A 72,089-nucleotide genomic window follows, 5' to 3' on the forward strand; every position below is an offset into this window, starting at 1 on the left:
TGGGCTCCATGATTTCATGATTAATGCAAAAGTTTTGCATAAACAACGAGCAACACCATGGTCTCCTTGGATCCGCATTGTCACAACGAACAATGTGTTCCATGAGATCCCAAACTGTCACAATGGATATTTGGCTCCATGTGGCACCTCTGTGTCACAAACGGCCCTTGGTTCCATCAAGCCCCACACTGTCACAGCGGTTTCTTTGATTCCATCTGCCCCAAAATTTCACAGGATTTTCCCTTTTCCTGCAGCAACCAGCAGCCCATCCCAGTGCCAGGGTCAAATGTCTGGCAAGAAGGAGCAAGGAGGGACATTTGGAGTAATGGATTTTGCCTTCCCACATCTCAGTGATGTGGGATGTGTCCCTGCGGTCCTGGAGATGGATGAACACCAGCCTGACCATGGCAGGGGGTAAAAGAAAACAGCCTCTGTCCATGGAACTGCCACAGCCGAGAGGTCCGGAGAAGGCTGGGTTTAAAAGACTCTCACCAGCACAGGAAACATCAATCTAGGACATTTTCTTGAAAGCTGACATTTTAGAGCATTCTTTTATACAGACATGGACCACCAAATACCAAGTTAAACAGTTTTGGCTTTCTCTGGGCCCTGAGACCAGCTGGGATATTTTCAGCAGTTTGTGCTGTTCCATCCTGTTATAAATGGTCAAATCGATAGCCAAACTTATAAGAAAATATAGCAAAGATTTATTAATTTGTCTGTGAGACCAAAGTTTGGTCGTCAAAACCACCTCAGACAAGGGTCAGCGTCGAGCCTGGGTGAACAGCCACCTCAGCCAAAGGTCAGCGTTGAGCCTGGACCTGACCTCCGAATGTCAGAGTCTCCCCCTGTTCATGAATGCTGCCTTCGTGCAGCAAATTTTTATACAGTTTATTCTGCCGGGGGCATTGATGACTGAATGTTCTTTGTGTCTCTTCACATGCAGAATCGTGGCTTTACATGTTCAGAGGTAGACAAAGACTCAGTCTAGGTGTCTGGATGTTGTCAGAAGATTTCAGGGAAGTCAGCATTCACGTGCATCAGGGTGGTGCCTTCAATCATCTGGTAGATGTAATCATGAAGGTGATAATCACTCTTGAGTGGTCCCAGTTACCAGGGGAAGCCGGAAATTATTGCCTTGGAAGCCTCTATTCTTACATTAACAAAACCCAATGTCATCTCAATGAAGTCTGGGAACTAGATGTATATGAATAGGACAATGCACCAAGCCAGGATGCTCAAAATACATACTTTAGATCTTACACGATTTTATACATTAACAGCATGAATTATCCCCACCATATACTACAAGCCAGATGTCTTCTTCTCCTCTTCTAACCATCCTTTCTGGGAAAGCAGCCCCTGCATGCCTTGTTCCTGTGCTAAAAGTTCACAGGCAGGGGAAAAATGGAATGAACCCTTTTGGTATCAGCCCAAGGCTTTGTGTGGGCAGGCAGAGGCAGGCAGGAGGCAGAGCTGTCAGCAAAGGAAGGGCCCAGCCAGGTGGGGCAGCCGGGGGATGCCGACAGCCTGCAGGGACAGAGGTGCAGGACAGGGACACCGTGGGACGCCCTGGGCTGCACAGGGCACAGGGATGGGCAGCAGCTGCAAGACAGCCCTGCCAGAGCCAACCTCGCCAGCACTTTGGCCATGGCTGCTGGGCCTGGGCCTGAGGCAGGAGCAGGAGACAAGTGACCCTTGCAGGCCTGGAACCTCATTGCCTCCTTGTCCCTGCTCAGCAGCCTGGCAGGGGCCGCCCCATGCTCCTGCCCTTGCCATTGCCCATCACCACATGCCAGTGCCCATCCTGGGAAGAGCGCTGAGCAAAGAGGGAGGGACAGGATCTGCCTGGCCAGGGGCTGGGGCTCAGGCGTTGGCCCTTGGCATTCCTCAAACACATCCAGCTTTGCTCAGCACCAGAGACACCTTTGCCTTGTTTGTCCCCAGCTGTCCTCACTGCCTCCAGTGTTCTGCTCTAACTGGAACCTGGAGACGCTTTCTCAGTCGTGTCCCTCAGTGGGACCCATTAAAACTTCAAGAAACTTCACAGTTTCAATTTAGTTTTGACTTCTTGAGTAGTTTTTGAACACTCTCTCAGGGACTGAGTTTGATGTAAACAACACCAAATCCCCAAGAGGCTCATTAAAATCCTTTTGCTGTGTCTGTGCTGCTGAGCTTTAAAGGAACAACTCTTCGCAGGACCAGCTCCTCTCCCAGCCCAGCAGGGCTGAGGGCTCTGCCTGCAGGCGCTGAGGGGACAGGAGCCAGGCAGAGACAGGCTGAAGCCAATCAGGACGGGGAAGACATTGAGCTGAGACTTCACTTGGGTAAATATCTTCACAGCCCTGTGCATGGTGAGTCTGTGGGTGCAGGGAAATGTCCCCTTTGCTCCTGGAGGGATCTCCTGAAGCCAGAACACCCCACAGCCTGAGGGATGTGTCAGGAGGACTCTCCCAATTTCTCTGTGGCACAGGAGGAAGAGGAAATGCTGCAGAGCAGGGCTGCCCTGGGCACCGTCAGAGGGACAGGGCAGGATGGCTCCTGCTGTCAGGGACAGCTGCAGGGGCTGAAGCTGGGGCTGCAGCCAGGGCTGCCCAGGGCTGTCCTGCAGAGCAGCTCCTGCAGCCCTCAGGGCTCTTGGCCAGCCCAGGGCATGTGCCACCTGCCAGGGGCAGCTCTCAGCCTGCCTGGCAGCTCCCCATGGACGCTGCAGGGGAGAAGTCTGAGGTGGAAGGAGCCACCTCCATCAGGGCAGATTCCTCCTGCTGTGGAGATAGTGCTGCATTGCCAGGGCTGCTCTCAGCTTTCTCCTAAAGGGAAGGGAAAGGGGCTGCCAGCTTTGGCTGTGTCACTGAGACTCCTGCACTGTCACCCTGGGCATCAGCAGATGTGCCTCAGCTCTCCCTCAGAAAGTGCCTCCTCAGCCTCCTGTCCCTACAGACAGCAGCAGCAGCACCTTGGCTTGCAGCATCTCTGTTTGTCTGGCCTGCCCTTAAGGCCCTGCTTCCAGGGAGATGCCCTGGGCAGTGCCCAGTGCTGGGAGGGATCTGCAGGGCAGAGCTGAGCCCCCAGGGCTGGGCTGGGCTCTGGCAGCACTAGCAGGGACAAGGCTTGGATAGAGAGAAATAGCTCCCAGTAGGCACAACTCGAGGCAGCAGAGAGCCAGGCCAACCCTTGGTATCCATTCCTGTCCAGTTTCACAGGGATAGACAGTAGGATTTGGAGAAAATTAGTTTTAAACTGGAGTGTTCAAAAAGTCCACTTTATTTTTCAAGACATTTTTAAGTGCAGGAACCCTCAAACAGACGAGGTGTAATGAACAAAGGACTCATGTGTGGCACTAGCACTGACTGCACTGGGGCACAGGGAACCCTGTTTTCCCTCTGTCTTCACCGTGTTTGGCCTGAGACTAGTGATAAAGATGAGACAGGTACTCAGCACCACAAACTCAAAATCAAAAAAAGTTAAGCCAAATTGCCTCACAGGAAGAGAACTGATTTTGCAGAGATTCCAAAAAAAAAAAAAAAAAATCATAAAATTGACTCAAAAAACTTGATTGAACTTTGTCAATGTCTTCTTCCAACAGTCCATCATGCCAAGACTGAAGCAATGTCCAACAGCAGCTCCATCAGCCACTTCCTCCTGCTGGCATTGGCAGACACGTGGCAGCTGCAGATCCTGCACTTCTGCCTCTTGCTGGGCATCTCCCTGGCTGCCCTCCTGGGCAACGGCCTCATCATCAGCGCCATAGCCTGCGGCCACCACCTGCACACGCCCACGTTCTTCTTCCTGCTCAACCTGGCCCTCAGCGACCTGGGCTCCATCTGCACCACTGTCCCCAAAGCCATGCACAATTCCCTCTGGAACACCAGGACCATCTCCTACTCAGGATGTGCTGCACAGGTTTTTTTCTTTTCTTTTCTTATGTCAGCAGAGTTTTCTCTCCTGACCGTCATGTGCTATGACCGCTACGTGTCCATCTGCAAACCCCTGCACTACGGGACTCTCCTGGGCAGCAGAGCTTGTGCCCACACAGCAGCAGCTGCCTGGGCCAGTGGCTTTCTCAATGCTCTGTTGAACACACGCAATACATTTTCCCTGCCTCTGTGCAAGGGCAATGCCCTGGGCCAGTTCTTCTGTGAAATCCCACAGATCCTCAAGCTCTCCTGCTCACACTCCACCTTCAGAAAAATTTGGATTTCATTGCTTGGTGTCTGTTTAGCTTTTGGTTGTTTTGTGTTCATTGTTTTCTCCTATGTGCAGATCTTCAGGGCCGTGCTGAGGATCCCATCTGAGCAGGGACGGCACAAAGCCTTTTCCACCTGCCTCCCTCACCTGGCCGTGGTCTCCCTGTTTGTCAGCACTGGCATATTTGCCTACCTGAAGCCCTCCTCCATGTCCTCCCCATCTCTGGATCTGGCCCTGTCAGTTCTGTACTCAGTGGTGACTCCAGCCCTGAACCCCCTCATCTACAGCCTGAGGAACCAGGAGCTCAAGGATGCCTTGGGAAAACTGGTGACTTCAACTTCAGAAGCAATAAATTCTCTTTTCTGCTACAGAGCCTTTAGAATATAACTCTTTACAATCTCAGTCTTTTTTTCCGCTGCCTTTTTTTACTGTGGTAACTTTTTCTATTGTTGTAATATTTCTCACAAAATACAAATGTGAGAAATAATATTTCTCACAAAACGTAGTATTACTCTTTGCTTTCCTACAATAATATCTCTTTTTTTTTTTTTTTTTTTTTTTTTAAACACAAAGACTTGCAAGAGGCTTGTTCCCTTGGCATGTAAATAAAATCAATTGCCTGCCCGAACCTGTCTATCCAGGATTCTTCCTCAGCCCTTCTCTGTCCTTGCAGGGGCAGTGCCTGTGAGCAGAGGTGGAGGGAAGAGACTCCTAGGACAGCAGCACAGCCAGGGAGAATGGCCCTGGCTCTTTCCACATCTGCTCTCCCCAACTCCAGCCTGTCCTTGCCAGCCCTGCTGTGGCTGTAAGGCCACAGTGCTCTGGCAGCTTGGTCACTGTCCTTCTGCGTGTCCCTGCTGTGGCCACAGGCAGGGCCACGCCATGGGCACTGCTGGGACACAGCTGGGCTCCAGCACAGCAGCTCCATCGGTAAAGGGCTACTCCTGAGGGCAGGGCAGGGAGGCTTTGCTCTCCTCCAGAGCTGCTGTCAGCGATGTGCTCCAGGAATGCCCTGGCATAGCAAAGCCCAGTGCCTGGGGCAGGGGTGGAGTGTGCAGGGGGGCTCACAGCAGTGTCCTGGCACAGCCAGAGCTCCTAGCATGGACCTGAGGCAGCAGCAGAGCAGGGCCTGGGCTGTGTCTTTGTTCTGGGGCAGCCTAGGAAGGTGCCCCAGGGCAATTGTCCCACACCAGCCCATGCAACCACCACTGCCAGCACTGACCTCTCCCCACCTGCAGGAGATTGTTTGTCCCTGCACAGAGGGACACCAAGTGACCAGGCCAGCAGGCCATGTTTGCTCTGTACTGAGGAGATCTCAGCAGTGCATCGTGTGTGTGTGGGGAGATGAATCCCAGTGAGCACAAACACCATCAGCAGCACCCGGGGGTGGCACAATTCCAGTGGCACAAACAGAGCCTTGAGGCCACTTCACTCTGAGAGTAATGTCCTCTGGGAAAACACCTGAATTCTTTGCTGGGTTGTGGTTAGGACAGCATAGAGAGAAATATCCCAGGCAGGGAAGCTCCAGGATAAAATGCTCAGGGCTCTTATGGACTGCACAGAGAGACATTGGATAGAGTAAGGGTCTGTGGGGAGAAATCAGAGCTGCCTCCCTTCTGAACCAGCCCGAGGACCTGGACAGGGCTGTGCTGTGTTATGGGCACTGACCTGGAACTGAGGGATGTGGAAAAGGCCTTTGGTGTCAGGGCTGTTGAGAAGGCTGGGCAGTGTCACTGTGGGACCTCTCTCAAACGTCTTGGAAAGGCCAGAGCCATCCCAGAGCATTCTGGGCACTTGGGAAGGGCAGACATGGAACCAGTCTGCAAACAGGGCAGGGAGGGGGACTGGGAGAGTCACAGCCTGGTCAGGCTTAGCAGGGAAGGGGATGTGGCAAATCCTCCTGCAGCCATTCCAGGCACTAGCAGGACAGGGCAGGGACTACAGAACCCACGTGGGAGGGAAAAGAAGGGGATGTTTTGTGCCCAGACTTCAGCCAGGGCTGGGACAGGGTCTGCTGTGGTTTCCTCAGAGCCAGAATGGAGAGAGCTGGGCTGAAAGCGTGGAACATGGGCTGGGTGGGAATTTTGTTGAACAATGAGGGTCAGATGTCATCCATGGTACAGAGTCCTCTTGGCAGCCACACCCTGGTGACATCCCTCAGTGACCAGCCCTTGCCCACCACTGTGGAACATTTCTATTGTCTCCAAAAGGGCATGAAATGTACCTTCAATTCCTTTATGGATGCTGCCAAATTTCAGGGAGTCTGTGACTGAACTCATCTAGTTAATGGTGACTGCAAAATGTAATTGGGCAAGTGACTGAGTTGGATAAATTTGTCTTGCTGTCAGATGCCAAACAAGCCCCAAGAAAGGGCAGAAAGAACTTGTGCATCAGAAAAAAGTCAATTCAATAGGGTAAAACCCAAACCCAACCAAGAAAACAAATCCCCAAACCCAGTCAAAAAAACCATAGCAAGATCCACCCACAGCAACACAAAACCCCCACAAACAAACCAATAACTAAAAGGTCACAAACAGAAGAAAAGCAAATCCACAGGGAATGTCCTATCAGCAGAAAATGTTTGACCACCATGTGGCAGGAGAGGATTCTGTATGTGTAGATGCTGTTTTGAAAGAAAAATATTTGAAAACAGAAATTAATCTCCTACCCTCCTTGTCCTTCACTTGTCTCAGTTAATTGCAGATCATGGTGTGACATGGAATGGAACATTCCTTGGGTCAGTCCAGCCCAGCTGTCCCATCCCTGTTCCCTAGGAACACTTGTCCACCCCAGGCCCATAGGTTGGGGGGGGTTGCAGATGCCTCATGCGGGGTGAGCACTGAGACAAGGACAGGAGAACAGAACAACATTTACTCTTGTCAAGAACAGTAGAACAGAACAGCACAGCCTTGGAGAAACTGATTGAAGATGCACCTCTAGCAAACAGAAGTCACACAAAATGCAAGCAGGATGCCAGCTCAGCTCTGCAAGGCTGACAAAGCAGAAGCTATGCAGGACAATAATATTGCCCTTACTCAAAACAGGGAGGTCAAGGAACAGCCTCCTAAAAAGGATACTGGATGTTGAAGACAAAACCCAAAGAACCACATAAGGACTCTAAATGAGGGGTGCAACAATGTCAAATAAACTCAAAAGTAGTGGGGATAGTTAATGGATGCATAATCAGTTTGTGTGATAAAAAATAAATTTCATTTGATGCTCAGTGCACTCAAATGGAGGAAGGATGGCCCAAGTGACCCCCATGCTGCAATACTAAATACCTGCTTTCAAATACACCAAACTCTGTTCAGAAGTTTCTATCCAGTGGATTTCAGTATCAGTGGTGTCCGTGACTCCATTATGCCCCAAGTTTCACAATGGCCCCTTGGTTCCTTGAGGCCCTGCTGTAGAAGAATAGACCCTTGGTTCCCTTGGGTTCCGTACTGTCAAAATGGCCTCCTTGGTTCTGCACTGCCACAATGCTCTCCTTGGTTCCACAAGGCCTTGGTGTGTCACAACAGACCCTTGGTTCCATCAACTGCCAGAGTGTTACCCTGGTCTCTTGGATCTGCAGTGTCACAATGGACAATTGTTCACAAGCAGCCCGGCTGTGTCATCATGAATATTTGGATCCATGGGGTCCCACAGTGTCACAACAGTCCCTTGGTTCCACAAGGCCTCGCTGTAAGACAATGGCCCTTCAGTTCCACGAGGTTCTGTACTGTCACCATGGTTTCTTGGTTCTGGACTGTAGCAATGGACCTTGGTTCCACGAGATTCCATGATGTCACAATGATCTCCTTGGTTCCACGAGTTTCCATAATGTCACAATGGTCTCCCTGGTTCCACAAGGCCTTGCTGTGTCACAATGGACCCATGGTTCCATAAGCCTCCATGGTGTCACCATGGTCTCCTCAGATCCTCATTGTCACAATGGACAATTGGCTTCATGGGTCCCTGCTGTGTCACAATAAACCCTCAGTGCCATGAGGTTCTATGGTGTCACAATGGTCTGCCTGGTTCAACGAGGCCCTGGAGTGTCACGAGGGCTGCTTAGTTCCAAGACCTTCCACAGCAACAACAGTGGTCTCCTTGTTTCTGCAGTGTCACAATGGACCCTGGTTCCATGAGGTCCCTAAATGTCACTGGTCCCCTGAGTTCCATGTGGCCCTGCTGTGTCACCACAGCCCCTTGGTTCCACGAGTTTCTGTACTGTCAGCAATGGTTCCTTTGTTCCAATGAGGCCCTCCTGGGCCAAGATGGACATTTGTTTCCATGATGCACCACAGTGTCACAGTGGTCTGTGGAGAGTTTTGTTAACAGTTGGTTAGCTGAGAAAGGCCATGTTGACATAATGCCGCTGGTTAAGCTTGAAAGGGAAGTCAGCAGTCAGTGACCAGTGACAGGCAAGGACATGATGCCCTTGCTGCAACATGAGGATAGGGAAGAGAGATTCTTGCTGAGAATATGCAGAAAGTATCAAAAGAATAACCACAGAAATGCAGAAGTAGGTGTAGTTGCTGCTATGTAACTAACCAATCCTGAGCTCAGCTTTTGCAATATGTATGAAGCTTATTATGAACTGTATTTAACCCGCTGTATTGATCAATAAATTGGACCTGCGATGAACCAATTGGTGTCTGGGGCTCCTTCCATCGACAAATGGTGACCCCGAATGTCTGCCCTCTTGTCTCGGATTAAAAGAAAAAGGGGGGAACACGCCATGGTCGAGGAAGTTGGGTTTGGGTCCTTGCAGTTGGGACGGTGCCGGAATTTGAAGCACCCTCGAGGTTCACAACGGTGAATCGAGCCAATACGTGCTGCTGGAAGCCTGGAGAGCTGCAACAGCGCACACTGACGAATAGGTATGGATAGGCAAGCAGCATATGATCTTTTCGCCGCGTATTTAGAACGGCGAGGAGTAAAGGGGATAGATTTAAAAAAGGAATTACCAGGGTTACTGGCTTACAGCCATGCTAAAGGCATTTTCGCTAACCCGCATACAGTTCATGAGCTAGCAGAGTGGAAGAAGTTTGGAGAAATACTGTGGGATACAGTGTTAGACGATGATAAGTCAGCAAAGAAATTCGGGAAGTTATGGCAGGTGGTGTATAACACATTGCTTCAGCATGTCTCTGAGGGAAAGGCAGCAGAAAGGGCAACAGAAGCTCATTAGAGGAATATAGGGTACGGTCATGAGGATGATCCCCTGGCGCCTTCTGTAACTAATATACTTATGCCTAAGAGTCCCCAGCAAAGTTGTGTGGAGGATTTCCCTATAGACACAGTGGAACCGTCTGCACCCTTCCTGTTAGGGAGGGAGGGCGAGTTTGATGGTGGAGGTAAGAGCAAGCCAGCTTTGCCTCCGCTGCTAGGCGGGTCGGATGGTGGGGGTGGGAGCAAGCCAGCTTCGCCTCCGCTGCCAGCTTTGCCTCCGCCGCTTCCCCCAAGCGAGCCGGCTCCGGCGGGGGGGGTCGCTTCCCCCGCGCGAGCCAGCTCCGGTTTCACTGTCAGCTCCAGCGGGGGGGCCGCTTCCCTCGCGCGAGTCAGCTTCTGCTCCACCGCCTCCCCCGTGCGAAAACTCGGTGTCTGCACCGAAGCCCCAGCAGCATAGCACCCTTAAAGTGTCAGATCCCATCCCAGGGGCACACCTTGATCTATGGGGGAGATGGCTAAACAGAGGAGGGAAGCTTGGGCTGCTTTGGTGAAAGAAGTAATGCAAATGGGGGATGGCGAGGCGGTGGAAGTAGCTTCTAGTCTTGCATGTCCGGTCACATACACACCACAGTATGATGCACAGGGGAACCTTACGCATAATATAGCGGCATATACTCCCCTAGATTGGAAGTTGTTAGCCCCGCGACGTTCTACAGTTAGTCGGTTTAGAGTAAAAAGTGAATATGTTAGGTAAATGCTAGATTACCTTTTTAATACTCAGGTTTTATGCCCAAATTATTTAAGAGGAATAGTTAGGTTGATATTCATTCAGCATCAGCAGTTATTGTTTAATGCACATTGGCAGGTGTTGGTGAATGAGTCGGTTGCTGTACAACGAGCCCAGGGAGACCCTTACATGGAGTAACAGTAGAGGAGCTTATGGGCTTAGGGGCATATTTGCGTAAAGAGGCACAGATGATATCGGGAGCAGATAAACTTAGAGAGTCTATGCAGTTAGTGCGTGCTGCAATAGATATGGTTAAAGAGCCAGGAGGGTTACTGGCTTATAAGGGTATTAAACAGCGTAGAGAAGAATCATTTGGAAATTTTATCGATAGAGCAGCTACTGCCATAGATTGGGCTGGTGTTGCAGAATATATGAAGGGAGCGCTATTGAAGCAGTGTGCTTTGCAAAATAGCAATCCAGAAACACAAAGAGTGTTAGCTACTTCAGGAGCAAATTGGACCATTGAGGAGGTATAGAGCGAATGGCATTAATGCCAACAGCTTCACAGGCATTTATAGCAGAGGCTTTAAAGGAATTAGGATTAGGGTTACAAAAGCAAGCAGAGTCTACTCAAAATCAGGTGTTACCTGCTCTTGCTCCTCTCCGAAGCGGCTCACTGCCAGTCACGCAAGGAAGTTCAAAACCATTCATCAAGTGTTACCGATGCGGCAATGAAGGACACACACGCCAAACATGCCGAGCGACTGGCATATGGTGTCAACACTGCCGATCTAGTTCCCACAATTCTACGGATTGTAGGCGCCGGTCGGGAAACGATCGGTGGAGCGCAAATCATGGGGGCCGCGCCCAGACGCAAGTTGCCGCCGTGACATCAGAGACACCAGCTGCTGCCGTTACATTGCTGCCACATCCTGTCTGCAACCCACAACAGCAGGGAGCCTCGGTTAGGACTTAGCAGCAGCAGTAGACGTCATGCTAATGACGAATCGGCCTGAGAGGATACCAACTGGAGTAAAGGGTCCTCTTATATTAAATGGACAAAGATGTGGAGCATTGTTACTAGGACGTTCCTCAACAACCATGTTGGGATTATTTGTTTTGACTGGTGTTATTGATGCAGACTTTACAGGGAAAATACAAATCATGGTTTACACCCTTTATCCTCTGATTAAAATTACAAAAGGACAACGCATCGCACAATTGGTGTGGCTATCACAAATGACATCAAGAATACAATCATTTACTGGGCAAACATGGAATGAGAAGGGTTTTGGCTCTACTGGTGTTACACTTTTGACTGTGGATTTACAAAATAGACACAAACAAAAAGTTGAAATTACCCATGGGCATCAAAGCATAACCCTTTATGGATGATTGGATACAGTAGCAGATACCAGCATCATTTCTCCAGAAGTGTGGCCACAACATTGGCCTCTATTTCCATCATCAAACATGCTCACAGGAGTAGGAAGATTTACATTGGCAAGCAGATCGCCGCCTTTGTCTGTGTGCATTGATAATCAACAAGTATCTGCTGTGTTTTCAATTGTTCAGCTGACTCCTACAGTTTCTTGCTTAATTGGAAGGGACATTTTAACACAATTGGGAGTGCTGTTAACTAATAATCACTCTTTGGGGTAATTGCCATTGCTTGGACTTTCCCCATCCCACTCACCTGGAAGACAGACACAACGGTGATGGTTAAGCAATGGCCATTAAAAGGGGAAAGCCTTATGCATGCTCATGAATTGGTAAAGGAACAATATACAAAGGGACATCTACGACTTTCCACGAGCCCTTGGAATACACCTATTTTTGTAATTAAAAAGAAATCAGGGAAATATCGTTTGATACATGATTTACGAGCTGTAAATGACAAGATGGAACCAATGGGGGCATTACAGCCTGGTCTTCCAAATCCAGCTATGATCCCAGAACACTGGCCACTTTTAATTATTGACCTAAAGGATTGTTTTTTCACTATTGGGCTGCATCCTGATATATGAAGAGATTTGCTTTTACTTTACCGGCAATATATCGTGGAGAACCAGATAAAAGATTTGAATGGACGTCTCTTCCGCAAGGCATGCACAATTCTCCGACTTTATGTCAGCTTTATGTTGATGCTGCATTACAGCCACTACGTCGCAAGTGGCCAGCAACTATAATATATCATTACATGGACGATATTTTGTTTGCACAGCAACAACCATTTTCCTCTTTGCAGATTGAGAGCATTAAAAATACTCTTGCAGAATATTCGCTTGTTATTGCTACAGAGAAAATTCAGATCACAAAGCCCTGGAAATATTTGGGATGGACTTTGATGGATCAAATAGTAATACCTCAAAAATTGGAATTACAATTAGACATTAAGACTCTACATGATGCACAGAAGTTGCTGGGAGACTTACAGTGGCTGAAGCCCATTGTGGGAATAACAAATCATTTATTAGAAACCCTAAGGCCTTTGTTAAAGGGCGTCCACCCTACTACTCCTGTATACCTGACAAAGGAGCATCATCTTGCCTTGCAGCAAATTAGTAACTGTGTACAGCAAGGGTATGTGTCTCGTCAACAACTTGACCACCCCATTGACCTTACTATCTGGAATAGCCCTTGCCACTTGCTTGGTGCTCTCTCTCAGTTGCAAAAGAAAACGGGGGAGATATGGGTGTTGGAATGGTTATCACTACCACTGCAGCATAAGAAAACAATATCTTCAAAAATTGAACAATTGGCTGCATTAATCAAAAAGGGGCATCTCAGAATTCTTGAAGTGGATGGTAGAGAACCTGCTACCATTAGATTGCCTATGGAAAAAGAAACCTTGAACTGGTACTTGATTAATTTGAAGGATTTACAGGAAGCATTATTGACATCGTCTGCTAAAGTAGAGACCAGCAAATTAGTGCCTAGAGTTTTGCAATGGATGACAGAATGGAACTGGATCACTCGACTTTTGAGAGAAGAACACCCTATAGAAGGAGCTATTACAGCTTTTACAGATGCAGGAAAGAAATCAAGGCGTGCTGCTGTTACCTGGCAAGAAAAAGGACAATGGAAGCATCAACTCCTCAAAGCAGACCCTGCAGATAGCTTACAAACTTTGGAATTGTTAGCAGTAGTATGGGCGGTGTCCAACTTACAGGAACCTTTAAATGTGGTCACAGACTCTATGTACGTTGCAGGAGTAGTTTGACGAATAGAGGAAGCAGCAATTAAGGAGGTGAATAATAAATGATTGTATGAGTTACTGGTACAATTAAGGAAAGCTTTACGGGAGAGAAATGCAGCGTATTCTGTGATTCATATTAGGAGCCATAAATGATCAGGAGGTTTAGGAGAAGGGAATGAATGTGCAGACAAATTGGTTACCCTGCCCATTGATAACTCTTGTCCCATTGATAAGCATACATTGGCCAGAGAAGCACATAGTAGATATCATCAAAATGCAAAAGGATTAGCAAGGCACTTTGAGCTGAGTTTGTCAGAGGCTAAGGCCATTGTCAGAGCATGTCCAACATGTAGTTATCATAATGGTGGAATAGGTTTAGGCATCGGGGTTAATCCTCGAGGTTTAGAAATAAATGAGAAATGGCAAATGGATGTTACACACATAGCTAGATTTGGCAGAGTCAAGTATGTGCACGTCACTATAGATACATATAGTCATTACGTATGGGCAACGGCTCAGGCAGGAGAAAAAGCTATACATGTTATCAGACACCTGTTAAGTTGCTTCGCTGTTATGGGAGTCCCAACGAGTATCAAAACGGATAATGGTCCGGCTTATGTAAGTGCTAGGGTCCAGAAATTTTTGAATCAGTGGTCTGTTAAGCTTGTGACAGGTATTCCACACACCCCTACTGGACAGGCAATAGTGGAAAGAGCAAACGGTACCCTTAAGCAGTATATTGAAAAACATCAAGATTTGGCAGATCCACAAGCATGTTTGGCTAAGGTTTTGTATGTGATTAACCATTTATGCATTTTTGGGGAAGATGATACCCCTCCTGCAATGAAACATCATCCGAGGTCAGGTCAGGAAAATACTAAGGAAACAGAGGTCTGGGTTAAGTATAAGAACCCGAGTACAGGATTATGGGAAAAACCTGCAAAAGTATTATATTGGGGTCGGGGGTATCTTTGTGTTTCCTCACCTACAGGACCTTTGTGGGTGTCTGCTAAGTGGACTAAACCTGTTTTTGATGCAGCCTCTGGTGGATCGCCTCACCGACGAGGACAGGGAGCGACTGGGGAAGAAACTGCTTCTAGTCCTACAACCACTACTGTTACAATTGAAGGGGTACTCAAAAGCGGTGGACAGAGCACTGACACGTCAGTGTTGGAGAGCCCAGGAGCTGATTAGTTTCATTGACTCATTATCAACTTTTCGCTTAACAAATCCAGCAAAAGAACTTTTCCTTGACTGTCATGATCCACATTGTGCTGCCTGGATAGCCCTATGTTGTAGGGGTTGTAAAAGAACTTTTTGGATAGAACAATCATTATTATGGGATTTGTGGTGTCACACTTATGAGCACGAGCACAGGTGGAGTAAAAGCTGGCAAGATGAATTAAGGAGACAAACAGGGCAAAACGCATATATAGCTTTAAATCTTTATGAGTCTCCTGAACAGAAAATTCTTGCTTATTATTGATGGGAGGTACAATGTGTTGTGAATAGAATTAAGGTTCAGAGTAAATCACGTATAGTCTCTGTAAGGTGTAGAAAATTAACACAGCGCTCGATTGTAGGGCCCTTCAGGGGAAATCCTGAAAGAGCACTAGACTGCTGCATTGAAAAGTTTCAAAAATTGAGTTTGCAAGTGACAGGACCAGTAAAATTGGGAGCAGCAAGTTTGAAAATAGATACGAAAAAGCAGGCAAAAAAGGGAATCAACCTCATCTGAGTAAGGATATCAGTGATTGCTAATTAATTTTCTATGATTAGGACAATTTTACAGTAGTGGGACCCTTGGGAGGATATAGTTGTTGAAGAAGATAACGAACAAGAACTATGATTACGAAATAAGATACGCTTTGTGTTAAAGAAAGAGCTTGAACTATTAGCCTCATATAGTAAAAAAGCTGAAGAGGCTTTGCAATCATCACCATTGAATTGGTTGTATTGCATTGAAGAACCAGACTTTTATACTGGTTCTTACTTACATTCACTTCCTTGTATGTTTGTAAAAGGGATGTTGATAAGTGCTATGCATGGATAGCTTTGCATTGTGCAGATTGTAATCAGGTTTATTGGTACTCGCAGAGGTCAATAGGATATTTATGGTGTGGACCTTGTTTTGGAAAGTGGATTCGAAATTTTCTCTGGGTTACAGCTCTTGAGCAAAGTACAGGCCTGCCAGGACGGACAGGATTACAGCTCTTTGAGAGTGCAGAACAAGTGGTTATAGCATATCTTAGGTGGAAGTTCCAGGAAATACTTAGAATAGTTGAAATTACTAGAGCCTCACGCATCATAGCAGCTCGCTGTAAAGCTGATTTGCCTTCAAACTTACCTGACGCTATACCTGTAAGCAGGGATGCTGATTTGGAATTAGATCAGTGTATTCAAAAATTGACTCAGCCTTACAATAGACATTCTAGCAAACCAGGGAAAAGACAACGACGAAAGGAAAAACAGAGAAAGCAGAAAGAAAAATGAGGTTTGTTTTTATTATACTGCTCAATGCTGTAGCAAGTGAAGCAGTAGAAATAACACATTTTAGTCAGCCAAGAGAAAATTTATGGGTGACACTTGCTATTCAAATTAACTAATCATCGCTTTGTCTTAGTCTTGGAGGAGTCACTAACCCATTTTGAACATGCCTGGTGGGTCTTCCGGTGTGGTCTCCTGGAGAATTTTGCAGTTTGATAAATAATTGAACCTTATGTATGTCTAACATGTCAAACATCACATTGCCAGTACAACAAGGGTATAGTGCAAGACAGAGTGATGGCTATCGCCAATGTTTACTAATCCAATCACTTAACACCTCTTTGCATTCTCCTCCTGAGGAATTGGATCTTTTTGGCAGTACAAACGCCAGTATGTCTAACACTACAGCTGGCGGATGGTTTAGCTTCGAATTTTCGGGTGCTCAGAATTTAAACCGACCTAAAGAAACATGGGCCACCCTAGATTCATTCCTGAATGTGAGTGGAATCTCTCTGCAGCATTACAGTAAATGTAATAGCACAAATATCACAGCACCAATGAAATTACCCACAGGAATATTTTTGATTTGTGGAGACAGGGCGTGGAATGGTATACCAGCTAAACCACAGGGTGGACCCTGTTATTTGGGAAAATTGTCATTGTTTCACCCTAACGTGTCCTTGCTAATGCAGCTGAGTCAAAATCCAAACAGGAAAAGATGTAGTATACATGATTTAGACTGCAGCCAGATAGGAGATCCACATTTTTGGGGTACATTCAAAGAAGTGGTAGTTTCCACTATCCTGCTAGGAGGATCTGCCAACAAAGCTATGAATTTAGCAAAACAATTAGGATGTTGTGTCGCAGATCGACACGAAGGGACACAGGCACACACTGCTCTCAGGTGAAAGGAAAAAAGGAAAGTTTTATTCTCTGACTCCACTATTTATAGTTTTACAAGGGTGACAGTGGATTGGAAGGTGACAGTACCACCTCTGCAATGCCACAGGTCAAACCAACAGTCCATCAAATCTCTCTTGCTCCAAAAGGAATGAAAAACAATGAGTTGTTTACAGAAAAAGTGTGTGGGAAAGTTCACTACAAGAATGTCAACATCAGAAGGCTTAGAAAATCCTAGAAAACCAGGGTGACATCTCACCCTTTTCCATTTAAAAAAGAAAAAAGGAAAAAAATGAACAATGTAGAAAGGAAAAATATGAACAACGTTCAGTGTCCACTTGCGGAGGAATCATCAGAGCGATCACTCTCAGCGTCTACATCCGAATTATCACTCAATGAGTCCCCCGCTTGATGCCTTTCAGGTTGGTCACGGTTTCCATCTTGCTCATCAGCTGGATTCTGTCTCTGCGGTCGCAGATCAGGGCGAACACATTTGGAAGGAACCCAGCGTACCCCTGTATCTGTGGACACGCAAGCATACCCGCGCCCTGAAGCAATAAGGTCATAGGGGCCTTCCCACTGTTTGGTGACTAAATTCCGCACCTGAACCTTCGCTCGAGGCTGATGTGCCTCATCTGCCGCCTGCAATGAGAGATGGTGATTCAAAATGACAGGGTTACTTGAGTTCTGTGGCACAGTGAGATGATTGATTGTACACAAAGCTTTTGCCAACCGACTGTGTGGGGTTTCACCCTGCATTCCCTGTTTTTGTTTTTGGAGAACCTGCTTCAGAGTACCATGAGCACATTCTACAATAGCTTGACCAGTTGGAGAATGAGGGATACCAAACTTGTGCAAGACACCCCACAACTGCAGGAACTGCCGCACCTTTTGCGATGCATAAGCAGGACCATTGTCGGTTTTCACAGCAGAAGGTATGCCCAGAATGGCAAAAGCCTGCCTCCAGTGAGCAAGGACATCACGGGCCTTCTCCCCCGTGTGAGCAGAAGCCCACATCGCAGAGAACGTGTCCACAGTGACATGCACATATTTGAGCCGGCCAAACTCGGCAACCTGGGTGACATCAGTCTGCCAAAGCTCCAAGGCCCTAAGGCCTCTGGGATTTACCCCTGCTGGTAGAGGCAGAGCAAGTGCATGGCAGTCATCACATGACTCGACAATGTCATGAGCCTCAGCTGGCATCAGCTGAAACTGCTTCTGCAAGGTGTGTGCGTTTTGGTGGAAAAACCCATGTGATGCCTTGGCCTGCATGAGTGTATCAGGCTGAGGCGCTACCCACGCTGGGTTAGCCAACTTGTCAGCCCTCGCGTTACCTTCCACTATAAAACCTGGCAAATCGGTGTGACTCCTCACATGCAGAACATAGAATGGATGCACTCGGGCCTGAATGGCACACCACAAAGTCTTCAATAAATGAAACAAAGCAGGATTATTGACCTCCTTCAAAACCGAATGACCCAACCGCTGTGCGATATCAGCCACATAGGCGGAATCCGTGACCAAGTTGAAAGGTTCCTGGGAAAATTTTTCAAATGCCATGACAGCAGCCCGCAGTTCAACCAATTGGGCTGACCCATTCTCATGGCCTTCCAGAACCTGCCATTCAGATCCATCCCTCCAGGTAACAATGGCCTTTCCTGTTCTCCCTGAACCGTCAGTGAAGACGGTGGGTCCTTGCACGGGTTCCTGACTATTCTTGGGCCGCAAAGAAATTTGTGTGGATTTTGCCATATGCAACAGCCTATGGCTGGGCAGATGATAAGTGATCTGCCCTGAAAAATTTTCCAGAGCACTCTGCAGGGACACACTGTTTGCAAAGGTCCAGTCAAAATCCTCCCGTTGCACCGGGAGTATGATCTTTGCAGGATCCGCACCCATCAATTCCAAACACCGTTGTCGGCATTTGATTATCAAGCGAGCAATTAGCTCAAACAATGTAGTTGCCGTCTTCTGCGGCTGATGGGGCAGGAAGACCCATTCCAGAACGTGCAAGGAATCAGACCATTTGTCACTCCATTGACCAATAATACCTGTGGGATGCGAATCTGGAGTGGTGATGAACACAGTGACATCAACGGAGGGATCAATGCGATAGACCTGACAAGCCGAAACGGCTTGCTGAACCACCTCCAACGCCTTACGCGCCTCAGGGGTCAGTGCGCGAGGCAACTTTAGATCAGAGTCTCCTTTCAACAAATCATACAGAGGAGACAGCTGTGCGTTGGTTAATCCCAGATACGGACGTAACCAGGTGATGACACCTATCAATTTCTGAGCATCGTTCAGTGTCTTCACAGAATGCACAAATTGCACCTCCTGGTGACGGATTGTCCGTTCCAGAATTTTTACCCCTAAGTACTTCCAAGGTGGTTTTTGTTGAACCTTTTCTGGAGCCACCTGCAGTCCATGAGCATGCAAAGCATCGAGCAACCGAGGCTGAATCCTCAGCAGCTCATCCTGGGTGGACGCGGCCACCAAAATGTCGTCCATATAATGATACAGACACGCATCAGGGAACTGCTTGCGAACTCCAGACAAGGCACGGGCCACATACCACTGGCATATGGCAGGAGAATTACGCATGCCTTGAGGCAATGTCCTCCATTGATATCTCTGTGCGGGCTCAGCCTTGTTAATCGCTGGCACCAAGAAGGCAAATTTCGGTCTGTCATTGGGATGCAAAGGAATCGAAAAAAAACAATCCTTCAGATCCACAATGAGGACCGGCCAGCCTGCAGGAAGCATGGTAGGCGATGGCATGCCCGCCTGCAATGGTCCCATGCTTTCCATCACAGCATTGACCTTTCGAAGGTCTTGCAACAACCTCCATTTCCCAGATTTCTTTTTTATACAGAAGACAGGAGTATTCCAAGGACTGTTGGAAGGCTCCAGATGACCCTGGTCCAACTGCTCCCGCACCAAATTCCGAAGGGTGACTAATTTATCATCAGGGAGGGGCCACTGCTTCTCCCAAACGGGTTTGTCCACCAGCTACCGTATAGGAGGCGTAGGACACTCTGCGCCCTTCACTGCAGTTGCCCCCATCAAAAATCCGTCCCAATACGCACCCCCCAGGCAGACAGAACATCCCTCCCCCAGAGGTTGGCAGGAGTAGAAGTAACATGAGGCCTAACCCAGGCCATCTGTCCCTCTGGGTTCGTGATCAGCACAAGCTGCTGGGCCACGTAACATTGTGCCGTCCCTCCCAGGCCTGCGACAGATGTCCCCACTGGATCCAGGGGCCACTCCGAGGGCCAGGCGGCAAGGGAGAGAACAGTGATGTCAGCACCGCTGTCAAGAAGCCCACGGAGGTGGATTTCCGATGGTGTTGCACCAGGAACGGACAGGGTACACAGCATCTCGGGACGGTCCTTGGTGAGGACAGCAGTCCAGTGAACCTGAGGCGGCCCAGTGGATCCAAAACCACCAGCTCCACGTGACCAGTCAGCTGTCCTGCGAACAGAGGACTTAAAAGGCACAAGTTGAGCAAGCCGTGTCCGTTTTGGAATTGTGACAGGGGGAGTGGGTGTGGAAACCATGGCACAAATCTGTCCTGTAAAATCTGCATCAATGAGCCCCAAGTGCACAATGATGCCCTGAAGGGTGACACTGGATCTCCCCATAAGGAGAGCACTCATGCCCCCACCCAAGGGACCAAAGGCATCCAGGGGAACCTTACGTATCTCAGACGAGTCTAAGACAATTGTTGCTGCGGTGCAGACATCCACGCCTGCTGATCCGTGGGTGCTGGCTGCAAGCCGGCAAAGGAGACCTCCATCGGCACCTGGGTCTGGAGAGAAGCTTGTGTCTGAGCGCACCCCTCCTTTGCGCTCTGCCTCACGTTTCCCGAACCCGGTAACGCCTGGCCATTAGCATGAACGGTTGCCTTACAAACGTTGGACATGTGATTCGGCCTACCACACTGACCGCACAAGAACATGGGGAATTTAACCTTCTGCACCTTCTTCCCCCGCTTCCTGCTAGTCTGCGCATTCCCCTGCTGCAGCCGCCCGCCCTGCGGTGCTACCCAGACAGGCTGCACAGCTGCAGCCACAGCGGCCAACTTCCGACGTGAGGGGATGATGTTCGCACAGGCTTCTGCCATCTCCCAGATACTAGGATCACCAGGCATAGCGGCTATAACCTTATTACAAGCTTCATTACAATTGCACTTGACAAGGTTTGTAATTGTGACGTCCCTTGCCACAGGATCAGGCACCTGCCTCTCCACGGACGCAATCAACCTTGCCGCAAATACCATAAAAGGCTCATCATCCCCCTGGACAACGGTTGAAAACGGCTGTTCCGGAGCAGCCATTTCCAGGGTCTGCACAATCGCTCCCATGCCCAGCGTTTTACATTGCTGAAGCACAAGGGGATCGTATCCTACCTGCCCGTGAACACTCTCATAACGCTCTGTCCCCATTAGCATGTCAACAACAACTCCACGCCTGGGGTCCTCCGGTGCCAGCGCAGCATTCCGCCTCACCGCTTGGGCCGCCAGACGAGCCCACTTGGTCTCAAAAACACCAAATTGCACAGGTTCAAAAAGAGAGTGTGCCACACAACGGACATCGTGAGGTGTCAGCGTGTCCTTAGCAAGTCTCCGAAGAATGTGCATAACCTCAGCAGACCCCAAACCATGCTGAGCAACCGCTTCACAGAGTTCCTTCTCCAGCTTACATGCAAGGGGTTCATAAGTGTTATGAGTGACGCCCCTGAGCACAGGGAAAGCCTGGGGAACCCCTGGCAAAGCCACCGCACCTGCTGCGTCCCGATCCTTGGGCCCCCCAGAGACAAGAGAGAGTGATTGACCGGAAGCCGGGGCAACACCACTCATCCCTGAGCCCTCTGCAGCACCGGCAGAGCCAAAGGAATCCGCCCGCCGACCCTGCAGATGCCGGGAGGAGACAAGTTAATTCGTCTCGTCAGTCTTGGTTTTTGCCTCTGGCCAGAAACGTTCAGGGTACCTCAGACGCACGGTCACCCGGCACGCAGGAAGCGTCCAAATACCTGACGAGAGAGCACCATGGCCCCAGGCACCCACCTGTCTCCCTCCGGCCATGTCAGCAGCTGCACTAAAGGTAAACACCCCAGTCCTCTGCTGTGCTGCAGCTCCGGCAGGGGCCGCCTCGGCGGCCGCAGCTGCCAGCATGGCCCGCAAATCTGTCCCGGCGCCAGACGAGACCGGCGCGGCCGCGGACGAGACCGGCGCGGGGGCCCCATCCCCCGATACGGGGGCTGGGTGGAATGCCGAGGGAGGCACGGCCCGCGGAGCCGCGTCACTGCGGGGCGGCACAAAGGAGCCGGGCAAGCCCCCTATGAGAGCCCGCCCCAAGCCGCAAGGTCCCGCAGCGGGCACCGCCCCCACCGAGCGGAGAGGGACGGGCTGCCTGCCCACCGGAGCGGGGCCGGGCGGAGCACCGACCGACACCCCACCCCCGGCTGCCTTCACCGGCTGCGCATGCCCAGCAGGCTGCGCAGACCCAGAGGCGGGCAACGTCCCGCTCCCGACTGTCTCCACCAACTGTGCATGCCCAGCAGGCTGCTCAGACCCGGAGGAAGGCGAAATCGCCCCCCCCCCCGCTGAGGAACCCGACTCGGGGGCGGGGGAACCCACCCCCACCTCGCTCAGGGGGAATGTGGTGGACACACCGCAGTTCGGACAAGAGGTCGTCACCGCAGCAGCCTCAAGTCGGGGCGGAGGCTGACCCTTAAAGGCCAGGAAGGCACACAGAGAGGGCAACCCGTCCCCCGCCCCGCCACCCGCACAGGGCGAGGCGGGGCTAGGACGGCCCGCTGAATCCAAAGAGCCCCCTGGACCCGGGACCAGCTGGCTGTGAGCCCAATCCACCCCGGGCGGATAATGGCCACTCCCCAGCACACCGTTGTGGGGCAGGGAAGGGAACTCCACATCACCCAGGAGCTCAATCTCCTCCCCATCCACATCTGAGGTAGAAGGGCTTCCCTGGGAACTCCGAGGGGTACAAGAACCAGACCCCCGCCAAAGCTCTTCACATTTCTTCCACTGCACCAGCAGCAGTCCCACATCTACCATGCAATCATCAAAGAGGGCCTCCATGAGATGGATTCCCAGGAGAGACCACTCCTTCTTATTAAACGCCTTCACAGGATCCGAAGAAAAACCTCGCTCTCGGGCCCACAGAATCAATCTCTCAAAACCATCCCAGGAAACAGACACCTGTTTCAACTGCAGGACCTCCCTCCAGAGATCCAAAATGAGGGAATCATCCTGAAAAACCACAGAGGTTTCCATTGCCCCAAGAACAGCAGGCAAAACACCAAAAGGGGGGGGGGGGGGGGCAATTTCTCACCGCAACGCGCTGTTCCTATCTCAGCCTAGGCTGCAATACACTTCGGCGGTCACCAGATGTCGCCAACTGACATGAAAGAACACACACACACACACACACCACTGCTTTCAGGTGAAGGGAAAAAAGGGAAGTTTTTATTCTCTGACTCCACTATTTATAGTTTTACAAGAGTGACAGTGGATTGGAAGGTGACAGTGACACCTCTGCAATGACACTGGTCAAACCAACCGTCCATCAACTCTCTCCTCCTCCATAAAGGAATGAAAAAACAATGAGTTGTTTACAGAAAGTGTGTGGGAAAGTTCACTACAAGAATGTCATCATCAGAAGGCTTAGAAAATCCTAGAAAACCAGGGCGACAAAACATCCCTTGGTAACTGCCTTTGCTATATTACGTACTCCCATGCACATATGATCCCTTGGAAAGGGGTCACATAAGCCTTGTATTCCCCAATGGCTCAACTCATGTAACTCTGTCATCACCTTTCGGGCTGGAGCTTTATTTAAAATTTGCTGTCCATCAGAGGTCCACCATTCTCCATTTTCTTTTTGCTGTCCTCTCATCTTTTCTAACTCTCTTAATTCTTTCTCGTCAAAGATGGGTCTTTTCTTTCTCTACTAGGTGTTCCCTCTATCTTAAGAATTTTAACTGGACTTTCCTGTTCCAAAGCTACTTCATTCACTACTTGATCAGTTAATTGGTTTCCCTTTATTTCCAGGGTGTCCCCTTTTTTGATGTCCTTTTATGTGAAATTTGGCTATCTCTATTGGTTTCCTCAGGGACTCTAGTACTAATTTTCTTAGCTCTTCATCTATTAAATTTTTGCCCTGAGAATTAAGGTACCCCTGTTCTTCCCATATTTTTCAAATGTATGGGCAATCCCAAATGCATACCAGGAGTCGATACAGATTGTTCCTCTACCTTTTTCTAGTATATCGAGTCCTCTCTTCAGGGCATAGATTTCACAGCACTGGACAGACCAATTTGAGGGTAGCTTTCCCATTTCCTCAACTTGCATGTTCTGCCCATCTATGGTTGCATACCTTGAGACCTGTTTACTGGCTACCATTCATGATGATCCATCTGTAAATAAAATTCTCCCATACGGGAGGGGCTCATCTTCTACATCTTCTCTCACTTTAGTCTGCATTTCAATAATTTCTAAACAATCATGCTCCAGGTCTTTTAACAGCTCTCCCATGAGGAACTGGGCTGGATTTAAACATTTTGAAGTGACTAATTCGAGGCCCTTGGTACTTATTATGATGACTTCATACTTTAGTATTTGGGAGTCGGTTAGCCACTGAGGGGCCTTGTGACTTAAAACATCTTTCACATTGTGTGGGGTATGAACCCGGATCTTCCCCTTTCACGTTAGTTTCTGTGTGTCTTCTACTGGGGTGGCTGTTGCTGCTATCACTTGCACACAGGCTGGCCACCTTCTGGCTACTGGATCTAGTAACTTGGAGAGAGATGCGACCAGCTTCCTGCATCCTCCCCAATCCTGTGTAAGGACTCCGCAAGCTATCCCCTCTTCCACGTTTACAAATAGGTCAAAGATCTTTTTAAGGTCTGATAGGCTCAGTACAGGGGCAGAGGACAATTTAATTTTCCGAAGCTGTTCCTCGTCATTTGAGGTCCAGGTTACAAGCTCTGAGTCTATCAATTTCTCATTTAATTTAATACGTAAATTTAATACGTTTATTATTCTGAGGAAGACATAATCTGCAATATCCAAATAAACCTAATAATTTTCTAACATCTCTTTTGGTGTTTGGGGCAGGTATGGACAGAATTCCCAAAATTCTCTTGGGGCTTTACCTTTTATACCCTTGGCCGATTATATGTCCTAGATAAGTTGCTTCTTGTTCCACAAATTGCAGTTTCTTTTGTGATACTTTTAGACATTTTCCCCCTAAAAATTTAGGAACCATATGCTAGAACTTCTAACTTTATCTTGTTCTCCCCCTGATACAAGTAAATCATCAACATATTGTAAAATATGTACCCAATTCTCTGGTTTAAACTGTTCTAGGAGTTCTTTTAAAGCTTGCCAAAGAGATTGGGGATTCTGTAAACCCCTGAGGAAGATGTGTCCACCTTAGTTGCTGTTTTCTTTTCTTTTCAATGTCCTCCCATTCAAAGGCAAACCAGTTCCAGCGCTCTTCAGCCAGGGGACATGCCCAGAAGGCATCCTTTAAATCCATGACAGAGAACCATGCATGCTCCTTAGGTACTTGGATTAAAAGGATGCACGGGTTTTGTACTAGGGTTCCTCACAACCTTTCTTTTATTAACTTCTCTTGAATCTTGTACTAATTGATATCTTCCATCAGCTTTTCTCACCGCTAGCATGGGAGTATTATGTGGAGACATGCATGGTGCTAAAATCCTTCCTTTAACAGCTGGTCAATTACTGGGGCTGCTCCTTTCTTTCCCTCTGGGGAAATTGAATACTGCCTTGCCAGAATGGGGGAGATGTCTTTCTGCATCTCTACTTCTATTGGTGGCATATTCAAACAACCAATTTTTCCCTCCCCCACCCACAGGTTTGCATTGATTTCATCTCTGTCTCCCTTTAAGACCATTATTTGTACTACCGTTTTTCTTTCTTTTGGGATTACTCCAGTTACAAATTTGATTTGCAAATCATGTCCTAATAAATTACAATCTAACTTGGGGATATAAATGAACTGAGCTCGACACTCTCTTGAATTTCCTCTGATTTCTTCATCTTCTATAATCTGGGCCTCAAATGGTTCTCCTTTGGCCCCTCGTACTTTGCAGAGCTTTTTACCGACTGTGATTCCTGTTGGTATTTGAGTCACACATGACTTGTCTGCTCCGGTATCAACTAAAAACTCAAATTCATCATTCTGGGGACCAATCTCAAAATTTACCAAGGGCTCTTCTAGATGATTCATTAAATTCCCCAGAGCATAGAACCCTTGACACCCCTATTCTGCATACTTCTCATCTCTTCTTAAAATGTTCTCTAGAGTTTCTTGCTCCCAGGCTATGGCTTCATCTAATTGGAATTTCTTACAAATTCTCTTTAGGTGTCCTTTCTCTCCACAGTAATAACAATATTTGTCACTGGGTAGAGCCCTAGTCCCTTTTGGTCCAATAAAACCTTTGTCTCTTCTAAGTGATTCTACTGCCTGTATTTGTTGGCTCCCACACTTTCTCTGGCTATGGCTACCATAATTGTAGCTTTTATTTTTTGTCTTTTCTTCTTCTCTTCTTATATATACTCTTATGGCTTCTCCCAGCAGTTCATTAATATTTTTTCCTGCCAGTCCTCTATTCTTTCTAACTTTCATCTGTTATCTGGCCAGGATTTAGTTACACATTGTACCTTTAGAAGGACTTGGCCCGTCAGAACCCAGGACACCCTTCTGGGTGCCCTGGAGGACACGTGACCTGGCTGGGGAGTCCTGGCAGGAAGCCAAAGACACCTGGGATTATGATCTTAACCCACAGAGCAAATTACCAACCTTGTATGAAAAATTACAAGTCAGAAAAAGGTTTAAGTAGAATGATAACAAATCTGTCACAGGGTGTAAAATGGTATTTTGGGGATTTTTATACAGAGGTCTAGGAGGCAAGAGGGAGGGACTTGTGTGTTCTCCTGTTCTTCTTCCTTCTTCTTCTTAGCCTCCACCTTCTTGGAGATGGTGGCATTTTAGGATTGGTTTAGAGTAGAAGTAGACTGTCTAACATAGGTGAAAGGTATTGGAAAATAATGATAAATAAAGTACACGTAGTTCATAGCATAAAACGTAGACACCAGCCCTGGGATGGGGAGTGTGCCTCTGTCTGACCTGCTGAAAACATCTCGGCAGGCCAGAGAAAAAATGTTATAGATAAGAAACAATAAACAACCTTGGAAACCAGAGCCGAAGAATTCAGAGTCCTTCTTGGAAACACCAGGCTGGGAAAAAAGGATTCTCGGGGTCATCCCCGACTGTAGGGAACCCGAGATTGGCCTTCTGGGCTGTCTGGGTCCACATTAGAGTAAATCTGGAAGTTTTGCTTCAGCCTATTAAGCCATGTTGCTGGGGCCTCGTCTTTTTCCTGAGTGCTGTCAAACGCTAACCTGGTATTACTCCCTCTAGGGACTGATTCTTTTATCCCTCTGGTCATCAGGGACCTGTAATCTCTCATGTTCCTTCTCCCCTCTTCTTGATTAGGGTCCCAGTCAGGCTCCACTAAAAGCATTTTTTGGTCACCTGGGGGCCCAGGTTGGTTTTCTCACTCCCAAATGTTCATTTCTGCAGTTCTTATTAATCGAGTTTCTTCTGGGGAAAATAGGATGTTAAAGATGGAGTTCAGTTCTCCCCATGTATAAATATTAGGGCTAAAAATGGATCAATTTGATTTGCTATTCCTACTGGGTCTTCCACTAAATTTCACAATTCTTTCCTAAAGTTTCTATCTTCGGATGCAGTCAAGGGAGCATTTACAAATCCAATCTCACTGGCCACCCCGCCCATGGGAACTTCTCTGAGGGGGAACAATTTTTCCATTTCAGCCACTTTGGACCGGGTGTTACAACATCATCTGTGGAGGCTGACTGGTTAACTTCACTCTTGGGCATGAGATCCTGAGATGTTGTTTGGCTTCTCATTTGTGGTGGGGAGGCAGAGCAGGAACTTGCTGGTGAATAAGGGGTACATGATATGGTGTAGGTAAGGGGGCAGAAGTAAAAGGTAAAGAGAGTAAGGAGAGGGTTGAGGGGAAGGTGATGGAGGTATAACTGGGTTAGGAGGTGGTAAAGGAATGAGAGCTGGGAGAGGAGGAGGAATTGGGTCCGCAGCAAGAGGAATTCGAGGAAGGACTTGAGGTACTGCAAGGGTAGCAGGAAGGAAGTGGTCAAAGGGGTCCCAGTTTTTTTTCAGCCTTCCCAGCCTCTTCTTCTTCTTTTACTTTCCTAGCTTGCTTTCCCTCTTTTAAATGATAGACTCTTGTATTTTCCTCCTCTGAGGCGTACTTTAGCCAACAGGTGACATTCTGTACGTGATGGGCCTTTTGCAGGAACTTGTTGCCAAAAAGAGGTGCATCACCTTTGGAGAGAGACACAGGTAACTCAGGAAATATTTAAGGATGCTGTTAGGTCATGCAGAAAGAAAATTAGAGAGGTGAAAGCTTAAGGCTTACCCAGGCCATTTCTGTGAAGGATAATAAAAATGTTTCTATAAATACATTGATGGCAAAAGAGGTAAAAGGACAATCTCCATTCATTATTGGGGGAGATAGGGTTCCCAAATGTGAGGAAAATGCTGAGGTACTTAACCCCTTCTTTGCCTCATTTTTCAACACTAAGTCAACTTCTCCTCGGGAAAAGTGTTCTCCTGAGGTGGTGGATGGGCACAGGGAGCAGAACAGCCCCCTGTAATCCAGGAGGGAGCAGCTGGGGACCAGCTGAGCCACTCAGATGCTCACAGGTGTCTCTGGGAACAGATGGGATCCATCCCAGGGGGATGAGGGAGCTGTGGATGAGCTCCCCAAGCTGCTCTCCATCATTTACCATCAGGGCTGGCTCAGCAGGGAGGTCCCAGAGCACTGGAGGTGCCAATGTGACCCCATCCCCAAGAAGGGCTGGAAGGAGGAGCTGGGCAACTCCAGGCCTGTCAGCCTGCCCTGGGTGCCCAGCAAGGTTATGGAACAGATCACCTTGAGTGCCATCACAGGACACCCACAGGATGGCCGAGGGATCAGAGCCAGCCAGCGTGGATTTCAATATCTGCATTGATGATCTGCATGAGGGGACTGAGTCCAGCATCAGCAAATGTGCAGATGACATCAGGCTGGGTGTGAGTGTGGATCTGCTGGAGGGTAGGAGGGCTCTGCAGAGGGACCTGGACAGGCTGGATCCAGGGCTTAAATCCAGCAAGATGAGGTTGAACAAGTCCAAGTGCCGGGTCCTGCACTTTGGCCACAACAACCCCTGCAGCACTACAGGCTGGGGACAGAGTGGCTGGACAGCGGCCAGGCAGAAAGGGACCTGGAGGCACTGATGGACAGGAGGCTGGACATGAGCCAGCAGTGTGCCCAGGTGGGCGAGAAGGCCAATGGCTCCTGGCCTGGATCAGGAATGGTGTGGCCAGCAGGAGCAGGGCAGGGATTCTTCCCCTGCACTCGGCACTGGTGAGGCCACACCTCGAGTGCTTGTCCAGTTCTGGGTCCCCAATTCAAGAAGGCCATGGAGGGGCTGGAGCGTGTCCAGAGAAGGGCAACAAGGCTGGGAAGGGGTCTGGAACACAAGTCCTGTGAGGAGCGGCTGAGGGAGCTGGGGTTGTTTATCCTGGAGAAGAGGAGGCTCAGGGAGACAAGGCAATATCCGGGCACAGGTTGGACTTGATGATCTCCAAGGTCTTTTCCAACCTTGCTGATTCTGTGACTCTCTGGAACCACCCTTGGAGCAGTTGCAGGATGAGCCCTGGGCCTCCTCTTCAGCAGCTCCAGCAGCCCAGGTCCCTCAGCTTCTCCTGCCAGCCCCAAAGCCCATCCTGTCAGTCCTGCAGAGCCTCTGCAGCTTCTCCTCACTGCCCAGAATAGGGAGCCCCAGAGCCAGACACAGCAGCCCAGATGTGTCCCCTGGCCTGGGGTGCCTCTGGCAAGGGAGCAGCACCAAGCACTGCAGGAGCCTGCAGACAATTCCTGCAGTACTTGTAGGATGATCCTGCTGCCCAAGGGACGTTCCCATGGTGCCAAGTCAGGAATTGCAATGGGGAGTGGGGCCAGAGAGGAAAGGGCAAACAGGGATGGGCTGTTTGCAGGGGAGGGAACAGGGGTGGGCAAGAGGAAGAGATTTGGGGCAGTAGAGAGGAAAGAAAGCAAAGAAAGGGAAGAAAGCAACTGAGGCTAGGGCTTGAGGCTAGCGGTGCAGAGGGGGGATGTTGTTGGCAGCTCCATGAGGACGCTCTGGGACACTGCCCTGGGCTGTGCAGTGCACTGGGGATGGATCAGCCCCTGCTCTGCTGCTCCTTCCCAACTGCCCCAGGGCTTTTGCAGAGCCCCAGCCATGCTGTTTGCTCCCAGCCTGCCCACGGCCAGCCTGGGGATGCTCACAGGGCTTTTCTGTGCTGAGCATTGGCCTGGGCGTGTTCTTGAGAGAGCCTGGGCAAGGAGCCTGGAGCCCCCAGGCCCTGGCCTGAGGCATCAGCGCTGCCCCAGCAGTGCCCATAGCCTGTCCCTGCTGCAGCCCCGGCACTGCCACCCCCAGGGCTGTGCCCGGCCCCGAGAGCACTCAGGCCCTACAGCAACACCAGGGCCACCAGGGCAGCGGGGCAGGGCCACGGCAGCAGCACTGGCAACACCAAGTTGGCACAAACAAGGACATCACTTTGTAGAAAATATTTAAAATTTAAAGCAAAGATAAAGAACTTCCAAAATGAGACTTACATGAAGTATTGAAGATTGCTTTTATTACAAGTGATTTGCAGAAACTGGCCAGCAGTTTAGTGTTTCTGAAACCATCCAGTCATCAGTCTCCACACTGCAGCCTTGAGCTCCTGGTTCCTCAGGCTGTAGATGAGGGGATTCAGGGCTGGAGGCACCACCGAGTACAGAACGGACAGTGCCAGATCAAGGAATGGGGAGGAGATGGAGGAGGGCTTCAGGTAGGCAAATGTGCCAGTGCTGAGGAACAGGGAGACCACGGCCAGGTGAGGGAGGCAGGTGGAAAAGGCTTTGTGCCGTCCCTGCTCAGAAGGGATCCTCAGCACAGCCCTGAAGATCTGCACATAGGAGAAAACAATGAACACAAAACAACACAAACCTAAAGATGCACCAACCACAATGAGCCCAAGTTCCCTGAGATAAGATTTGGAGCAGGAGAGCTTGAGGATCTGGGGGATTTCACAGAAGAACTGGCCCAGGGCATTGCCATGGCACAGGGGCAGGGAAAATGTATTGGCTGTGTTCAGCAGAGCATTGAGAAAGGCACTGGCCCAGGCAGCTGCTGCTGTGTGGGCACAAGCTCTGCTGCCCAGGAGAGTCCCGTAGTGCAGGGGTTTGCAGATGGACACGTAGCGGTCGTAGCACATGATGGTCAGGAGGTAAACCTCTAATGACATGAAAAACACAAAAAAAAAGAGTTGTGCAGCACATCCTGAGTAGGAGATGTCTCTGGTGTCCCAGAGGGAATTGTGCATGGCTTTGGGGACAGTGGTGCAGACGGAGCCCAGGTCGCTGAGGGCCAGGTTGAGCAGGAAGAAGAACATGGGCGTGTGCAGGTGGTTGCTGCAGGCTACGACGCTGATGATGAGGCCGTTGCCCAGGAGGGCAGCCAGGGAGATGCCCAGAAGGAGGCAGAAGTGCAGGATCTGCAGCTGCCGCGTGTCTGCCAACGCCAGCAGGAGGAAGTGCCAGATGGAGCTGCTGTTGGACATTTGCTGTCTCTGGCCATTGGAAGCTGTTCATGGAGAAAAGTCAGTGAACGGTTAGGAGAAACTTCCAGCAAAATCAAAGCTTTTTCCCACAGACCCTTCTCCTCTAACACTCTGACACCCTTTATAATTTCCAGCAGATTTTCCTTCAGCTCCAAGTGTGGAGCCCTGGCTTCTGCTTCCTGACTGGGACTTCGGGTTCAGGGTAGGTACACACAGAGGATTTTACAGTTCAGCCTTGCTGTGCAGACATAGGAGAGGGACAGGGAGCTGTCCTCGTGTTCCTCTTTGAATCTCTGTTAACACAGAAGGCCCTGTCAGCATCTGCCCTCCCACTGACACAGAACAGGAATGGTAAAGTCTGTTTAAATGTACTAGTGTTATTTACAGCTTTTCTTCATCTCCCCTGCTGATTATTTTTGTATGTCAGAAACTCTCTGCATTTCTGCTACCCTCAGGGAGAACCGTGAGTTCTCTGAGGCAAGGTGGTGAGTGGAGAGGGAGGGAAGGAGGTCTGTCACCCTGTCCTGTTCCAGGATTCTCTGGGCTTTCACCTTTCCCAGACAGAGGATGATCACCCTCCCATGTTTCCTTTAAAAGCCATCCTGACATTGCTGAATGCAGATGGATCCCCACAGTCCACCAAATGTCCATCCCCTTCTCAAGGTCTCAGCCCCACATTTGTACCCAGGGACAGACAGAGCTCATTTCACCAACCCAAAAGCATTCTCTCATCATAGACCTTCTGTGTCTCACCGTGGGGCTTTTAGATAACACAGAGATGCTACAGGACAGGTTTGTATCCTGGAGGGAAGCTCAAAGCTTGGACTGAAATCTCAGGGATATTCCAGGTGTCCTTATGATGGCATTGGATTGAGGGAGATGCAGCTCCTTCTCTGGCTGCACTGACAGCATTGCCCAGAGCCGGGCACTGGGGCCAGCATCACCCTGAGCCAGCTGTGCCCCCTGCCAGAGCCCCCAGGGCCGGGCAGCTGCTCCCAGCCCTGTGCTCTGCAGAGGGAACTGGGCCCGGGGCTGCAGAGCTGCCCCACGGCTCTGCTGCAGCTCTGCCTGCACAGGAGGGGCTGCACACCTTGGAGCCCCGGCCCTGAGGGCAGAGGCTTGGCTGGGGGCACAGGAGGGAGGGGGCTTGTTCAGAGGGAGGGGCTGCACTGGAGGGGATCCTGTGGGCATCTCTAAACTCTCCCTGCCACAGCATTGCTGGGTTTTGTTTTCTCTCACTGCCCAATCTTCTCTCTGCTTCCTGGAGATTTCCCTCCTTCAGGTGTTTCCCTGTGCCTGATCTCTCCCTGCCAGCACTCACAGACCCCAAATCTCTGTGCCCTCTCCTTGGCCCTACAGAACCCTGCCTGTTTCATGGCCATGGCTGGGGCAGGTTCTGTCTGCAGCTTGGAGAAAGGACAGCTCAGACTGAGCCTCATGGGCCCAGCAAAGATGATGCTGGTGCTGTCCATGGGCAGAGAGGCTGCAAGGACAATAGGGATCTCCTGCGAATCTACGGAACACTAAAATAACAGTTCCAATGTCTCAGGAACTTTTAAAATGTCATAAATAATATTCATACCAATCTTTATTTTTCATCCCCCCACTCCCTGCCATTCTCCAATATTAGGAAACGGAATACAAAGTCTTTGGAAATGTCCTAATTTTTAATGAAATCCTTGTATTGGAAATATTTTATGACTGAACAGCATTCCTCAGCATGTCAAAGTTTCATGAGCATATCACCTCCCCTGCACCAGAAATATTCAGAGATTTACTCACAGAGTCTGTAGGCATTGGGATGTTCCAGCTTTAGGAGATGGCTCCAAGAGGTGCAGCTGCCTTGTCCTGCAGCCAGAGGTTCCTGTGCCAAGGGCTGGCAGTGATTGTGTCCCAAGCACTTCTAGGAACCTTCCCAGCCCTGACTGATTGAAGCTCTCTGTGCCTCTGTGCTGTGCCCAGGGTGGCTGCAGGCAGTGCCCCAGCTCAGCTGGGCTGGTAGAGGAGCTGCTCCTCAGGAGAAATGTCTTTATGAAGCTCTTCTTGGTTTGCCAGGAGCTGCCTCTGGGCCAGGAGCCCAGCCCAGCTCATCAGCACAGACACAGCACAAGGACATTAATGAGCCTCTAGGGCTTTGATGTTGTTTACATCAGACTCAGTCCCTGAGAGAGTCTTCAAAAAACTTCTCAAGAACTCAAACTTAAATTGAAAGTGTGAAGTTTCTTGAAGTTTTTATGGGTCCCACTGAGGGACACAACACAGCAAGTGTCCCCGGGTTCCACTTAGGGAAGAACCCTGGAGGCAGTGATGACAGCTGGGGACAAACAAGGCAAAGGTGTCTCTGGTGCTGAGCAAAGCTGGATGTGTTTGAGGAATGCCAAGGGCCAAGTGCTGAGCCCCAGCCCCTGGCCAGGCAGATGCTGTCCCTCCCTCCTTGCTCAGGGGTCTTGCCGGGATGGGCACTGGCATGTGGGCATGTGCAATGGCAAGGGCAGGAGCATGGGGCGGCCCCTGCCAGGCTGCTGAGCAAGGAGGCAATGAGGCCCCAGGCCTGCAAGGGTCACTTGTCCCCTCGTGGCCTCAGGCCCAGGGCCAGCAGCCATGGCCAAAGTGCTGCCCAAGTTGGCTCTGGCAGGGCTGTCTTGCAGCTGCTGCCCATCCCTGTGCCCTGTGCAGCCCAGGCTGTCCCACGGTGTCCCTGCCCTGCGCCTCTGTCCCTGCAGGCTGTCGGCATCCCCCGGCTGCCCCACCTGGCTGGGCCCTTCCTTTGCTGACAGCTCTGCCTCCTGCCTGCCTCTGCCTGCCCACACAAAGCCTGGGGCTGACCCAGGCTCCTTCTGGGGGCCATGTTGCACCCCAGCCCTGCCCTGGGAGGGAAATTCCTTTCTCTTTGGGTCCTCTCTGGCCCTCTACCTGCCCTTTGCATTAATTCTTTCTCTGTGTGTTCTCTACTATGTCAAAAGGAGCCACCATCTCTGAAACCACCGTTCAGTCCCTCCAAGGATTCTTCTCTGCTGTCCTCAGTCTCCACCCACTGAGCACAGAGCTCCACTGTCCCTATATTAGGCTCATGTGTTTGAGACCTCCAAACGCCACCTTGGGAGATCTCTCAGCCCTCTCCAAGGTATTGGCAAATGAAAAGATTCTGGTAATTGTCTAGGAAAATCACCTCAGGACAAGACCAGTCAGACCTTTGTGTCCTGGCTATTTTTGCCTTGGAGCAGTCCTTGGATAGATGGGATTTTTTAGGCCGAATTTCAGTTTTGACCATGGGCACTTCGATGTGAACAACGATTCTCTTCCATTGGAAGGAAAACAGAGGCCCGGTGTTTCAGGGGCAGATGAGCAGCAGCCACCAAGGACCAAGGCGAGCCAGACCTTTCTGGAATTGCAGCTTGTGCCTGAGAGAAATCCTTGGATACACATAATTTGGGAGATAGAATACAAGTTTTGGCCACTGGTCCCTTGATGAAAAGGCCGTTTCTTTTCCATCTGAAGGAAAGCAGAGAGCCCCAGGATTTGATGGTAGATGAGAAGCAGCCCCTGGGAGGCCAAGCCAGCCAAACTCGTCTCTTCTGGCAGCTTTTGATTCGGACCTATCCTTGGATATATGAAATTTAGGGGCCAGATCTCAAATATGGCCACAGCCCCTGGACGAGGAGACTGTTCTATTTCCATCACAAGGAAGGCAGAACGCCCCAGTGTTTCAGGGGTAGATGACAAGTGGCCATCAGAGCCCACAGCGCCGGCCAGAGCTGGCAGGTTTTGTAGGGGAGAAACCCTTCATATCGTGAATATTTTAGGAGGAGTAGCAATTTTGGCCATGGAGGAATAAGAAGATTCTTTTCCATAGGAAGGAAAGCCCAGAACCCCAGTGCTCCAGGGGCTGATGAAGTGCAGGCAGCAGAGACCAAGGCCAGCCAGACCTGTCTGTAATGGCAGCTTTTGTGTAGGGGCAATAATTGGATATCGGACTTCTGGTGGTAGAAACCCAATTTCGACCATGGGCACCTGGTGAAGGATGGTTCTTTTCCCTTAGGATGGAAAGGGCAGAGCCCCAGTTTTCAGGGCAGAATTCAGGCAACCACCAGAAGCCAAGGCCAGCCAGACCTGTCTGTACTGAGAGATCTTGTCTGGGAGAAAAAACCCTTGAAAGCAGGAATGTTGGAGGACAATGACCAGTTTTGGTCATGGGTGCTTGTGCAGGAGGGATATTTCTTTTCTTCCATAGGAAGGAAAGCACAGAGCCTCAGTGTTTGAAGGCAGGTGAGACCCAGCTCTCAAGAAGACAAGGTCAGCCAGACGGGTTGTAATGGCAGCTTTTATGTGGGAGAAATCCCTGGATATTGGGAATTTTGGAGAGGGAATCCCATTTTGGCCATGGATGCTTGAATGAGAAGAGCAGTTCTTTCCCATTTGAAGGAAAGCCCAGAGCCCCAGGGTTTCAGGGGTACAAGAGAAGAGACCCTCGACATGCCAAGGGCAGTTGGACCAGTCAGGCCAAGCCAACCAGACCTGTTCCCTATTTTCTTGTTTCCATGGGGCCCTGCAGTGTCACAGTGGTGGTGTCATATTGGATCCTTGGTTCCATGAGGCCCAGATGTGTCACTCTGGCCTCTTGTTTCCATGGGGCTCCAGTGTCACAATGGTCCCTGGCTTCCATAAGGCCTGGCAGTGTCACAGGGGCCTCCTTGGTGCTGCAGTGTCACAGTGGACCCTTGGTTCCATGGGGACTCTCAGTGTCAGAAGGGTGTCCTTGGTTCCATGAGGCCCTGCAGAGCCCCTTGATTCAACGAGGCCTCCAAGTGTCATCATGGCCTCCAGGATTCCATGAGGCCCCACAACGTCACAATGGACCTTTGGTTCCATGGGGTCCTACACTGTTCCATGGATCCTTAGTTCCATGGGGCCCTGGAGTGTCACAATGGCCTCCTTGGTTCCATGGTGCCACACAGTGTGACAACTGCCCCTTGGCCTGCCAAGACCCCACAGTGTCACAATGTTTCCTTGCTTCCATGAGGCCTTGTAGTGTCAGAATGGTCTCCATGATCCCATAAGGCCTTGCAGTGTCACAACAGACCATTGGTTTAATGGAGCCCCATAGTGTCATTATGATCTCTTTGGCTCCACAAGTGTCTGAAGTGCCACGATCGACCTTTGGTTTCTCAAGGCCAACAAGTGTAAAAATGGCCTCCATGGTTCCATAAGACTCTGCTGTATCACAATGGCTCATGGTTCCACAAGGCCACAGAGTTTAAAAAGGGACCCTTGGTTCCATCAGGCCTTGCTGTGTCACAATGGACTTCTGGTTCCATGAGCTCTCACTCTGCCAGCAGCAGTCTCCTTGTTGCTGCAGTGTCACCATGGACCCTGTGTTCCATGAGGTTTCACAGTAGAACACGGTCACCTTGGCTCTGTGAGGTTCGGCAGTGTCACAATGGATCCATGGTTCCACCAGGCCTTGCTGTGTCACAATGGCCCCTTGGTTCCAAGAGGTTTCTCAGGGTCACAATGGTCTCCTTGGATCCACAGTATCACAATGGACCATTGGTTCAATGAGGCCCCAATGTGCCAAAATGGATTTTGGTTCCATGGGGTTCTGCTGTGTCACCATGTACCCTTTGTTCCATGAGTTTGCACAGTGTCACAGCTGACTCCTTGGGTCTGTGAGGCCCCACTGCCACCAAATCTCTGAGATATCCAAAAAAGCCTCCTTAACAGTCATTTGGTATTTCAGAGGGAATCATGCATTCAAGCTTTAGGTCCAACATGGAATAACTCCTAACCCTATGTGGACATGGAATTCTACCAGTATGTTGCTTATATACAGTCCCTAAATGTGAATTACAATTTACCCACTTCCATAAAATCAAACCCAACTTTCCAGATTCACTCCTTGTTTTCTCTATCCTTGCACCCTTGTACCAGATGTCTTCTTCTTCTCTTCCAGCCATCCTTGCTGGGAAAGCAGCCCCTTCATGCCTTGTTCTTTGTTGAAAGTTCTCAGGCAGGGTAAACATGGAATGAACCCTTTTGGTATCAGCCCCAGGCTTTGTGTGGGCAGGCAGAGGCAGGCAGGAGGCAGAGCTGTCAGCAAAGGAAGGGGCCAGCCAGGTGGGGCAGCCGGGGGATGCCGACAGCCTGCAGGGACAGAGGCGCAGGGCAGGGACACCGTGGGACAGCCTGGGCTGCACAGGGCACAGGGATGGGCAGCAGCTGCAAGACAGCCCTGCCAGAGCCAACATGGGCAGCACTTTGGCCATGGCTGCTGGCCCTGGGGCTGAGGCAGGAGCAGGAGACAAGTCACCCTTGCAGGCCTGGGGCCTCATTGCCTCCTTGTCCCTGCTCAGCAGCCTGACAGGGGCCGCCCCGTGCTCCTGCCCTTGCCATTGCCCATCCCCACATGCCAGCGCCCATCCCAGCAAGAGCCCTGAGCAAGGAGGGAGGGACAGCATCTGCCTGGCCAGGGGCTGGGGCTCAGCACTTGGCCCTTGGCATTCCTCAAACACATCCAGCTTTGCTCAGCACCAGAGACACCTTGGCCTTGTTTGTCCCCAGCTGTCATCACTGCCTCCAGTGTTCTGCTCTAACTGGAACCTGGGGACACTTTCTGAATTGAGTTCCTCAGTGGGACCCATAAAAACTTCAAGGAACGTTGGAGTGTAAATTTAAGTTTGAGTTCTTGAGAAGTTTTTTGAAGACACTCTCAGGGACTGAGTCTGACGTAAACAACATCAAAGCCCTGAGAGGGTCATTAAAATTTTCCTAGTCCAATTATGGAGAAAGAGTTCAAGGACCTTGTAAGAAATACACATTCCTATTTTAAAGGATGTATTTTATTTTATTGCTCTTTAGAACAGAGGTGATTGCAGCATTCTGTGATTGATATTGACCCAGGGTCTCTCCTCAGCAGCTCTGGCCTGCTCACAGAAGTTGTGCCTTGAGCTCTGACCCATTGTGGACAACCTTGCTCCACATTGCCCAGCCCCATCCTGTCTGTCCTCACTCCCCTGGGACCTGCTGTGCTTGCAGAGCTGGCTGCACTCAGCCTGAGAGGGGTTTTCCCTTTTTGGGGATTTTTTTAAGCAATCTGAAACTCCTGAGTTTCCCCAGTGCAAACAGACACACTGCTCAGGTGTGTGCCAGCCCCAGGTGCCACCAAAGGCACTGAAGAGCTGCCCTGGGCCAGCTGTGAGGGTGGATCATCAGCCCAAGCTGCACTGGGCCCCTGCAAGGGGCTGTGGCCATGGGCACTGCACTGACCCCACTGCTGGATTTGGCTGCCACGGCCACCGTGAGAAATTAAACTGTCCTTGGAAACACTGGGGAGGACTGGGCATACTGGGAACACTGGGAACACTGGGAGACACTGGGACATACTGGGAGTGACACTGCAGGATACTGGGAGAAACTGGGGACACTGGGGATATTGCAGGGAAGACTGGGGGACACTGGGGCATCCTGGGGATGACATTGGGAGGAACTGGGAACGACTGGGAATGAACTCGGGTGTGTTGGGATAGATTGGGCTGCACTGGGAGGAACTTGAGGCGCACTGGTGTTGAACTGGGTTCTACTTGGGATGAAATGGACTTTACTGGGGTTATACTTGTCTGTACTGGGAATGAACTGGGCTGTAGTGGAAGGGACTGGAGGAGGGTGATTTGGCTGTTCCCACCTACAACGCATCCCATTTGCCGAGGCTCCCGCCCATCAGCAGTTGGAGCTAATCAGCACCTGGGATCCCAGTCTTGGGGCAGTGCCTAGATGGGCACCATATTTCTTTTTGCTTACATCTCCCATCATGCCTCGCGGCCGGATACAGCCCCACTGGAGCTGGGACTACAACTCCCGTAATGCCCTGTGCTCCAAAGAACATCAGGATCCGCCCCCATATGTCCCATAAGTGTCCCCCAGAGCCTCCAGGATCCATCAGTGCCCCCTCAGCGCCCATTTGGGACCCCCCCAGAAGCGTCCCCGGATCCCCCGAGTGATCCCAACCCCACAGATGCCCGGTACAGCCACTTCTTGGAATTCATCTCCTCTCATCCCCCGCGGTCCCAGAGCCCCTCAGAACACAGTCCCGCGCCTAAAACTCCTGCTGTGACCCATGCCCTAAGGAGCCCGGTTACAGATCCCAGACCTCCTCCCAAAGGCTCCAAAGACGTTTACGTTCCCCTCGAGGCCCTCAAGTCGCGGTTCGGACACAAAAGTGGCCCCCAAGAGCCTTCTCTGACCGCCAAATATCGTGTTCGAGCCACTTTCGGGACTACAGCTCCCATCATGCTCCGCGGCGAATGTCCGGCGCTATTCCAGCCGGGACTTTATCTCCCGTCATGCCCTGCGCCCCACCGAGAGCCATTGCAGCTTCGGTACGAATTCCCGTGATGCTCCATGGCCCCGTTAAACCTTATGATACCCGCGCCTACAACTCCCACAAGCCCCCGCGCTCCAGACAGCCCCGTTCGAGCCCCCTTCCATCCCCCCAGGGCCTGCCCAGACCCCAAAAGGCCCCAAATTCCCCTCCCTGACCTCCAAGGCCCCCCCTGGACCCCTAAGAGCTGCCCTGGACCCTGAACTGTCCCTCAGAATCCCTGAGTGCCCCTCCAAGTGCCCACCCGGCTCCCCCAAGTGTCCTCCAGACCCTCAAGTTCTCTCTGAATTCCCTGCCCAGACCCAAAACTGCCCCAAATTTGTTCCCGAAACGTCTCCATGGACTCCAAGGTGCCCTCACCCTCCCTCCCCCCCGGCCCTGTATTGTTAAAAGTATTTTAAGAAGATGGCAAAAAGAGTACAAATGTATCTAATTACCAGAAAGAGGAATAAATAAATTACTGCTAGAACTTAATTATTTAATGAAGGTGTGAAAAACCCCAATCACTTGTTTTTAAAATTTTAAAAGTTTAATACTAATATAATGGTTATAAACATAGTAGTACAATTTGAGTAATAATAATTTGGACAATTTGAATTAGGATAATATGAGACAATAAAGAGAAAGTTACTGACATCCAGGTACCTTTTTCTGGGCAGGACGAGCCCAGTAGAGGACACTCGTTATCAAAGGATTAACCCTTAAACCAATAGCCCGTTGCATAGTCATAGACTTCATACATGATGCATAAATTCCAGTCAAATACAGGATTCTATCTGGTCATCATCAAATTCTTCTTTCTAATCTGAACAGAGCCTTTGAGGCGGGAAGAAGTTTGTTTCATCTGATAAGAGGGCAAAAAATTCTTTTTCTCTGAAATATTTAGGTGTCCTGGGGCTGCTATGTGCTGTGAGTACCTCATTCCGTTCTTAAAAATCCCACTAACATAGTTCCTATTTTAACTACAAAAGCTACCTTTTAATTACAAGACTACATTAAGTATTAAAATGTTAATACAGCACTACTAATCAAGAAATCAAAATACATGTGCTAAATAGCTGCATAGAGCCATATAATATGCACTTTTAATAAAGGGAATTGTCTTACTTAGAAATATTGAGCATTAATTTTCTTGGCTACCAAAAATGCCTTGATTTTTTCTATATAAATATAAAGACTAGGTAATAAAAACCAATAGTGTAGTTATAAATATAAATACATATAATAAATATACAAATAATAAAATATTAACATAAAAAAATGCATTACAGAATAAAAATTAATAAATTGCATGAACATTTTTGGATGTTTTGGGATCTCAGTGAGGTTGGGGGTGCAGGCCAGGTTGTCCAAACAGGCTCAGCCTGCAAGGGGCTCATTCCTATCCAGGCCCAGACCTCCTAAGGAGACATTCAGCATCCAGATCACTTGGGGAATGCTTCTGTCACCTCTTCAATGAACTGAAAAATAATAAAATGCACCCTTGATTAAAAACCAATCAGGAAGTGCATTTTGGAATCTCCCTCCCGAAGACAACTCCAAACTGACTCCAGTCACTGCACAAGCCCTGGAAACTCAAAGACAATGGAAGGGAGACAAAGAACTCCTGAGGCCTTTCTGTATTTTAATCAGCCCCATGCTGGATTTGTGGCTGGCTCCAGGAGCCTCAGGCACACAGAGAAGGATGAAGAAGCTGCTCAAGGAGTCAGCAGCAAAACTCCAAGTGTCTTGGAGCATGGCTGGGCCCCAGTGAGGGCAGGGAGTGCCAAAGGCTGCCCAGGGCCTGGTGAGAGCAGATCCTTGAGGCCAGGATTGCAGGGAGCCACAGGCTCTGAGCAGGGAACTGCAATGCTGAGCAAGGCCTGGCTTGGCTGGGGGAAGCAGAAAGGCCAAGCCCTGAGCCCAGCCTGGGCCAGCAGGGCCTGTCCCTCATGGCTGCCTCAGGGCTCTTGGTGGGCCAGGGGGATGTGAGGGGCAGCAAGGACAAATGGCATCAACCTGCAGCCCCTGCCAGCTGTGATAAATAGGGCCAGGAGACCAGCTCCTTTAAAAGGCCTTTATTAAAGTCAGCTCTGGGTGGGGAACCCAAGGGGTTGTGCACACCGCCACTGCTCCCACTAGACAACGCTGAGGAGGAGGAGTGCAGCTTTGTCTTTTGGCACATCTGGGGCTTCCGTCCTCACAAGAGTCCTTAGGAAGGTGATGTTGGCTCGTAGTCCAGGGGTATCTTTCAAGCTGGGTACTATCAAAGTTATGGTGACAGGACAGAATCCAGCTCTGGTCTAGAGTGGGTGACTTAGTGTGGTTCTGGTGGGTTAAAGTCAAAGTTTATGCGCTGGTTTGTTGTTTTGAGAGGGTTCATATAGTTCCCACAGCCTTTCATTTGAATTCAGTCCGGGTGCAAGTCCTCCGGGGAGCAGGGGAGCCGGGGAAGTGGTTCCCCACGGGAATGGATACAAATCCCAGGTGAGAGGGAAAGGGGTACAAATACAGAGTATGACGGGGAGAGATACAAATACAGGGTAAAATAGTAACATCTAACAGCGGCAACTAAAGGCAAGTCTTAGAATTCTAACATTCAATGTTTAGCAGCAGAGTAACATGGGGTACAAATAGAGAGTATGACGAGGAGAGATACAAATAGAGGGTAATATAGCAACATTTAACAACGGCAACTAAAGTCAAGTCCTAGAACTCTAACATTCAATGTTTAACAACAGACCAACACTTCAAATTAAGACCTTATCAACTTCATTTACATCAACTACCAATTGCTACTCTGAAAAAGAGCTGTCATCTCCAGGATTTTCATTCCTCACAATATATCCCCTCTTTCTTTTTGATCGAGTTTAAGCCTGCATCAATTTGTAATTTCTGTTTCGTGGACATAAAACTTCCGTAATTTCTGATACTGGTCATAAACTCTTTTAGCTGTTTTATGTTCTCCTTCTTGACTTTCAATCATCATTATTTTGGCTTGAGCAGTTGTTTCTGAAACCTCTGTACTAGCTTGAATTGTAGATGATATCATCTTATTTAAACATGAGAGTAGGCAAGGTAAGACTATTAAACTTATTAATGCCGCCACTACTATAAAGATTACTTTCTTCCACCATTTCCCTTTAAAAGACCAAAAATCATCCCACCAACTGGTGACTATTAGGGGAGTCCACTCCTGATTTCCCACATATGCTATTTTTCGTATTTCTGTTGAGATGTTTCTTATTACCTCACTTCTATCATCGATTTTCAGGCAGCACTCTGATGAATTAAATTTTACACATATCCCTCTTTCATTGGCTACTAAGTAATCAACTGCAAGTTGAATTTGGTAGATGACAGTTCTAGTTTGGGCCAATTGGTAATTAATATGGTCAAGGACAAGTGATGTTCTGTTGGGCGCTACTTCTAGTACTGCCTGGAGTTGAATGATCCTACTGAGCATGTAAATTGGAGTACAGTATCCCCAGGATCCATCCTGAGCCCAAGTTGCAGGTCCATATGTGTTAATTATCTCTTCTGCTGTCCAGATTGTTCCCTTCCAGGTTTGTTTTCCCCCCAGGTCAATTATATTCCTCTTTTTCCAGTTAGTTTTTCTCAAATTGTCATACAATGGAACCTCTAAACTTGACCCTGATTCCTTTAGCAATAGAAAGAAAGCAGGTTTGATGACACCTATAGTGCAGCTTCCCATCCAGTCTCCTGGAAGAGTAGAATAGGCTGTGTTGCCACAAATCCAAAATAGATGATCGGGGGCTTTCCAAAAGATGTCTCGGACTTCCCAGGGGTATTCTCAATATTTACATATTTGTCTTATTCCCCAAAAGGGGTTTACCCCTTTTTCTGCATATTTGTGCAGCCTATAGCCTTCAGGATAAATGCACCCCTTTTCCTTTTCCCAGTGGACCATTATTGATTTGGCTCTTGGGGAATCCATCTAGCATTTAAGTATTCAATCTTTAGATACCTCTTGCATGCCATCTTTCCCACTGGGGTATTATATCTCTTCCCTGCCCTTATTATGCATTCTTCCCCAATTACTTTAGATTTTAAGTCCCATTGTTCTTTCCTTCTTTGTCCTAAAATGTGAGGTTTCTGTCCTGATTGTTCCCACCTTAGAACTTCTAATGGTCCTAAACTAATTCCCTCCCATGGCCAAATTTCTGTCATTTTAGTACTCCCACCGACCCAGCAGTTGGTTGTGGGATCTCAGCACCTCAGGATGGAGGTGCAGAGTGGCCGAGAACACCCTTGGGGGGCTCGGGAGTCCTGGAATGTTGCCAGAAGTGTCTGGTGGCTGGACTTTGATCCTACACAGGAGACGACACCTGTATGAGGATGGGAGGATCTCACTGGGATAAATGGTGAAGGGATAGGTTAATTAGAGTGTAAAACACAGGGTTTAGGATTTCTGTACAGGGGGGTCTAAAGAAGTAAGATGGAGGAATTGGGGCGTGTCCTGTCCTTCTTCTTCTTCTTCTTGGCCTCCATCTTCTGTGGTGATGGTGGCACTTTGGAATTGGTTATTACTAGAAGTGCACCGGTTAATAAGGGTAGAAGGTATTGGGGAAAAATGATAAAACTTCGGGTATAAAGATAAGTGACCGCCCTGAGGGCTTGCAGAGTGTGCCCATGGCTGACTTGCTGTGCAGACCTCTGTCGGGCTGAAAGAAAATCTTTTAGATAAACAATTAATAAACACCGAGACCGAGACAAGATCAGAAGTCTCTCCTCGTCCTTTGAAGCGCCGGGCTGTCCAAGGCCACCCTGGGCCTTTCCAGGCCACCTAAACAGCCGAGAAACCGACAAGAGTGGCATCCCTGAGCTATCTCCGGTCATAAATCAGCCGGGCATGAAACCGACAGTTCGTTAGATTTAGTTCCTTACTAATTCTTTCAACTAGGTCTAGGAATAGGTTCTTCCCTAAGGGCATTTCTATTTCATCCTTTTTGGTGGTTACTGTTAATTGTCTTTCCTTTATTTGATCTTTCAGTCCTTCCTGATTACTTTCATGCTCAAAACAAAACCAAGTTTTTCCTACGGGGCATTCTCCAAGTAAGCGTTGCCTAAATAAGGTAGTGCTTCTCGCAATCCAATAGACTTTCCCGTCCTCTTGACACGTAAATAACTGGGAGTAGTTAAAAAATAAGGATTTACATTGGTGTGAACCCTTATCAGTGACCCAAGGTTCTCCCCATCATGTAGGGGGTGATAGTACATGGATTTTCTTTACTCCCTATACTTTCCATGAATCGGAATAACACCAGTCCTCCCAAGAGTCCAGTATGAACCATTGACATGATCTCACCTGGCCTTGCCTTTTAGGACTGGGGAACTTTCTCCCTTCTCTTTCCTCCCACTTTCTATCAATTTAATAGCTCCCGAGGAATGTTCTGTAGGAGAGTAGGTTTGAAACCCCCAGGGTTTTCCTTGGAGAAAAATAGATTATTAGAACTCTATTGGTGATATAACCTTTTGAACTTAACTATCATACTAACATTTAATTCTTATAACTCTTCAACTTGTAACCTTGAACAGTTTAAAAGAGATGGAGGAACCCATTCTCTATATTCATGATAATATATGAAATCTTTACACCAAATGGTTAACAAAATGTTCACTCTAATCTCTAATCCGATAATATCATAATATACTCCAAAACAAATGAAGGCTCCAACACAAACGAAAAATTCTACATTCCTAAGTCAACAACAAAAACAATGAATAATAATGACTTGAATAAAAAGTATAACAATTTTAATATATTAGTCTCTTGTACTTTTATCAGTCTTTCTAAGCAACCTTTGGTCTCTTTCTAAAGGTAACTTTGAGATTGTCCGAGTTCGGGATTGCAACCCACGTGGAAGCGTCTGTAGCTGGTGCTGTTGGATCCAGTCTGCTGTTTGGGGGGGTGGTACCGGTCCTTTGACTGGAGTGATGTGAGTCCAGTCTCTTTCTCATGTCCTTCCTGCAGTGTGCATCATGAGTAATACCTGGAAGGATCCTTCAGATTTTGGAGTTAATGGGGTATTGCTCCATGACTTCATTAGTACCCAATCTCCCGGACTTATTTGGTGCACATCTGTATCAAGGGGGGAAGTTTGGGGAAGATATTCTCTTTTTCTCAGAGTCTCTAGGGTCTTTCCAATGGTTTCTATTTACTTTCAGGTAGCTGTTTCCCCTTCTAAATAGTGCCCACTACTATACGGAGTCATTAAAAATGGGAGTCCAAACATCATTTTATAGGGCGGAACCCTATAAATGATCAGGGTCCTGTCCTGATCCTTAAAAGGGCAAGGGGTAGACATTTGAGCCAGTTCATCTACATTTCTGCAATTAATTTTGTTAATATATTTGTGAGGGCTTTATTCATTCTTTCTACCCTCCCAGAGCTCTGGGGATGCCATGGGGTATGTAATCTCCATTTTATTCCTAAAGCCTCAATTATTTTATGTAATACTTGTGCGATAAAGTGTGGTCCCCTATCTGAATCAATATTGTTCACCAACCCGTACTGGGGATTGATGTTAGAATTCTAAGATAATCTTGGCTACTATTTCCACTTTTCTGGTCTCTTTTCTAGTTGGAAAGGCTTCTACCCAATGAGTAAGGTGGTCAACTATTACCAATAAGTGATTGCAACTCTGTACAGGGGGCATTTCAGTAAAGTCTATTTGAATGTTATGGAATGGTCTTTGGGCTAATTCTCTTCCCCCTCATGTGGTCTGCCTCATCACTTTTTGATTTAGTTTTTGGCAAATTAGGCACCCCTCAGTTACTGCTTTTGCTAACTCATGTATTCCGATACATAAGTTTTCTCTTAAATAGTGATCACATAACCCTTGGACTCCCCAAATGGGTTAATTCCTATATCTCTGTTAACATTTTCTGGGCTAGGGCTTTATTTAAAAATTTACTCCCATCTGGTGTCAACCACTCCCCTTGGTTCCCCCCATGCATTTTTAATTCTTTTATTGCTTTTAGTTCTTTCTCACTGAATACTAGTTTTCCTTTCCTTTCTTCGCCTAACACTTTGTTTAACCTGAGTAATTTCACTGGCTCCCCTGGGTCTAATGCTGCCTCCTTAGCCACTTGGTCAGCTAACTGATTCCCTTTTTCCTCGATGGTATCCCCTTTCTGATGTCCCTTAACATGTACCACTGCAATCTCTGCAGGTTTAGGTAGAGATTCTAATATTGATCTTATCAGTTCTGTGTGCACTAAGTTTTTTCCTTTGGAGTTCAGATACCCACGTTCCTCCCAAATCTTTCCAAATGTATGAACTATGCCAAAGGCATACCATGAGTCAGTGTAAATTGTCCCTTGGCCCCCTTCCAATAAGTCAAGTCCCCTCTTTAAGGCATAGATTTCACAACACTGAGCTGACCAATTAGAAGGCAGTTTGCCCTTCTCGGTAAATCTCATGTCTTCCTTTTCTGTAGTTTCAATTATTGCGTATCCAGACATCCTTTTTCCCTCCACTACTCTCGAAGACCCATCAGTAAATAATTTTATTCCATAAGGTAGAGGTATCTTTTCTAGATCTTCCCTAACTTTTGTCTGAAAGTCCACTAGTTCCAAGCAGTTATGCTCTAGTTCTAATAATGGCTCTCCAGAGAGAAACTGTGCTGGATTTAGGGTTTTAGAGGTTACCAGCTCTAGGTTATCAGCATCTATTAAGATTATTTCATACTTTAATACTCTGGAGTCAGTAAGCCACTTCTGGGCTCTTTGGCCTTAAAATTGTTTTTAGATCATGTGGTGTATGGATTTTTATTATACATCGCAGGGTGAGTTTTTGAGTCTCTTCAATTAAGGTGGTTGCTGCAGCAACTGCTTGAATACAGGTGGGCCACCCCCTAGCTACCGGGTCTAGCAGTTTGGAGATGTAAGCAATTTGTTTCTTACAACCTCCGCACTCTTGGGCTACCACCCCATATGCAATTCCTTTTTCGGTATTTACAAATAGGTCAAATTCTTTTTCCAGATTGGGCAAACTTAGGACGGGTGCTGAGGTTTGTTTATCTTTCAAATTATTTAGTTTTTTGTCATCCTCATTTCTCCATTCTACTGGCTCAGTGTTTACTAATTTGTCATATAAAAATTTTACACTTTGGGTATATTGGTCTAACCATAACTTACAGTACCCAAATAAGCCTAATAGTTTTCTGACATCTCTCTTAGTTTTTGGTGCTGGTATGGATAGTATGCCTGAAATTCTTTCAGGACTTAATTTCTTATATCCTTTCCCAATTATGTGTCCCAGATAAGTAACTTCCGCTTCCACAAGCTGCAATTTATTCTGAGATACTTTTAAACCCTTTGCTCTTAGGAAATTTAAAAGGCGTATACTTGTTACCCTGACATTATTCCGTTCCTCTCCAGATATTAATAAGTCATCTACATATTGTAGAATTTGTACTTCGCTCTCAGGGTTCAATTGTTCTAGAAGCCCTTCTAAGGCTTGCCCGGAGAGACCTGGGGACTCAGTAAATCCTTGGGGTAGGCACGTCCGCCTTAATTGTTGTTTCCTCCTCTTCTCTGGATGTTCCCACTCAAACGCGAACCAATCCCTACATTCCTCAGCAAGAGGACATGCCCAAAATGCATCTTTTAAATCTATAATAGTAAACAAGGCATGATCCCTTGGGATCTGAATCAAGATGGTGTAGGGATTTGGGACCACTGGATGCCTGGTTATAGTTCTCTTATTTTTCTTCCTTAACTCTTGGACCAATTGGTATTTTACATCTGCCTTCTTGATTGCTAAAATAGGGGTGTTGTGGGGAGACATACACGGCTCCAGGATACCTTCCTCTAATAGCTGCTCAATCGCAGGGGTCAGTCCCTTTTTTCCCTCAATAGACCTTGGGTATTGCTTTACTTGAACGGGAGGAATTCCTTTTTGCATTTCAATTTTTATTGTGGGATGTCTAGATAGACCCTCTTTCCTTCTCCTGCCCAAACCTCTGGGTTTATCTGCTCTGTATCTCCTGATGTCAATTTCATGATCTGGACTATCATTCTCCCATCCTTTGGGATAATCCCCACTCCTAATGAGACTTGTAGGTCCCTTCCCAGTAAATTACTTTCTAGATTAGGTAAATAGATAAAATCAGCCACACACTGCCTTCCGTTTCCTTTAATTTCTACGTTTTCAGCTATGGAGGCTCTAAATGGTTTTCCCTCTGCTCCCATCACCTCACAGACCTTTCTCCCAGTCGTCACTCCTGCGGGTAATTCCTTTATACTTGATCTATCTGCTCCGGTATCTGCTAAAAATTCAAATTCCTCACTTTGGGGACCAACTTCAAAGTTTACCAGAGGCTCTTCTTGATGGTACATTGGGTCCCCTAGCATGTAAAGCCCCTGACACCCCTTGTTGTTATCCCTCAGGAGTCTCTCAAGAGCCTCTTGTTCTTTTACCATTGCCTCATCCAAAGAGAATTTATTGCAATCCCTTCTTATGTGTCCTATCCCTCCACAATAATAACATTTCCTGTCGCTCAAGGGTGCCCCTGGTCTCTTGTTTGTATCCACCCATGGAGGTAGTATAGGTTTATCTTTGGGTGTTTCAAAGGAGGACTTTCGTCCATTTTCACTGATTCTCGATGGTTGTCCCTGCTGATCTCTTTACCCCTAGACTTTCCCTGGCTACAGCTACCATGATTCTAGCTTTAGCTTTAGTTTTCTTCTCTCCTTAAATATATCTTTAAAGCTTCCTTTAACAGTTCATTTTTTCCCTTCTCCTGCCAGTAATCCATTTTCTCTAACTTTCTCCGTATGTCCAGCCATGATTTTGTAACAAATTGCACTTTTAGAAGTACTTGGCCTTCAGAGCTATCAGGATCTCTATTGGAATATAATTGGACGTTCCTCTTTAATCTCTTAAGCCAAGTAGCTGGGGTTTCATCCTTTTCTTGCATGCTATCAAAAGCTAGTTTTGTGCTATTACTTTGGGGAACGGATTCCTTTATTCCTCTAACCATCAGGGACCTATACTCTTCCATGTTCCTTCTATCTTTCTCTTCATTAGGGTCCCACTCAGGGTCCTGTAAGGGTGATTTCTGGTCACTGGGATCTCCTGAATTATTTTCTCACTCCCAGATCCGCATTTCTGCGGCCCTAATCATCCTTACTTCTTCAGCGCTGAACAAAATTTTTAAAATAGAGTTCAGCTCTCCCCAGGTGTAAATGTTGGGCCTAGAAATTGGTCTACTTGGTTTGATATACCTACCGCATCCTCCACTAAGTTCCCTAACTCCTTTTCAAAGCCTCGAATTTCAGTGGCTGTTAATGGGGCATTCACAAACCCAAGCCCCCATGTATCCCACCCATGGGGACTTCTCTAAGAGGAAAAAGCTTCTCCACTTTAGATGTTTTAGATCTTGTATTACAGTAAGGTCCCTCTGTGAGGTTACCCTTCTGGGAAGATACAGGAGGAGTGGGGCTAGTTGACTTATACTAACTGGGTTAGAGATGGAGGTACTCACCTCCCAGTTAGGAGGGGGTAATGGTATAGCAGTAGGTAAAGGGGAAAGAGACTGAACCCATAGGAAGGGACACTGGAGGTGGGGCTGGAGAGACAGTTGAAGAGGCTGAGGGGGAGACTGGAGAAATAACTGGATTAGAGGGAGGTGGGACAGTAGTGTTTGGAGCCGGTAGGGGAGTTGAGGTTAGGGTAGGAGTAATAACCATAGGAGTGTTAATCAGAGGTGGTAATGGGATCAGAGCAGCTGCTGATTCTGGGGATGGAGAGGCCAGAGGTAAAATCGGGGGATCTGGGAGAGGAGCCTGGGGCCTTGCCAGGTAAATAGGAGGGAATGGAGGAGGAGGTAAGTAATCAAGGGGGCCCCACTTAACACTAACCTCTTCTCTCCCCTCATTCATTTCCTCCTGTTTTTGTAGTTTACAGATTTTTATAACATTGCCATTGGTATCCCTCTGCCAACATGCAGCATATGTTAACTGCTCAAGACTGGGACTTTCTCGGGTTTTCAGGTGTTGGTTTAATTGGGAACACATCCATGGATCTCTTGTCCCATACCATGGCCACTCCCCCTGCAGGTTTAACTTAGGCCAGATTTCGATACAATAGTGAATCATTTTCATTTTTTCTAAGCCTTTCGTGGCCTCCTGAATTTTGGGAATTCTGTCCATCCCTGCCCCAAAGACCAAAAGAGATGTTAGAAAATTATTAGGTTTGTTTGAGTATTGCAGATTATGGCTTGATCAGTATTAAATCACTAGAAGCGTTAAATTTCCATATGACAAACTGATAGACTCAGAGCCTGTAACCTGGACCTCAAATGACGCGGAACAGCTTCGGAATCTGAAAACTAAATTGTCCTCTGCCCCTGTACTGAGCCTACCAGACCTTAAAAAGATCTTTGACCAATTGGTAAACATGGAAGAGGGGATAGCTTGCAGAGTCCTTACACAGGACTGGGGAGGATGCAAGAAGCCGGTCGCATCTCTCTCCAAGTTACCAGATCCAGTAGCCAGAGGGTGGCCAGCCTGTGCAAGTGATAGCAGCAACAGCCACCCCAATAGAAGACACACAGAAACTAACGTGAAAGGGGAAGATCCGGGTTCATACCCCACACAATGTGAAAGATGTTTTAAGTCACAAGGCCCCTCAGTGGCTAACTGATGCCCAAATACTAAAGTATGAAGTCATCATAATGAGTACCAAGGGCCTCGAATTAGTCACTTCAAAATGTTTAAATCCAGCCCAGTTCCTCACAGGAGAGCCATTAACAGACCAGGAACATGACTGTTTAGAAATTATTGAAATGCAGATTAAAGTGAGAGAAGATTTAGAAGATAAGCCCCTCCCATATGGGAGAATTTTATTTACAGATGGATCATCATGAATGGTAGCCAGTAAACAGGTCTCAGGGTATGCAACCATAGATGGGCAGAACATGCAAGCTGAGGAAAAAGGAAAGATACCCTCAAATTGGTCTGCCCAGTGTTGTGAAATCTATGCCCTGAAGAGAGGACTAGATTTACTAGAAAAAGATAAAGGAACAATCTACACTGACTCCTAGTACGCATTGAGAATTGTCCATACCTTCGGAAAAATATGGGAAGAATGGGGGTACCTAAATTCTAAGGCAAAAATTTAATAGATGAAGAGCTAAGAAAATTAGTACTAGAGTCCCTAAGGAAACCGACTGAGATAGCCAAAGTTCACATAAAAGGACATCAAAAAGGGGACACCCTGGAAATAAAGGGAAATCGATTAGCTGATCAAGTAGTGAAAGAAGTAGCTTTGGAACAGGAAAGTCCAGTTAAAATTCTTAAGATAGAGGGAACGTGTAGTAGGGAAAGGAAAGAGGAATAACCAATCTTTGACAAGAAAGAATTGAGAGTTAGAAAAGATGAGAGGACAGCAAAAAGAAAATGGAGAATGGTGGACCCCTGATGGACAGCAAATTTTAAATAAAGCTCCAGCCCGAAAGGTGATGACAGAGTTACATGGGTTGACCCATTGGGGAATACAAGGATTATGTGACCACTTTCCAAGGGCTCATGTGTGCATGGGAGTACCTATCATAGCAAAGGCAGTTACCAAGGGATGTTTAACTTGCCAACAAATTAATCAGAAAGTAATGAGAAGAGTACTGTCTCATCTGGGAGACGAGAGTTGGCCTTGTGGCTGTTCCAAAGTGTGCAGGTAGACTTCACAGAAATGCCCCCTGTCCAGGGACACAGACACTTGTTAGTGATTGTGGATTACCTCACCCATTGGGTAGAGGCGTTCCCAACCAAAACAGAGACAGCCCAATCAGCCACAAAAGCAATCCTAGAAAACATCATTCCCCAATATGGGTTGATAAATAATGTCGATTTTGACCGAGGTCCACATTTTGCTGCCCAAGTCTTAAAACAAGTTGTTGAAGCCCTGGGAATGAAATGGAGGTTGCACAGCCCATTGGCATCCCCAGAACTCCAGAAGAGTAGAAAGGATGAATAAAACCATCAAAAACGTGTTAACTAAATTAGTTACAGAAACTCGGATGAGTTGGCTTAAATGTCTACCCTTAGCACTGTTACAAATTAGAACAAGGCCTCGATCAGGTATAAGAGTCTCCCCTTATGAAATGATGTTTGGACTCCCCTTCTTAATAACGTCGTATATCACGGGAATTTATCCAGAAGGAGAGACAGCCAGCCAAAAATAGGTAAAGGCCATAGGAAGGAGATTCAACGATCTTAGAAAAAAGGGCTATCTCCCTCAAACCTCTCTCTTAGACACTAAGGGACATAACATCAATCCAGGGGACTGGGTGTTAGTTAAATCATGGAACTCTGCACCTTTAACCTCTAAGTTTGAAGGCCCTTTTCAGGTCCTACTCACCACCAATACAGCCATATGACCCAAGAGAAGGGGTGGACACATATAACCCAGATTAAAGGACCTGGACCACCTCCCACTGAAGAGTCAAAACCAACCACATCTCCTACTAAGTCTTCTAATGAATGGACTGTGACTAATCACTCAGACGATCTAAAGGTATCCCTCCAGAGGAGACCTAAAGACTATTAGAGAGTGTTTATAGTCAAAAACTTGTTAAGAACTGTTTAAATAATCAAAACTTGTGAAGAACTGTTAAAAATTGCAGTTAATGTTATTTATCTTTTACTTTTGAGTTTAAAAAGTAGATACTTTCCTGTTGCATGTATTATTAGTTAGTGTTTATTAATGAATGAAGAATTTTTAGTTTGTGTTGGAGTCTGTCTGTTTTGGTGTATATTGTGATTTTGTAGGATTAGGCATAAGGTGTATTATGATTTTGTAGGATTAGCATAAAATCATACTATTATTTTGTAGGATTTGGCTTAAGAGTAAATACCTTGTTATTTGTTTGGTGTGAGTATTTTATCTCTCATTTTGGATACCAAAAATTCTTAAAGCCATCTGACCATTGAGTTCAAGGTTTCTAGGTGCATATTTTGGTGTTAAAAAGTTAAAATACACCAGTTAACTCCAATCTTAGCATACAAAGCAATCTCCTATAAAACATCCATCAGGGCAAAAATAAATTAGTAAAGAAAAGTCAAATGTGTTGACACTGAGAGAATAAAAATCTCTGTACTAAAACAAATGAGCTCTTCCATAGGAGAAAAGCATAACCAGGAGGCAAGGCTGGGTGAGTCTACATTCCGCCTAAAAACAGCCCCTCCAATCACTGGGTGCAGCTCAGTAGTTGTAGAGTTTAGGGGAAAGCCTCATACCAGACTCCTGGGAATGCTCTTACTCATCTTACTTGTTAACATCACGCTGGGAAGTCAGAAGAGCCCATGTGCTAAATGTTACTACCCCCTTTACAGAGGGGAAGAAAACGGATCTTTAATACGAGTACATAAAAATTTAAACTGTGTCAACCTCTCTCCGTTAGCAACCTGTCAAGGGCACGGGAAGACTTACTGGATTTCACAAAATACAGCCACTTACCAGCAAGGACTGCCTGGGGAGCGTCCTATAGGAGATGCTTGGCTTTGCTTTGACCATAAATCAAAAAGGCACAGCAGACTTAATAAGAAGAAGTAACAACATCAATAAATTGAGAAAGAAGGCCTAGAAACATTTTGTGGGAAAAACTTGTTCACAGATTTAGTGGAAAAGATCAGTAGAGAGTTAAATGTAACTAATTGCTGGATCTGTGGAAATACACAAATGGCTGAAGTCTGGCCTTGGGAAGGGATCAGCTTAAGACCAATAGAAATCTTAAAATGGACACAAACTAGACCAAAAAGTACCAACTATTGGACAAAGAGGAAAAGAATGGTGGGAATTAAAGTCTAAAATAGTTGGAGAAGAGTCGTGTATATCTAGGAAAGGGAAAATGTATAAAATGTATAAATTTATAAAACCCCAGTAGGAGAAATATCCTGTAAGAGATATTTAAAAATAAAATGTCCAGTAGTGGGGTATGTCCCTAGAGAACTCGAAAAAACCTGAAAGTATTATTTATTATTTATATTTTGGATAAATATTTATTATTATTTATTAAATAATAACTAATAACATTTTAAGTTATTAATTTTTTTCTATTTATTAAATAATAAATAGTATTTTTACTTTATCAAAATGTTATCTATTCATTTATTAAAATATAATTTATTAAATAAAAAGAAGTACTAATAATTTATTTAACTACTAATTTAATATAATAATAACTATATTATTATAAGTTATTATTATATGCTATCATATAATATTAATTAATAATCAATATATCTTATCTTATCTTATCTTATCTTATCTTATCTTAATAATTAATAAGGAATTAATTAATAATTAACTAATTATTATTATTAATACATTAATAATTATAAATAATTATAATTAAAATAATAAATAATATATTATATAATATTATGTAATATTATATGCAATATGTATAACATATATATTTTACTATATTTTATATTACATATATTATATATTAATTATATATTATTAGTACTACTACTAGTAGTAGTATTAAAATTATTATTATTATTATTATTATTAGTAGTAGTAGTAGTAGTAGTATTAGTATTAGTATTAGTATTAGTATTAGTATTATTTTATTAAAATAATATTTTAAATACTAAAAATTTATTGGAAAGAAAGAAACGGGGTGTATCTACCGAGAAGGATCTAAATTCCATGAGTGTACTAGTAGTATTTATTAAATAATAAATAATATTATTAGTTTATTAAAATATTATTTCTTAAATAATAATTAGTAATATTAATTTATTAAATTCTATTTTAATATTATAATAATATAAAATAACATTATACATTAATATAATATATATTGCTATATATAATATAGTAATTAATAAATAATATATATTACATATCATATTTATATTAATTACTATCATAACATTGTAATGATCACAGAATCACAGAATCACAGAATTTTCAAGACTGGAAGAGACCTATAAGATCATCTAGTCCAGCCGATGTTCTAACTGTTCAGCTAGATCATGGCAGCAAGTGCCACATCCAGTCTTTTTTTAAATTCTTCAAGGGATGATGCCTCTACCACCTCACTGGGTAAATGATTCCAGTTTCTGACCACTCTTTCTGTGAAGTATTTCCTTCTTACTTCTAACTTACATCTAGCTTGACGCAACTTGAGACTGTGTCCTCTTGTTCTATCCGTTGTCGCCCGGAGAAAGAGGCCGACCCCCAGCTCACTACAGCCACCCTTCAGGAAGTTGTAGAGAGTGATGAGGTCACCCCTTAGTCTCCTTTTCTCCAGGCTGAACAACCCCAGCTCCCTCAGTCGCTCTTCATATGGCTTGTGTTCCAAGCCCCTTATTAGTTTCGTTGCTCTCCTCTGGACACGCTCAAGTAACTCAACGTCCCTCTTAAAGTGAGGGGCCCAGAACTGGATACAGTACTCCAAGTGAGGCCTCACCAGTGCCGAGTACAGGGGGAAGAATGACCTCTCTGTTCCTGCTGGCCATACCATTTCTGATACTGGCCAGGATGGCATTGGCCCTCTTGGCTACCTGGGCACATTGCTGGCTCATATTCAATCGACTGTCAACCAGCACCCCCAGGTCCCTTTCCACCTGGGCACTATCCAGCCACTCCATCCCCAGCTTGTATCGGTACAGGGGATTATTATGGCCGAAGTGCAATACTCGGCACTTGGACTTATTGAAGTTCATCCCATTTGATTCTGTCCATTTGTCCAGCCGTTCCAAGTCTCTCTGGAGAGCCCTACACCCCTCTAGTTGAACTACACTCATTCCCAATTTGGTATCATCAGCGAAACTACTAATAAAAAACTCTAAGCCCTCATCCATATCGTCAATAAAAATATTGAACAAAACTGGTCCCAACACAGAACCCTGAGGGACACCACTTGTGACTGGTCGCCAGCTAGATGTGACACCATTCACCAGCACTCTTTGGGCCCGGCCATCCAGCCAGTTTTGAACCCAGCAAAGGGTATTCCTATCCAGACCACGGCCAGCTAGCTTGTGTAGGAGTATGCTATGGGAAACAGTGTCAAAGGCCTTTCTGAAATCCAGAAAAACAACATCTACAGCCTTCCCTGCATCCACTAGCCGGGTTACCTGATCATAAAAAGTGATCAGGTTAGTTAGACATGATCTACCCCTCCTAAATCCGTGCTGGCTAGGTCTGATACCCTGGCCATCCTGCAAGTCTTGCATGATGGCACGTAATATGAACTGTTCCATTATTTTGCCAGGTATAGATGTCAGACTGACTGGTCTATAATTGCCAGGGTCATCCTTTGCGCCCTTTTTGTGAATAGGTATCACATTGGCCAGCTTCCAGTCATCCGGAATCTCACCAGTAATCCACGACTGTTGGTAAATGATAGAGAGTGGCTTTGCAATCTCACTCGCCAACTCTCTCATCACCCTAGGGTGGATCCCGTCTGGTCCCATAGATTTGTGAATGTCCAGGCATTTCAATAGTTCTATAACTGCCTCTTCCTGGATAATGTGGGGACCATTCTGTTCCCTAAAACCATCTACCAGTCCAGACGGACGGGAGTCTTGAGGGCAAGTTATCTTCTCATTAAAAACCGAGGTAAAATAGGCATTGAACACTTCTGCCTTCTCCTCGTCTGTAAATACTAAATTACCACCTGTGTCCATTAAGGAACAAAGGCTGGTCTTACCTTTTTTCCTACTATTAATATATTTATAAAAACATTTTTTGTTGTCCTTAACAGCAGTTGCTATCCTGAGTTCAAACTGGGCTTTGGCCTCCCTAATTTTTTTCCTGCAAACTCTAGCAGCCCTCTTGAATACATCCTTGGAGACCTGACCCTTTTTCCAACTCTGATACGTCCTCTTTTTATTCCTAAGCTCTTCCAAGATCTCCTTACCCAGCCAGGCTGGACGTTTGGCCCGTTGACTGATCTTTCGGGATACAGGAATGGTTTGTTCCTGCGCCTTCAAGATCTCTGCCTTGAAGTAAGCCCACCCTTCCTGAACTCCTTTATTTTTAAGGGCGGCTTCCCAAGGGACACTCTGAATTAATCTCTTAAACAGGCCAAAGTCCGCCCTCCGGAAATCCAATGTACGAGTTTTACTCGTGCTCCTCCTAATATCGCCAAGTATTGAAAACTCTATTATTTCATGATCACTCTGCCCTAAACAACCTCCAACCATCACATCCCCCACCAGCCCATCCCTGTTTGTAAATAACAAGTCTAATGTAGTATATATTATAACATTATATTACTATATTATTATATTACAATATCATAATAGTATAATATATAATATTATAATAATGAATATTAGAATATCAATATATATAATAATCAATGATTAATACAATATATATTATATATCATATAATAGTGTATATTATATATACATTATATATTACATATAATATTATATATTATATGTTATATATCATATATCATATATTATATATTATATATTAGATATTAGATATTAGATATATTACATTTAATATTATATATAATATATATTCTATTATCTATGTATATAATAGAATAGAGTAGAATAGAATAGAATATGATATATATAAATATAATATAATATAATATAATATAATATAATATAATATAATATAATATAATATAATGTTATTATTACTATTATTATTATTATTATTATTATTATTATTATTATTATTATTATTATTATTGTTATCATTGTTATATTGCTATTATATTTAAATAATAAATTAAAACACTGATAATCCACTGGGAAGAAACAAACGGGGTGTATCTACCGACAAGGATCTAAATTCCATGAGTGTACTGGAAAAGGAATAAATAAAGGAATAGATCAAGTAATAAAGAAAGGAGAAATGGAATAAATAAAGGGATAAATAAAGGAATGAATAAATTAATAAATAAAGGAATAAATACAGAAATAAATAAAGGAATAAATAAAGGAATAAATAAAGGAATAAATAAAGGAATAAATAAAGGAATAAATAAAGGAATAAATAAAGGAATAAATAAAGGAATAAAAGGAATAAACCCATTCTGGGGAGTGAGAGAAATATCCAAGTACTGGGAATTTCCAATGACTATCAGTGATGCTTCTTGGAAAGCTCCAGAAAACCTGGTTTGTGTATGTGGGAATGTGGCTTACACTGAATTACCCAGGGAGTGGAGCAGCACTTGAACTATCGGAATTATTAAACCGTCATTTTCCTTACTCCCAAAAGGGTCTGGATCGAACCAAGGGGTCCCAGTATATGATGATTTGAACAGATCTTGCTGACCAAAAAGAAACTTTATTGAAATTGGAGGAACCCAGACACGGAAAAACACAGTATGGACCCCCCAGGAAATAATTTCCACTTATGGACCGGCGACCTGGGCTCAAGAAGGGTCCTGGGGACACCGGACCCCAATTTATACGGGGTTAAATCGGATTCTGAGATTACAGGCAGTACTCGAGATGGTATCGAACCGAGCCTCTCTAGCTTTAGACCACATAAATGACCAACTATCCCAGACTAGAACTGTGGTGTATCAAATCAGACTAGCAGTAGATTATTTATTAGCTGATGAAGGAAGCACATGTGGAAAATTTAACTCCTCTGAGTGCTGCTTAGAAATAGATGACTGCAGTGAAGTCATTAGGAATATCTCAAAGGAAATCTGGAAGTTAGCTTATGTTGGAACACAAGAGTGGACCCCTCCATTCGATACCAGCTGGTGGGACAATTTCTGGTCATAAAAGGAAACTGATGGAAAAAAACCCCTTTTTCATCATATGTGAAATTGCTGGTTCGATCCTCCTACCTTGCATGCTCCCCTGTATAATCCCAGGTGTAACATCTGCTGGACAAGTAAGTGTAATGATACCAAAAGAGCTTAATAAAAAAAAGTAATCATAATGAATGATAAGAACATCAGGATGCCAAGCAAATTTACAACCAATATTAAAAATTTAAGAAAATTGTACTTTAAAGAAGAAGTAATTGCTAATTGAAGCAGGCTTGAGCCCAATGGAAAAATTAGAGGGGGAAATTGTAGAGAATCAATTGTTAAAGGAGTTTATATAAAGTTCATTGTTAAAGGAGTTAATATAAAGTTCCAATGTTAGTTATAGATTGTTTGTTGAATATTTAATAGTTATGTCAAGTTCCAATGTCAGTTAAAGGATTTATAATTATGTTAATCCCCTCACTGTCAGGTGTTCCCCCCACTGCTCCTGTTAGCATTCAGAAGCACATAATCACGAGAATGATTCTATGCAGGTGCTTTTATTGAAGAGCTCTGGGTGTCAGGGGTACAAACCCAAATCTGTCTCCGACATGCATTCGGGATGAATATGTTTTTATATTCTATCATTATATAACTTTCATGTTAATTCTTAAACTTATATTGTTCTATTGTATACATAGATTTCAGCCAAGCATGGCTCCTTGTGACCCCCCCGCCCCTCAAACATCTAACATAGTTTCTCATGATTCTTCTTATGATTATACAATAATTATATTTAATTACTAAACAATCATCACATTGAACAATTATATCATTTATCATATATTGCTTAAGTAAATGCAATTTCACATGATCTGGCAAACACAAAGCCTAACATTTTCAGAGACTATTTTTAACATTTTTCTAGGGCCCTCCTAAGTCTAACTTCTTTCTACTTCCCCGAATTTTATGATTTTAAAACCTTATACTATCAGTCCCACTCTCATCTAAGATGTTGAACCACCCGACACCATAAAGAAGAGGACTGTGTCACATAATAACCAAATATGAAAATCCCATAAGACCAGGAAGAAAAGAATGACTTAACAAAAACCCCTAGAACAACAAGCCACCGTGCAAATGAAGAATTAAAATAACACCTCTAACCAGAGAAAACATAAGGCAACATCAGGACCATGGTCAGAGCTTTTTGCCTTTGTCACCCTAACCAGAGCAGGCCAAGAGCAGTACAGGGACCATGGACCTGAAACCAGCAGTGCCTACCCAGAGACTCTTGAAAGGAGAGACAACCCAGCTCTGCCAGGCCTTGCTCAGCACTGCAGTTCCCTGTTCAGAGCCTTGGGCTCCCTGCAATCCTGGCCTCAAGGATCTGCTCTCACCAGGCCCTGGGCAGCCTTTGGCACTCCCTGCCCTCCCTGGGCCCAGCCATGCTCCAAGGCACTTGGAGTTTTGCTGCTGACTCCTTGAGCAGCTTCTCCATCCTTCTCTGTGTGCCTGAGGCTCCTGGAGCCAGCCCCAAATCCAGCGTGGGGCTGATTAAAATACAGGAAGCCCTCAGGAGCTCTTTGTCTCCCTTCCATTGTCTTTGAGTCTCCAGGGCTTGTGCAGTGATTGGAGTCAGTTTGGAGTTCTCTTCAGGAGGGAGATTCCAAAGTGCACATAAGGATTTTTGGGTTTAGTCAAGGAAATATTTTTTTATTTTTATTTCAGAGAAGAGGGGACAGAAGCATTCCTCAGGTGATCTTGATGCTGAATGTCTCCTTAGGAGGTCTGGGCAGGGAGAAGAAAGAGCCCCTTGCAGGCTGAGCCTGTTTGGACAAGCTGTTTCTCACCTCAAACCTCACCATATCTCACATCACAAAACATGAAAAAAATTTAAGCATTTTCCCTTCTAAATAAAATTTAATTCAGTAACAAAATTATATTTATATTATTCTAATTATGATAGTATTATTCAATATTTTACTACCTAATTTTTATATTTATATTTAAAAATAAATACAATTTTAGCAACCAAAAAAATTATTTCTCATTAGTTCAAAGTAAACACAATACCGTTCATTAATTAATTAAGCTTTATTGGCTATTTTTTTCTTCCTCTTTATGGTAACTAATAATATTTGTAGTCCTTTTGGCACCATTTTTATAAACTTTTTCTCTAATAGGGTCAAGGGGCGGCACTTTGGGCTCCATGGAGACATTTCTGGGGCCCAATTGGGGCAGTTTTGGGTCTGGGGAGGGAAGTCAGAGAGAACTTGAGGATCTGGAGGACACTTGGGGGAGCCAGGTGGGCACTTGGAGGGGCTATCAGGGATTCTGAGGGACAGTTCGGGGTGCGAGGCAGCACTTGGGGGTCCAGGAGGGCCCTTGGAGGTCAGGGAGGGGAATTTGGGGCCCTTCGGGATCCGGGCGGGCCCCTGGGGGACTCCAACGGGGCGCTCAGGGGAGCAGGGGGTGATGGGAATTGTAAGCGCGGGTATCGAAGGGTTAAACGGGGTCGCGGAGCATCACGGGAGTTTTAGGCGCAGCTGCCATGGCTCTCGGTGGGGCGCGGAGCATGATGGGAGCTGTAGTCCCGAAAGTTGTTCAAGCACGATGTTTGGGGGTCCGGGAAGGCTCTTGGGGGACACTTTTGTGTCCAAACCGCGACTTGACGACCTCGAGGGAACTTAAATGGTTTGGGAGCACTTGCAAGGATCTCTGGGTGTTCCAACCGGGCTCCTTAGAGCGCGGGACACGGCAGGATTTTTTGGCGCGGTACTGTGTTCTGAGGGGCTCTGGGGCCACGGAAGATGAGAGGAGATGAATTCCCAGAAGTGGCTGTACCGGGCATCTGTGGGGTTGGGAGCACTCAGGGGATCCGGGGACGCTTTTGTCCGGAATGGGCGCTGAGGGGGCACTGAAGGATACTGGAGGTTCTGGCGGACATTTAGGGAACAGATGGGGGCGGATCCCGGGGTTCTGTGGAGCGCGGGACCTGACGGGCTTGTAGTCCCGGCTGCAATGGTGCTATACCCGGCCACGGTGCATGATGGGAGTTGTAGTCAATAATAAAAGATGGCGTCCATCGAGGTACCGCCCCCAGGCCCAGATCTCTGGCGTTGATAGGCTGCTGGAAGTGATGGGCGGGAGCCTCGGCAAATGGTATGGGGAGGAGGCGGGAACAGCCCATGCACCAGCCTCCCCTCCATCCCAGTACAGCCCATTTCAACCCAAGTAGAACCCAGTACAAACCCAGTACCCTTCCAATCCCTCCCAGTACGGCCCAGTCCCTCCCAATACACCTGAGTTTCTTCCCTGTCCCTTTCAGTTTCCCCCCAATGTCATGCACAGGATGCACCAGTGTCCCCAGCCTTCCCCACAATGTCCCTAGTGTCCCCAGTATCCCTAAGTATCACTCCCAGTATATCCTGGTACCTTCCAGTATATCCCAGTGTACCCTCAGTGTCCATCCCAATCCACCCAGATTCACCCTCAGCATTCCTTGAGTCCCCAGTTTGCCCCAGTCCTCCCCAGTGTCACTCCCAGTATGTCCCAGTGTCTCCCACAGTGTTCCCAGTGTTCCGCAGTATGTCCCAGTCCTCCTCAGTATTTCCAAGGACAGTTTCATTTCTCATGGTGGCCGTGGCAGCCAAACCCAGCAGTGGGGTCAGTGCAGTGCCCATGGCCACAGCCCCTTGCAGGGGCCCAGTGCAGCTTGGGCTGATGATCCACCCTCACAGCTGGCCCGGGGCAGCTCTGCAGTGCCTTTGGTGGCACCTGGGGCTGGCACACACCTGAGCAGTTTGTCTGTTTCCACGGGGGAAAGTCAGGAGTTTCAGATTGTTTCAAAAAATCCCCAAAAGTGAAAACCCCTCTTAGGCTGGGCGCAGCCAGCTCTGCAAGCACAGCAGGTCCCAGGGCAGTGAGGACAGACAGGATGGCGCTGGGCAATGTGGAGCAAGGTTGTCCACACTGGGTCAGAGCTCCAGGCACAGCTTCTGTGAGCAGGCCAGAGGTGCTGAGGAGAGACCCTGGGTCAATATCAATCACAGAATTCTGCAACCACATCTGCTCCAAAGAGAAATAAAATAAAATACTTCTTCTAAAATAGGAATGTGTATTTTTTTACAAGGTGTTTGAAATCTTTCTCCATAACAGGACTTGGAAAATTTTAATGACCCTCTCAGGGCTTTGCTGTTGTTTACGTCAGACTCAGTCCCTGAGAGTGTCTTCAAAAAACTTCTCAAGAACTCAAAGTTAAATTTAGACTCCAAAGTTTCTTGAAGTTTTAATGGCTCCCACTGAGGGACACGACTGGAAAGCGTCCCCAGGTTCCAGTTAGAGCAGAACACTGGAGGCAGTGATGACAGCTGGGGACAAACAAGGCCAAGGTGTCTCTGGTGCTGAGCACACCTGGATGTGTTTCAGGAATGCAAAGGGCCAAGGCCTGAGCCCCAGCCCCTGGCCAGGCAGATGCTGTCCCTCCCTCCTTGCTCAGGGCTCTTCCCGGGATGGGCACTGGCATGTGGGGATGTGCAATGGCAAGGGTAGGAGCATGGGGCGGCCCCTGCCAGGCTGCTGAGCAGGGACAAGGAGGCAGTGAGGCCCCAGGCCTGCAAGGGTCACTTGTCTCCTGCTCCTGCCTCAGGCCCAGGCCCAGCAGCCATGGCCAAAGTGCTGCCCAAGTGGGCTCTGGCAGGGCCAACTGGTAGAATTACATGTCCATGTGAGATTGAGGGTTATACCTCCTAGACCTCAGGCCTGAATAAATGATACCCTCTGAAATAGCAGATGAGTGTTAAGGAGCCTTATTCTGATATTTAAGAGATTTGCTGACAGCGGGGCCTCATAGAATCAAGGAGTCAGCTGTGACACTGTGCAAACTCATGGAACAAATGGTCCATGGTGACACAGCAGAACCCCATGGAACCAAAATCCATTTTGGCACATTGGGGCCACATTGAACCAATGGCCTGTTGTGATACTGCGGATCCAAGGAGACCATTGTGACCCTGAGAAATCTCTTGGGACCAAGGGGCCATTGTGACACAGCAAGGCCTGGTGGAACCATGGATCCATTGTGACACTGCCGAACCTCACGGAACCAAGGTGACCGTGTTCTACTGCAGAACCTCATGGAACAAAGGGTCCATGGTGACACTGCAGAACCAAGGAGACTGCTGCTGGCAGTGTGAGAGCTCATGGAACCAGAAGTCCATTGTGACACAGCAAGGCCTTGTGGAACCAAGGGTCCCTTGTTAAACTGTGTGGCCTCATGGAACCATGAGCCATTGTGACACAGCATGGCCACATGGAGGCAAGGGGCCACTGTGACACTGCGGATCCAAGGAGACCATTGGGACTGAGGAACTTGAATGAACTAAGAGTCCATTGTTCCACTGTGGGGACCTGTGGGATCAAGGGGAACGCTTTGACATTGTGGGGCCTCATGGAACAATGGAGACTGTTCTGACACTTTGGGACCTACTGGAACCAAGGGGCCATTAGAGCATGGCAGGGCCTGGTGGAATCAAGGGGACAACACTGAACACTGTTGGTGGCCATGGGATGAAGAGTCCGTTCTAAAACCGTGGAAGCAACAATTCCATTGTGACACTCTGGGGCATCATGGAACCAAGGGTCCATTGTGACACAGCAGGGCCTCATGGAACCATGGAGGCCATTTTTACACTTGGAGGCCTTGTGGAACCAAAGGGCCATTGTGGCATTTCAGAGCCTTGTGGAGCCAAGTGGACCACAGTGACACTGTGGGGCTCCGTGAAACCAATGGTCTGTTGTGACACTGCAAGGCCTTATGGGATCATGGAGACCATTGTGACACTACAAGGCCTCATGGAAGCATGGAACCATTGTGACACTGTGGAGTCTTGGCAAGCCAAGGGGCAGTTGTCATACTGTGTGCCACCATGGAACCAAGGAGTCCATTGTAACGCCCCAGGGCCCCATGGAACTAAGGATTCATGGAACAATGCAGGACCCCATGGAACCAAAGGTCCATTGTGACATTGTGAGGCCTCGTGGAATCCTGGAGGCCATGATGACACTTGGAGGCCTCGTTGAATCAAGGGGCTCTGCAGGGCCTCATGGAACCAAGGAGACCTTTCTGACATTGTGAGTCCCCATGGAACGAAGGGGCCATTGTGACACTGCAGCACCAAGGAGACTCCTATGACACTGCAAAGCCTCATTGAAGCAAGGGACCATTGTGACACTCTGGATCCCCATGGAAACAAGAGGCCAGTGTGACACATCTGGGCCTGATGGAACCAAGGATCCAATATGACACCACCACTGTGACACTGCAGGGCCCCATGGATCCCAGGGAACAGGTCTGTTTGGCTTGGCCTGACTGGTCCAACTGCCCTTGGCATGTCGAGGGTCTCTTCTCACATACCCCTGAAACCCTGGAGCTCTGGGCTTTCCTTCAAATGAAAAAGAACTGCCCTTCTCATTCAAGCATTCAAGGCCAGAATGGGCTTCCCCCTCCAAAATTCCCAATATCCAGGGTTGCTCCCAGACAAAAGCTGCCTTTCCCAACAAGCCTGTCTGCCCTTGACTTCCTGAGAGCTTCCTCACATGCCTAATGGAACAATGCAGACCATTGTGACACTTCTGGGCCTTCAGAAATTAAGTAGCCATTGTGACACTGCAAGGTACCATGGATCCAAGAGACCATTGTGACACTGAGGGGCCTCATAGCACCAAGGCCATCAGTGTGGCTCTGCTGGGCCGCATGGTCCCAACGGCCCAGTGTGAAGCAGCAGGGCTTTGTGGAACCAAGAGGCCATTGCTGCATTTCAGGGTCTCGTGGAACCAAAGGGCCATTGTGATCCTGCAGGGCACTGTGGATCCATGGAGAGCATTATGGAATTGCAAGGCCCAAGGAATCATGGAGACCATTGTGATACTGTGGGGCCCCAAAAAATCAAAAGGCCACTGCAGGGCCTCATGGAAGCACTGGGCCATTGTGACACTGCAGAAGCAAGGAGAACATTGTGATACTGCAGGGCCTCCTGGAACCAAGGGTAGATGAAACAGGTTTGGCTGGTTTGGCCTCCCAGGGTCCGCCTGACAGGTCCAGCCGATCTTGGAATGTTGAGGGCTGCCTCTCATCAGCCCCTGGAGCACTGGGGCTCTGTGCTTTCCTTCCTATGGAAAAGAACCATCCCTCTTTTCAGGTGTCCATGGACAAAACTGATACTCCCCCTGAAAAATTCCCTATGTGCAAGGGTTCTCCTAGACAAAACCTGCCAGGACAGAGCTCTGGCTGGCCTTGTCCTCTGCTGGTCACCTCTCATCTCAAGGAAGCCCTGAGGAAAGTATTTGAACAGGTTTGACCTCTGAAATATCAATGAGTCACTCCTCCTCTGAAAAACTCCGATGCTCTTCTGATCATATGTGTCTTTTATTACTTATTGTGTATTATGCATGAAATATTATTTTCAGGTAAATAACATTAATCTTCTAGTTCTACCAGTGTTATCTGACACAAAACACCTCCTCTACATATGGATCCAGGTAACCTGTTTAAGCAGACACAAGAAGGAATCCAGCAGGAATGATTTGTGTCTGTTCCCATCTGTCCCATCTCCTCTGGAGCTGGAGGTGCAGCCGCAGCACTTGGCAGTGCTCAAGGGCTCACAAGCTCAGCTCCCACCCAGAGAACTTGCAGACCCTGGGCTGCTCTTCTTGGCCCCTGCACACTCAGCCAGGCTGAGATGGACACTGATGGTTTCTGGGCCAGGCTCTCTGAGCCCAGCCCAGCTCCCTGCAAGCTCTGCCAGATGCCCTGAGCTCTGGGCAGCACCAAGGGCCTCTCCCCAGCCCAGCCCAGCCGGCTCTCGCCCCACAGCTCTGCTCAGGCCAGGCTGCTCTGGGCACTGCCCCACGGCCTCAGCCCCTGGCAAGGGCACAGCAGCTGCTGCAGCTGCCACAGGACTCAGCCCCAGCCATGGGGGAAGGTGCTTGGTCAAGGCCAAAGGAGGCTCCCTGGCTGCCCTGCTCCCCTTGGGCTGAGGTGCTGAGAGCTCTGCAGCCCCTGCTGCCATCCCATCTGCCCAGGGCAGCACAAGAGCCCCGGCCCTGGGGCCCTCAAGAGCTGCTCCTGCTCCAGGCCCAGGGCCCATCGCAGAGCTGGGGCAGCCACAAAGCTGTGCCCATTTCTGTTCATTGCTGCTCTGATGGGGATGGTTCCTCAGCACCTTGGAGGTTGCTGATGAACTTTAGTTTTCAGAGGCCTCTTCTTTGTTGAGCTCTTCAGTTCAGGAATTCAGTGACAAAGGCTCATTCACATTTGTTCAAAACATCCAAACAAGACAAGCCAATGGGAATAATTCAAATCTTCAGTTCTTCTGTGGTTAATTAGACAGATTTCAGAAATGTTTTCAAAGTGAATCTACTAAATAGAAAACAATGAAGAGAGAATTGTTTTGTTCTGTTTAGTTTTCCTGTTTATAGATTGGTATCAGCAATCTCCAACTGATAATTGATCCCCAGCACCTCCTCATGTAGTCTGAACAGATATGAAAATCAAGACCCTTCATGGACGACCATCAATCACTTTGTCCCCACCCCTCCCCACCATTTCCCTCATCCAACCCCTGGCACTCAGAGCAGCTGAGGAATGGAGTCACATCCAGGGGTGTCCCCAGGGCTCAGGATTGGGGCCAGGTCAGTGAAATCTCTTTATTGCTGATCTGGACGAGGCCATCGAGGGCACCCTCAGTCAGTTCCCAGGTGAGCCCACGCTGGGTGGGAGTGTGGCTGTGCTGGAGGGCAGGAAGCTCTGCAGAGGGATCTGGCCAGGCTGGAGCCATCCATGGGCCCAGGACAATTGGATGAGGTTCACCAAGGCCAATGGCTGGGTCCTGCCCTGGGCTCACAGCCAGGCTCCAAATCCCTGGCTGTGCCCTGCCCCAATTCCCACAGCCTGTCCTGTTTCCTTCATCCCTGCATTGCCAGGGACTCTCTGGGACAAGGGAGCTCTGCTCTGGGCGTGGAGGGAGGTGCAGGTGCCACCACTAGAGTGGGAACCAGAACTCACCAGGTTTGTGTCCTTTGGGGGTCAGGAACTGGTGGGACTCAGAGGCACAGGAAGTTTCTCTTCATGGCCAACAGACCACAGTTGAACAGGACACAATTTAATATCAATCACAGCTCTTCCCTGAGCTATGTGCAATGTCCCAGCATTGTCTGATGAGTGCACCATTCACGAGTGATTTCCATACTAAAATTATTTAGACAAACATTGTTCTATGATCGATGTAAACACAATTAAGTTTCTGTATCAGGATGCTCATCCTGGAGTTCGTGTAAAACAGCTCGAATGATTCCTTGTTTGCAAAGCTGTCAGTGGTGGGTGGAGAAGGGAGGTCAGGCTGCTTTTCGTGTTGAGGAAATGCTGAAACCAGCCTGACTCATTTCATCTCCTCATGCCCAGGCTGATCTCTCCTCTTTCTCCTTCCACCCATTGGCTTTTGTCTCCCACCAGCCCCCCTGTGAAGAGCCTGGCTCTGTGTTCTCCATCCCCTCCTCGCTGGCACTGCCAGGCTGGGATGAGGAGCCCCTCAGCCTTCCCTGCTCTGGGCTGGACAAGCCCAGCTCCCTCAGCCTCTGCTCACAGCCCAGGGGCTCCAGCCCCACCTTGGAGGCCCTTCCCAGACCCTGCTCCAGCTGCCAGACATCTTTCCTGCCCTGGGGAACCCAATCCAGGCCACAGTGACCTGGATAATCCACGTCCTTGATGTCCTGGTCACACAGCCCTGGCCCCTTGTCCCCATGTCAGGCTCTGGAGTGGATCCTGTGGAACATCCTTTGGTGGAGTCTGTGGCTCCAGGTGGGCCGGGGGGATCCCAGGGGACAGGGACCCTGCTGGGCATGGACAGCATTGGACTTGTTGGGAGAAACAGTGAGGGGGTGCTGGGGCTGATCAACCCAGTGACCTGACACAGCCCTGCTGGGATGTCACACAGCCCCTCTGGGATGTCACAGCCTGCTCTGTGATGTCACAGCCCATTGTCTAATGTCACACAGCTGGTCTCTGATGTCACAGACAACTCTGTGATGTCATAGTCTGCTCTGTGATGTCAGAACACTGCCCTGGGATGTCACAGATATGGCCTATGATGTCACAGCTCATCCATGACCTCACATCCTCCCCTTTGGGATGTCATAGCCCACGCTGTGACCTCATGCCTCCAGATGATAAATTGTCTCCACCAGCTGAGCTGACACCTGGAGCTTGTTCTCCAAAACCCCAGGCCTATGGAAGCCACACAATGCCCATAGTGTGAGAAGGGGAACTGGAAGTTCAGCAACCTCAGTGTCCTGCCAGCTCAGCCAGTCCCACTGGAACATTAGGGTCTGAGACCACCAGGGACCACCAGAGAGACCCCCGGGTCTGGAAGAATGCATGGGTAAAGAGAAGGGGAAATATGTTAATGATTTTGGGGACATGATCATCATATGTGTGTTTAGTCAGGGAAAATCAATGAATAGTGTGCAAAATACAGAATATAAACAGAAACTTTTCTGTACTCACCATGCACGGCTTTGGGAGGAGCTGTCCCCCGTGCATCCAGCTGAATAAAGAATTCTGCTTCTTAATGCTACATTGGGGTTCAGGAGTTTTTTTTTTACCAAATTTTTGGTAACAGTCCCACTGCCAAGGAAAGCTCTGTCTGCTGCTGTTCACAAACAGAGAAAGGCTGGTGGGAGATGTGGGGCTTGGAGGTTGCCTGGAGCACAGTGACCATGAAATGATCAAGTTTTCAATGTTCTGGAAAAGAAGGAGGGGCAGCAACAAAACTTCTACACTGGATTTAGGAAGGGCAGACTTTGGCCTATTTAGGATGCAGATTTGGGGAGTACTGAATCAGGCACTGATTTTTATTAAGGAAAACATCCCTTAAAAACAAAGGGGTCCAGGAAGGATGGACACATTTCAAGGAAGTAATCTTAAGGGGGAAGGAGCAGCCTGTCCCAGTGTGGCAAAAGATGAGCTAGTGAGGAAAATGACTGGCCTGGCTGACCGTGGAGATTTTGTGGGAACTCAAGGGTAACAAGAGGTGCATCAACTTTGGACAGAAGGTCAAGCAGCTTAGGAAATGTTTAAGGATGTTGTGAAGTCGTGCAGAAAAAAAGTCAAGAGCTGAAAGCTCAATTAGAGTTTAACTTGACCACTTCTGTGAAAAAAAAATAGACAATGTTTCCACAATTAAATTAATAGCAAAACATGGGATAAGGAGAACCTCTACTCTTTATTGGATGCAGTGGGGAATACAGTAACTAAAGATAAGGAGAAGGCAGAGCTACTTAACATCTTGTTTCTCTCAATTTTCAATATTAGGACAGGCTGTCCTCAGGACAAGTGCTCTGCTGAGCTGGTAAATGGGCACAGGGACCAGAACAGCCCCCTGTAATCCATGAGGGAGCAGCTGGTGACCTGCTGAGCCACTCAGATGCTCACAGGTGTATGGGATTGGATGGGATGCATCCCAGGGGGATGAGGGAGCTGTGGATGAGCTCCCCAAGCTGCTCTCCATCATCTACCATCAGTGCTGGCTCAGCAGGGAGGTCCCAGAGGACTGGAGGTGCCAGTGTGAGCCCATCCCCAAGAAGGGCTGGAAGGAGGATCTGGGGAACTCCAGGCCTATCAGCCTGACCTGGGTGCCCAGCGAGGTTATGGAACAGATCACCTTGAGTGCCATCCCAGGGCACCCACAGGATGGCCGAGGGGTCAGAGCCAGCCAGCGTGGATTTCAATGTCTGCATGGAATGGTCTGGATGAGGGGATTGTGTCCAACATCAGCAAATCTGCAGATGACACCAAACTGGGTGTGAGTTTGGATCTGATGGAGGATGGAGGTAGGAGGGCTCTGCACAGGGCCCTGGACAGGCTGGATCCAGGTGTGGTTTAACAAGGATGTGTGATCCAGCAAGGTGAGGTTTAACAAGTCCAAGTGCCAAGTCCTGCACTTTGGCCACAACAACCCCTGCAGCACGACAGGCTGGGGACAGAGTGGCTGGAGAGCAGCCAGGCAGAAAGGGACCTGCAGGGACTGATGGACAGCAGGCTGGAGATGAGCCAGCAGTGTGCCCAGGTGGGCAAGAAGGCCAATGGCTCCTGGCCTGGCTCAGGAATGGTGTGGCCAGCAGGAGCAGGGCAGGGATTCTTCCCCTGTTCTGGGCACTGGTTGGGCAGCCCCTCGAGCGCTGTGTCTAGTTCTGGGTCCCCTGGGGTGGGGAATTAGAAGAAATTTGTATCAGGAAGAGTAAAGAAAGCCAAGGTGAAGCAGAGGAAATGCTCAGGGCAGTTTGGGGGTGGCTGCCAGGCAGCCCTGGCTCTGAGCAACAGCATCTGCAGTGGGACAGGAAACTCCCAGCTGATGGGAACAAACTTTCTGGCTGACTGCAGAGGCCAGGACAAAGCTGAGTGGTTTCCCTGCTGTCCCCCAGCCCTTGCTGGCCCCAGGGGCTGATGGCATTTGTGCTCCCTCAGGTTCATTTCCCCCCAGCAACAGCATGGTGTTGCTCCTGCTGCTCTGTGCAATGTAATCAGGGGCTGCTGAGCCAGTGCTGCCGT

At 47.4% G+C, this 72,089-nt stretch overlaps 2 protein-coding genes across 2 annotated transcripts; one reads left to right on the forward strand and one right to left on the reverse strand.

Annotated features, from left to right (window-relative positions):
- The first annotated feature begins 3,609 nt into the window (after positions 1-3,609).
- LOC131559608 (olfactory receptor 14A16-like) lies at positions 3,610-4,575 on the forward strand. Its single transcript, XM_058808025.1, has one exon. The coding sequence runs from the start codon at positions 3,610-3,612 to the stop codon at positions 4,573-4,575; it is 966 nt and encodes a 321-aa protein (XP_058664008.1).
- Positions 4,576-30,550: 25,975 nt separating this feature from the next.
- Positions 30,551-31,297, reverse strand: LOC131559609 (olfactory receptor 14A16-like; the record flags this gene model as incomplete). Its single annotated transcript, XM_058808027.1, has 1 exon — positions 30,551-31,297. A coding segment is annotated over one exon (747 nt), but the record flags the coding sequence as incomplete, so codon positions are not given.
- Between the last annotated feature and the right edge of the window lie 40,792 nt (positions 31,298-72,089).

This window comes from Ammospiza caudacuta, chromosome 7 (assembly GCF_027887145.1).
Source record: "Ammospiza caudacuta isolate bAmmCau1 chromosome 7, bAmmCau1.pri, whole genome shotgun sequence".
In the NCBI taxonomy this organism is placed as follows: Eukaryota; Metazoa; Chordata; class Aves; order Passeriformes; family Passerellidae; genus Ammospiza; species Ammospiza caudacuta.

Excerpts from the sequence above, each read along its gene's own strand:
- LOC131559608 (XM_058808025.1), top strand. The coding sequence starts at position 3,610 with ATGTCCAACAGCAGCTCCATCAGCCACTTCCTCCTGCTGGCATTGGCA.